Source organism: Dendrobates tinctorius, unplaced genomic scaffold (assembly GCF_039654945.1).
Source record: "Dendrobates tinctorius isolate UK_male_01 unplaced genomic scaffold, ASM3965494v1 ptg000139l, whole genome shotgun sequence".
Classification (NCBI taxonomy): Eukaryota; Metazoa; Chordata; class Amphibia; order Anura; family Dendrobatidae; genus Dendrobates; species Dendrobates tinctorius.
This window is the reverse complement of record NW_027361807.1, coordinates 9,170,416-9,242,504: the sequence shown is the minus strand read 5'-3', so window position 1 is coordinate 9,242,504 and position 72,089 is coordinate 9,170,416.

Here is a 72,089-nt window from a genome sequence, read left to right as displayed (position 1 = left end):
CAATACAAGGCCTTAAAGAACCATCCTTTCTGGCCACAAAAAAAAACCCGACACCTAAGGGTGAAGAGGATGGTCTAATATGACCCTTCTCCAACGCCTCCTTAATATAGGATCGCATAGCCTCGTGCTCGGGTACAGATAAATTGAAGAGCCGACCCTTGGGAAATTTACACCCCGGGCTCAGTTCAATTGCACAGTCATAACTCCTATGAGGAGGCAAAGATGCAGACTCATTCTCACTAAATACATCATAAAAGTCCGCCAAATAGTCAGGAACATCATGCGACTGAGGAGAGGTGGAAAAAGACGGAGCCTCACTAAAGGCACACCGACAACCCCAACTCACCACAGACACAGATTTCCAATCCAAAACTGGATTATGAATTTGCAACCAGGGAAACCCCAGAACAACGGCATCATGCAGACCATGCAACACCAAAAATCTGCAATTTTCTTGATGGTCTGGGGCGACCCGCATGACCACCTGGGTCCAAAACTGAGGTTTATTTTTCGCCAAAGGAGTAGAATCAATCCCCCTCAAAGGGATAGGCGTCTGCAGAGGTGTCATCGGAAATCCACAATGTTTAGCAAAATCCAAGTCCATTAGGTTTAGCGTTGCTCCTGAATCCACAAAAGCCTTGGCGGAAAATGTGGACAGGGAGCAGATCAGAGTAATTGCCAGAAGAAACTTAGGTTGAACACCACCAACAGAAAACGTGTGTGCAAAGCGTTTCTCTCGTTTAGGACAAACAGAAATAATATGCGAGGAATCTCCACAGAAAAAACACAGCTTATTATGCCTTCTGAACTCCTGACGTTGTGCCCTAGACAAAACTCTATCACATTGCATAGGTTCAGACGTCTGTTCAACTTTTTTTTTTTTTTTTTTTTAAACACAATTCTTTCCTGCTATTGAGTACCCTAGGATCTGCGGTATGGCGGGTGACTCTGTTATGAAAGAGTCACCATAGGAGGCAAAAACAGAAATGCTAGCTAAGTCCAGAAAACCAGAGAAGTTGGCAGCTATCAGATTGCAGACCCCTGAACCTATCAACACAACTAGCAGTAGCCGTGGGGGGTTCCTACGATGCCCTAGACCCCTCGATCACAGCCGGAGGACTATATAGCCTAAAGACAGAAAGGGAAATCTTAACTGCCCCAGAGCAGACCCCAAAGCAAAAGGCAGCCCCAACATATAATGACGGTGAAGCAAGAAGAAAGAACACTAACACAGACAGAAAGATAGACTGAGCAAAGACGGGGCCCAAGCTAACTAGATAGGAAAGGACAGGAAGGCTGCTGTCTGCAATCCGTGAAAAACCCTATGAAAATAAGAGCCAACAAACTGACAGTGAAAAAGGCCCTGAAGACGCTAGGCTTCAAAAAGCTATGTCAGTACTCAGGAATATTCTGAAGACAGAGCAACCGGCAAAAGGAGATTCAGCTCACCCCAGCAGTGAATGGCAGAATCCAGAAAAGCAAGGCAAACAAAAACAAAACACCTGTGGCTGCCACAAAATTATGGCCGTTATCTCTGACTAGCTTGCCTGGCTCAAGATGTAGACTGCCCAGCCATGACTCAATTTGTTGCTGCAAGTAGTCGGCCAGTACCTCCGCGGTGTGTCTGTTGTCGCCCAAACACATAATCTTTAACACAGCCTGCTGACGCTTACCACTAGCTGTTCGATAGTGGGACACCTCGTGTGCAACACTGCCAGCTGCGGATGGAGTGCTCGTGCGACTGCGCTCTATGGACGAGCTTTCGCTTATAGAGGAGGAGGAGCCTCGAAAGCCTACAGGCAACTGTTTTCTATACCGTGGGCTAGGCAGCACTGTTCCACCACCGCTGTGCCCTGTGGAGCCTGCATCCACCACATTAACCCAGTGTGCAGTGATGGACAGGTAACGGCCCTGGCCATGCCTACTGGACCATGCATCTGTTGTGAGGTGCACCTTTCCACTCACTAATTGCTTGAGGGCATGAACAACGCGGTCTTTCACATGCAGGTGGAGGTCTGGAATGGCTTTTTGAGAGAATAAGTGCCGACTGGGTAGGTCATAGCGTGGGACAGCGTAGGCCATGAGCTCGCAGAAAGCGAAGCTTTCAGCCAAATGGTAGGGCATCATCTCTAGCGAGATTAGTTTGGCAATGTAGGCATTCAAACACAGTGTACGCGGATGAGAGGATGAGTACTTTCTTGTCCTTCTCAGAGTGTCTAGAAGGGTGAGCTGTACTGGAGAGCTGCATATGGGGGAAATAGCGGTGGACCGGACGGAGTGAGAGGGGGTTGGTGATGTTATTGGTGTTGATGGCCTAGATTCAGTGTTGTGTTGCAAAACCATTGTGATTCCCTGAGTGCCTTGGCCTTGCGACGACACCTCAAAATTTTGTGCTGGTGGTGTGCTTAACGGTGGCAGTGGTGTTACAGTGGAGAAAGTGATGGAGCATTGCTGGCTACTTTTAGTCGGAGCAGGTGCACATGTGCTACCTGACATTTTGCAGTCCGTCCACGCTTGCAAGTGCATGTTGGTTAAATGTCTAAGCATGCAACTGGTATTCAAATTTCTGAGTTGTATACCTCGGCTAAAGGTCCTTCCGCACTTCTTACAGGTAACCTTTGCCTCATCTGTAGGATTTTGGACAAAGAAGTGCCACACTGCACTCTTCCTACTATGGTAGACATTTTCTGGCCTTGCACGCTCTGCTAACTTGACCGTCTGGCCAAGCTGTCCTGCATCTCTTTTATTTTTTGATTCACGTTTTTGGACAGCTACGGGCCTGCTAGATAACCGCTGCTGCGATGTCAATGCCTGCTGCCGATCCTTCTCTTTATCTGAACTATTGCCAGCGCCACCCTCCTCCCCCAATGGATGCTAATCCGGGTCAAGAACTGGGTCATCCATCACTGCCTCTTCAAAGTCATCTGCACCTTCCTCTTTACCTTCCTCTTTGTCACCGTGTAAGGTGGTATAGTATGCGGGAAGGGGCACCTGAGTTTCATCAGGGTCAGATACTGGCTCAGTAGAGTGCGAGGGCAATGTAGTGCTCTGGGTCAATGTACCAGCAGAATCATCTAGCAGTGGCAGTGCATCAGTGCACTCCATGTCAGATTCATTTTGGACTGGGGAATTCAGGATTTGACTGGATAACCCAGGCATGGTATGTGAAACAAGCTCCATAGAGTAATCCTTCACTTTTGGTGGGGGGTGAAGGACACAAGGAAAGGTGTTTTTTCTGACCAGAACCCTGCACTGATGACTCCGTGCTTGCAGGTTTGGAACGTTCAGAAGAGGAGGCAATAGAGCTGGTGGCTGTTTTGGCAGTGTACGCCAAAACTGGTTCCTGTTGCTCCGGCTTTAAAAGCGGTTTTCCTACTCCAAGAAAAGGTAACCTTACAGGCCTTCTTGGGCCAGACGATGACGCAGGCTCAACACCTCCTGCCTTAGCTGCTATTGTGCTTTTGCCAGAACCAGCCTATGCACCATCACCATCACCATCAGTACCAGTCGTGCCCCCCTGCCCACGTCCGCGGCCTCTTCCACCATACTTCCTCTTGTTTGGGAAAATGTACCCAAAATACCAGCAGAGAGATGGTACTGTATGAGGAGCGTCCAGCTGTGTAAGGTGTATTAAAAAAAATTAAATCTACGTATATTTTTTGATAGTCACAGACGCTCTCCCAGTATATATTTGACTGTAATACAACAAGCAGATATACGGTACTATATCAGAAGTGTACAGCTGGATACGTTTTTTGTGTAACTAACGATCTCCGTATATGTATTTAAAGGGAGTCTGTCACCCCTTTTTTGAGATATCATATAATGATATCATTCAATTGTGTGTCACATAAGGAATCTCTTCGTACTTTTGCTTCGGCCTCACCCCGCACCTTTCATGCATAAATACCTTTTTTATATCGGTTGAGATGTATGTAAACTGCCGTTGTCCAGTCCGCTGTGCGGGGCTTATTCAACTGCTCCCCCCTCCCTGTCTTGCTCTACACAAGAAGAAATGCATAGAGCAAGACAGGGAGGGGGGGAGCAGTTGAATAAGCCCCGCCCAGCGGACCGGACAGCGGCAGTTTACATACATCTGAACCAATATAAAAAAGGTATTTATGCATGAAAGGTGTGGGGTCAGGGGGAAGCAAAAATACTAAGAGAATCCTTATGTGACACACAATTGAATGATATCATTATATGATATCTCAAAAAAGGGGTGATAGATTCCCTTTAAAGAGTGTCACACACACCCGCTGTCTTTGCATAGTTTGGACTGTTAACAAACAGCACATATACTAAACTGTTTGAAAAGCCGACAGCTCTATATGGTGTTGGTGTGGAAAACTGGCAAATTGCCTTGGCTTGTTTTTCCAGAGTCACACACAGATAGCTTGTATTCGTCCGTGATCCCAGCCGGTACACGGTACTGTGTGAGGCGCGTACACCGCTATACGGTGTCTGTATGGAAGATTGTAAATCTCAGGCTATGTTTATACGGAGTGAGTGACACACGCTGTCTCTGTATAGTTTGGACCGTATCAAACAGCACATATACTAAACTGTTTGCAAAGCCGACAGCTCTATACAGTGTAGGTCTGGAAAATTGGCAAATCGCCTCGGCTTGGTTTTCCAGCATCACACCCAGATAGCTTGTATTTGTCCGTGATCCCAGCCGGTACACGGTACTGTGTGAGGAGCGTACACCGCTATACGGTGTGTGAAAAAATGAACGCTCGGTAAATGAGCAGAACAAAATAATAAAAGTTGGAGTGCTTTGAAAAAAGCAGTTTGAACAGCAGTGTGCACACACCAATGCAGCTATCAGGTAGCCTTAAAAGGCAGCCTAATCACCACCAGCGCTGCTGCACACAACTAAAATCCTCCACTTTTACTGCACACTAACTGTGCAGTGAAAAGTGCTAGCAGCAGAAGCTATTTTATTTTCTATTTCCCTGCCTAACGCTCTCCCTATTCAGCAACAGCAGCAGCACCTCTCCCTGTTCTAAGATCGGCAGAAGTAAGATAGCGGTCGGTGGTCACTTCCTTTTATAGCCCCTGACAGCCAATCACTTTAATGCCCTTCTCTACGATGGTGGTGGCCGCTGCACATGTCATCGCATTGCCCACAGTGTGCGTCCTCCATCATTGGCTGAAAAAAGGCGCTGGACGCATCATTTGAAACGCGACTTTGGCGTGCGGATTGGTGACCTCATGGCCGACCTCAAGCTATGGTCGGGTTTCATTTCATGAAATCCGACTTTGGCGAAAGTCGTGATTTTTGAATTTGACCGACCCTTTTCGCTCAACTCTATTTTAATATATTTTTTCCTTTTTCTCTGGGGCCATAGGAGGAATTTTTCTTTAATGGAGACTAAGCAATTGTCCTATCGTATTGAGCAGCTCGCTGCTGAAGTGCGGGGAATTTCTGCCTATCTAGCTCAATCATCTGCTGTAGAACCAAAGACCCCTACTCCTGATGTGTTTTCGGGGGATGGGTCAAAATTTTTGAATTTCAAGAATAACTGTAAACTATTTCTTGCTTTGAAGCCTAATTCATCGGGGAGCTTGGTGCTGCAGGTTAAAATTGTCATCTCCCTGCTGTGCGGCGATCCCCAGGATTGGGCTTTTTCTCTGACACCTGGAGATCCTATTCTGGCTAATGTGGATGCATTTTTTCAGGCCATGGGATTGTTGTATGATGAACCTAATGCTAATGATCAAGCTGAGAAGACCTTACTGGCATTGAACCAGGGTCAGGATGCTGCGGAGTTTTACTGCCAGAAGTTCTGAAAGTGGGTGGTCCTTACTAAATGGAATGATGATGCCCTAACAGCTCTCTTTCGGAAAGTTCTAGCAGAAACCGTAAAAGATGTTATGGTGGGATTTCCTGTCCCCTCTGATCTTAACGACTTCATGTCATTAGCCATTCAAATTGATAGACGTTTATGTGAACGTAAAAGTACGTGAGAGGCGGTGCTGCCTTTTGAACAGACTTCTGAACCCATGCAATGTGATAGGGTTTTTTCTAGGGCGCAACGTCAAGAGTTAAGAAGGCATAATAAGTTATGCTTCTTTTGTTGGGATGCCTCTCATGTTATTTCTGTCTACCCTAAATGAGAAAACCGTTTTGCTCACACATTTGCAGTGAGCAGTGTACAGCCTAAGTTCCTGTTGGCAGTTACCTTGATCTGCTCCTTGTCTACTTTTTTACTTTTTCTGCTAAGTCCTTTGTTGATTCAGGAGCAGCTTTGAATCTGATGGATCTTGACTTTGCCAAGCATTGTGGTTTCCCCAGGGTGCCCCTGAGAACCCTTATTCCCTTGAGGGGGATTGATGCTACCCCTTTGGCGGAGAATAAACCCCAGTTTTGGACCCAGGTGGTAATGCGGGTCGCCCCGGCCCATCAAGAGAATTGTACATTTTTGGTGTTGCACAATTTACATGATACTATTGTACTGGGTTTTCCTTGTTTGCAAACCCATAATCCTGTTTTAGATTAGAATTCTCTGTCTGTGGTGAGTTGGGATTGTCAGTGTGTTCTTAGTGACACTCCAGAAGGGGGCTGGGGAAGGGCACAGCCTAGGGGAAGCCCCCCATGACTGCCATGGGCGGGAAGTTTTAGAACTGGTGTTGTGCCAGTTTGAAATGGTTGGCCGGGACGGGGGCCGGGGGAGGGGTTTAAGGTGGGGGCAGCCTGTATTAGGGAAAAAGTGCGGGAAAAACCGCACTCACCAGCCAGGAGCAGAGGAGAGAAGTCCAACCTGAATTAATGGACGACGAGCAGCAACTTTTCGCCAGGCTGCAGGATGTGGCCAGGTCCAGGAGGGGAGGATGGCTACAGACCCAACTTTCCTCCTTCCTCAGCGCTGCGGAGCAGGGATCCAGCCGGCGTGGAAGGAGGACCCGCCCCCCCGAAAGGCTGTCACCGGAGGTGTCAGCCCGCAGCAGGCAGCGGCTGCGGAGCCCCTCCAGGGACCCTGCGGGCGGCGCAACAGATGGGGCTGCATCCCCTCCCTGCGCCCGTCCCGGCAGGAATCCGCCCAGCCGGCCGGTCAGCACGGGCGGCAAGCGTGTGGGAGCCGGACAGGAACAGCAGGCCGGACCGGAAGTGTCGTCGCGGGCAGGAGCCGAAGAGTCGCGCAGCAGGGAGGAGAGTGTAGGCCCTCACAGTGGCGAGGCCGGCGGCGGCCGGCGCCGGGCAACACAGCGGCGGGAGGCAGGATCGAGGGCGCCCCCGGGGATGAGGACCGCTCGGGGGTGTCTGCCAGCCAGGGCGCCAGACGTGGCGCGGCGGGCAGGAGGGGGCGTTGCGGCAGCGCCCTGCCTGGCCCCACCGTCATCAGAAGGACCGGAGGAGAGGCGGGCGGGAGGGTGCCGGTTGCTGCCACCCTGCCTGCCCCCATTGCAGTCCATAGCGAGAGAGCTGCGGTCGGGAGGGGGCAGCACGAGGACGCCCTGCCTGGTCCCAGCAGCACGTGGAGCCCCGACCGATCGGCGGACGGGAGGGGGCTTAGCGGGGACGCCCTGCCCGGTCCTAGCAACGCGTGGAGCCCGGAACGGTCGGCGGGCGGGAGGCGACTTAGCGTGGTTGCCCTGCCTGGCCCCTATACAGCAGACGGGGCACCAGGCACCTGGGGGCATTTATCCGGGAGTCGCCCGGAGGGTGCTACCGACCGGCCAGTCGGGCACGGGTCCAGGGACTGTCACAGGTCCCGTTCAAGCGGGAGTTCTCGGGAGCGGCGGGTTTCGCATGCTCGGGTCCCCCCTGGTGACGAGGAGGCCAGGGGCGTGGGCCTGGAGCAGCGGAGCCTGCATCAGGATCATCGAGGACGTCAGGATTCCGGATTTCCAGCTGGCAGGGACACAGCACCCGCGCAGCTATGTGAGTATGGCTCCATGTCGTGTTTGTCGCCCGCAGGGGCTGTATTGCAGGATGATGGGGGCAGGCAGGGAGATGGTAGGGAGCGGATGGGGCGTAGCGGGGCTGAGGTGCCGGGGCTAAGGGACATTTTGGTGAACATGTCGCAAATATTGAGGAGACTGGAGGGGGGGGTAATTGGGGAGGCAGCTACGTCCCCAGCGGGGGCATGGTTAGTGGGTCGCGGTTCGGGCACAGATTCGGGTGGTGACGTGTTACGTGCGGTAGAATGCGATGAAGGAGCTGCGGCAGGAGTGTCTGTTTCAGTGCAGATGGAGACGGATAAGGGGGATAGGATAAAACTGGACGATAGGGCTAAGGGAGAGGTTTATGTGTGCTTTGAGGGGCCGCTGGGGGCCCATTTAAAGAAAGAAGTGAAGGAAAAGATTTGGCAGGACGAGTATGTGGAGATATTTTCATTGCTGCCGTTGGAAAAGTTTAACCTGGATAAGGGGAAGAAGGACGATAGTAAAAAAGAGGAGGAAGAAAAGAGGAGGTGGCGTCTGATCCCGCAGACTTTTGTGAATTGGATGCAGGCATTCGCTATTTTGGCTAGTGTCATAGGGGAGAAGTCTCCGGATAATTGTTCTGGCCTTTTTTGTTATTTAGATGCTATCGGGGAGGCGCATCGTATTTATGGGGGCCAGGCGTGGCTGCGATACGACGAGCAGTTTAGGCAGAGGAAGGCGGTAAGGCCAGAGATAAAGTGGGATCAAAAGGATATCGGGCTGTGGCTGAAGGTGATGGCCCCAGTGAGGTATGGGCAGTCCTTTCACGGGAGCGGGGGCAGCGGCAGTCAGCAAGCAGGTCAGGGGAGCAGTGGTCAGGCAACCCAGGGAGGAAAAGAGAAGTCGGGGGCGTGCTGGCAATTTAATGACGGGCAGTGTAAGTACGGGGCGGGCTGCAAGTTCAAGCACGTGTGCTCCCACTGCAACGGTAGCTCACACGGCGCTTCCAAATGTTTTAAGAAAGGGAAAGGAAAGCCAAATGTGGGTGCCGGTCAAGGGGGAGAGCCCGGTGAGGGTTCAAGAGATGGCCCCCTTTCTAAGTAGGTACCCGGCTCGGGCAGAGGCCAGCGTGCTTTTGAATGGTTTTCTTGATGGTTTCAGGATTCCACCTCCTGGCCATGTGGTTCCTTTTTCTGTTAAAAATTTGCGGTCGGCAATAACGCATGCGGAGGTAGTAGATGAGAAGTTAAAAAAGGAAGTGGATTTGGGCAGGATGGCCGGTCCGTTCCCCACGGCTCCTGTTACGGGCGTGATTGTTTCCCCGTTGGGGGTTGTGCCTAAGAGGGAGCCGAATAAGTTTCGTTTGATTCAACATTTGTCTTATCCAAAAGGCTTGTCAGTTAATGACGGTATCGATAGGGAGTTGTGTTCTGTGGAGTATACCTCTTTTGATACGGCGGTTAAGTGGGTGCGACGTTATGGGTCAGGGGCTTTGTTGGCAAAGACAGACATTGAGTCCGCTTTTCGGTTACTACCGGTTCATGCAGATAGTATCCCGCTGCTGGGATGTTTTTGGAAGGGGAATTTCTACCTCGATAGGTGTTTGCCGATGGGTTGCGCAATTTCTTGTTCATTGTTTGAGACGTTTAGCACTTTCCTGGAGTGGGTGGTAAGGGATGTTACAGGAATGCAGTCGATCATTCATTATCTGGATGATTTTCTTTTTATTGGACCCCCGGATTCGCCGTTGTGTAGGAACGCGTTGGCAGGCATGGTTTGGGTGGCGGAGCATTTTGGGGTGCCGCTGGCATCTGAGAAGACGGAAGGCCCTAAGGCCGTTATAAGTTTTTTGGGCATAGTTGTCGATTCGGAAAGGATGGAGTGTCGGTTACCAGAGGACAAGTTGGCATTGTTGAAACAGGAGGTGGACAGGATTTCGAAGTTGCGCAAAGTGACCCTCAAGGAATTACAATCCCTATTGGGGAGATTGAACTTTGCCAGCAGGATCATGCCTATGGGTCGAATTTTTTCTCGTCGTTTGGCTAGCGCGACGGCAGAAGTGAAGGCTCCGCACCATTACGTTCGCTTGACGAAGGAGCATAGGGACGATTTGATGGTTTGGCAGCGGTTTTTGCGGAATTACAATGGGCGGTCGCTGATGCAGGAGGAGACATTGAGCAATTTTGATTTTGAAATATTTACGGATGCAGCAGGCAGCTCTGGTTACGGCGCCTACTGTAAGGGAAGGTGGAGTGTGGGGCGGTGGCCTCAGGCCTGGAAGTTGTTGGGCCTTACCAAAAACTTGGCACTATTGGAGCTGTTTCCTATCGTGGTAGCTGTTTTGGTGTGGGGTCCCATGTTCGAAAATAGGAGAGTGCGCTTTCATTGCGACAACGCGAGTGTTGTAGCGGTCATTAACAGTTTGTCGGCCTCCTCTCCCCCCGTAGTTAGATTGGTTAGGGTTTTGGTTCTTCGATGTCTGGATTTGAACGCAGGGATTTCTGCAGTGCATGTGCCCGGGGTTACGAATTCAATAGCAGACTCTTTGTCTCGTTTTCAGTGGGGGCGTTTTCGAGAATTGGCGCCAGGAGTGGATGCCACGGGCGTGGAATGCCCTTCCTTTCTGTGGAAGGTGATTACGGAAGAGCAGGAAGACTGATTCGGGAATCCTTATCGCAGCAGACATGGTCGGCCTACGATTCATCGTGGCGAGTATGGCAGAGTTGGTTGGCAGAGTGGGGTGGGGTTGAAAGTGATGAGGATAGGATGTTGGCGGTATTGTTTTTAATTGGGAAGGCAGCTGACAGCGGTTGGTCTGCTGCTAAGGTAAACAAGTTTGTAGCGGGTTTAGCTTTCGGTTTCAAGTTGCAAGGGGTGGGGGACGTTACGAAGAGCTTCTTAGTGAGTCAGGCGTTAAAAGGGTTTCGTAGGGGTAACAAAGCCGGCGACAAACGAAGGCCTATTTCGTTTAGTACGTTGGAAGGCTTAGGCAGAGTCCTTGGGGGTATTTGCACGTCAGTTTTTGAGTTGGCCCTGTTTCGGCTGGCTTTTTCTTTGGCCTTTTTTGGGGCAATGCGCATTGGCGAGGTGGTGTCAGGAGGCAGGGTTTCGGCGGGAGGGGTGTTGGCAGAAGATGTGGAATTTTGGGCAGGGGGCATTGTTTTTTGGATTCGGCGTTCAAAAACTGATCAACAGGGTAGGGGCAGACGGGTAGTTTTGGGGCGAGTTGAAGGGGCATTAATGTGCCCACGTGGCTGTTTGGAAACGTATTGGGGCGTATGGGCGGGTAGGACGGGTCCTCTCTTGTGCCATGCGGACGGCACCTATTTGTCTCGGTTCCAGTTCATTGCGGTTTTGAAGAAGGGATTGGTAGAGTTGGGCCTTCCCCAGGACATGTATGGGTCTCATTCATTTAGGATCGGTGCTGCGACCAAAGCGGACAGCATTGGGTTGGGGGCTGATGCGATTAGGAGAATTGGCAGGTGGCAGTCGGATCGGTATTTACTGTATGTTCGGCGTTAGCTGTGTGGTTTGCATGTCCTGGGATGTGTTTTTTCTATATTCTGTTGTGTTTTTTCAGGTGGCGACCCCTTTCTTGCCTGGATATTCGGACACTCTTACGTTTATTGGGGTGCGCTACGAGCCGACGCGAGGCCAGATGGTAGGCAATTGGGCTTTGGGAGGGAGCAGGTGCTGGTCCGTTGGTTGGGTTTCCGAGGAATGGTATGGAGCAGGGTGCTCCTGGAGTTAACCAAGTCCGCTCGCTTGGATAGAACCCCCGACATTATTGTTTTCCATGTGGGGGGCAATGATTTAGGGGTCAGGCCGGTGAGAGAATTAATTAGGGACATACGTTCCGATTTTTTGAGGTTGTGGACATCGTTCCCGAACGTGGTGACGGTATGGTCGGATGTAGTACCCAGACAGAGGTGGAGGCAAGCGAGATCGTTGAAAGGGATTAACAGGGCAAGGGTTAAATTGAATCGTGCGGTGTCGGCATTTGTGTCCAGGAATGGGGGCATTAGTGTTCGTCACTTTGAATTGGAGACAGGTGCCGGTAATTTTTGGTTGCCCGATGGGGTTCATTTAAATTCTATTGGTATTGATTTATGGGCACTGTCAATACAGGAGGGGATCGAGAGGGCCTTGGTGGTTTTGGGGCACTCACGAGCCTGAGGTGATCAGGGCTGTTCGTGGTTGGCCGGGGGGTGGGGTTCTTGGAGTTGACGGTGATTGGTCGGGGAAGGATTCGGAAGTAACATTCCCGACAGTTTAAAATGGTATGGGGGATCTGGCTTTTGGGTATGGGCTCTGGACGGGGTTTTACCTCGGGAGCTATGGTGGTTGGTCTCCCAGAAGGGGAGTTACGGTGCCCTCGAGCTGGGCTGGATGGCTGGGGGTAACATGGTGGAAATAAGTTTATAGCCAGATCTTTCTAGCTCCAAGAACCCTCCCCTCATAATTTTGAATCATTTAATGTTTATTGTTAATGTTTGTTAATAAAATTGGCCGCTGTGGCCAAAATTATCCAAAGAATTTAAATTGTACCTTGTCTTATTCTCAGGAGAAGGGAAAGAGGGGGATGATAGGAGGCGGCGAGGTATCGAGGAGAAGGTAAAACTGAAGTCGCCATATGCGGTCAAGAAGGGGGCTGGGGAAGGGCACAGCCTAGGGGAAGCCCCCCATGACTGCCATGGGCGGGAAGTTTTAGAACTGGTGTTGTGCCAGTTTGAAATGGTTGGCCGGGCCGGGGGCCGGGGGAGGGGTTTAAGGTGGGGCAGCCTGTATTAGGGAAAAAGTGTGGGAAAAACCGCACTCACCAGCCAGGAGCAGAGGAGAGAAGTCCCACTCACCCTCCCTGTTTTGGGTAGCATGTTGGGGGCTGCTAGGGGATGTAAAAAAAAGGTGATCGGTATATACACTCACTGGCCACTTTATTAGGTACACCTGTCCAACTGTGTGTTAAGACTTAATTTCTAATCAGCCAATCACATGGCGGCAACTCAGTGCATTTAGGCATGTAGACATGGTCAAGACAATCTCCTGCAGTTCAAACCGAGCATCAGTATGGGGAAGAAAGGTGATTTGAGTGCCTTTGAACGTGGCATGATTGTTGGTGCCAGAAGGGCTGGTCTGAGAATTTCAGAAACTGCTGATCTACTGGGATTTTCACGCACAACCATCTCTAGGGTTTACAGAGAATGGTCCGAAAAAGAAAAAAAATCCAGTGAGCGGCAGTTCTGTGGCCGGAAATGCCATGTTGATGCCAGAGGTCAGAGGAGAATGGGCAGACTGGTTCGAGCTGATAGAAAGGCAACAGTGACTCAAATTGCCACCCGTTACAACCAAGGTAGGCAGAAGAGCATCTCTGAACGCACAGTGCGTCGAACTTTGAGGCAGATGGGCTACAGCAGCAGAAGACCACACTGGGTACCACTCCTCTCAGCTAAGAACAGGAAACTGAGGCTACAATTTGCACAAGCTCATCGAAATTGGACAGTAGAAGATTGGAAAAACGTTGCCTGGTCTGATGAGTCTCGATTTCTGCTGCGACATTCGGATGGTAGGGTCAGAATTTGGCGTAAACAACATGAAAGCATGGATCCATCCTGCCTTGTATCAACGGTTCAGGCTGGTGGTGGTGGTGTCATGGTGTGGGGAATTTTTTCTGGGCACTCTTTGGGCCCCTTGGTACCAATTGAGCATCGTTGCAACGCCACAGCCTACCTGAGTATTGTTGCTGACCATGTCCATCCCTTTATGACCACAATGTACCCAACATCTGATGGCTACTTTCAGCAGGATAATGCGCCATGTCATAAAGCTCGAATCATCTCAGATTGGTTTCTTGAACATGACAATGAGTTTACTGTACTCAAATGGCCTCCTCAGTCACCAGATCTCAATCCAATAGAGCATCTTTGGGATGTGGTGGAACGGGAGATTCGCATCAGGGATGTGCAGCCGACAAATCTGTGCCAACTGTGTGATGCCATCATGTCAATATGGTCCAAAATCTCTGAGGAATGCTTCCAGCACCTTGTTGAATCTCTGCCACGAAGAATTGAGGCAGTTCTGAAGGCAAAAGGGGGTCCAACCCCTTACTAGCATGGTGTACCTAATAAAGTGGCCAGTGAGTGTAGATTCTTGTCAGGGTCTATATGAGGCGTTGTTGTTGCTGTTGTCACAGTGGCTGTGGGGCGGGGGGTGGGGTTCTTGGAGTTGACGGTGATTGGTCGGGGAAGGATTCGGAAGTAACATTCCCGACAGTTTAAAATGGTATGGGGGATCTGGCTTTTGGGTATGGGCTCTGGACGGGGTTTTACCTCGGGAGCTATGGTGGTTGGTCTCCCAGAAGGGGAGTTACGGTGCCCTCGAGCTGGGCTGGACGGCTGGGGGTAACATGGTGGAAATAAGTTTATAGCCAGATCTTTCTAGCTCCAAGAACCCTCCCCTCATAATTTTGAATCATTTAATGTTTATTGTTAATGTTTGTTAATAAAATTGGCCGCTGTGGCCAAAATTATCCAAAGAATTTAAATTGTACCTTGTCTTATTCTCAGGAGAAGGGAAAGAGGGGGATGATAGGAGGCGGCGAGGTATCGAGGAGAAGGTAAAACTGAAGTCGCCATATGCGGTCATGTTTTCTCCACCTCTCCCCAGTCTCAAGACGTTCCTGACTATTTGGCTGATTTTTCTGATGTATTTAGTGAGAGTAAGTCTGCATCTTTGCCTCCTCATCGGAGTTATGACTGCGCAATTGACTTAATGCCCGGTTGTAAATTTCCCAAGGGTCGGCTTTTCAACTTATCTGTACCTGAACATGATGCTATGCGATTTTATATCAAGGAATCATTGGAGAAGTGTTATATCAGACCATCCTCTTCGCCTTTGGGTGTTGTTTTTATCTTTGTGGCCAAAAAAGATGGCTCATTAAGGCCATGTATTAACTATCGTTCCCTTAACAAATTCACTGTTAAATATCAGTACCCGTTACCCCTGATTTCTGGTTTATTTTCCAGAGTTAAAAGTGCTTGTTGGTTTACCAAACTTGACCTCAGGGGAGCATATAATCTTATTTGCATCAAGCACGGGGATGAATGGAAGATGGCGTTTAACACTCCGGCGGGACATTTTGAGTACCTGGTGATGCCTTTTGGGCTCACTAATGCCCCTTCCGTCTTCCAATCATTTATGGGCGATATTTTCCGGGACCTTGTGGATAAGTTTTTGATCATTTATCTGGATGATATTTTGATTTTTTCCAGTGATTGAGATTCTCATGTGGAACATGTCCGGACTGTGTTCTGGATTTTGAGGGAAAATACTCTGTATGTTAATGGATCAAAATGTCTTTTTGGTGTACAGAGGATTTCGTTTTTGGGATTCATTTTGTCTCCGTCTGCTAATGAAATGGACCTGGCCAGCGTACAGGCCATTTATGATTGGGTTCAGCCCACTTCTCTAAAGGCTTTTCAGAAGTTTTTGGGTTTTGCTAATTTCTACCATAAATTTATAAGTAATTTTTCTGGTATTGTTAAACCTCTGACGGATTTGACCAAAAAGGGCGCTGATGTGATGTATTGGTCTCCAGAGGCAGTCGCGACATTTCAGGAGCTTAAGCAGAGATTCACTTCTGCTCTGGTTCTACGGCAACCTGATGTTTCACTCCCATTTCAGGTGGAGATAGATGCTTCTGAGACTGGTGCAGGGGCCGTTTTGTCTCAAAGAGATCCAGTATCCTCTAAGATGAATCGAATCCCTGTGCCTTTTCTCGAAAATTTTCCCCATCTAAACGGAAATATGACGTGGGGAATCAGGAATTATTGGCCATGAAGTGGGCATTTGAAGAGTGGAAACATTGGTTGGCGGGAGCTAGACATCAAGTTGTGGTCCTCACCAATCACAAGAATTTGATTTATCTTGAATCAGCCAAGCGCTTGAATCCTAGACAGGCTAGATGGGCCTTGTTTTTCACGCATTTTAATTTTGTGTTCTCTTTTCTTCCGGGCACTAAGAATGTTAAGGCGGACGCCCATTCTAGGAGTTTCTTTGCGGATTCTCTTGACATGACCGAGCCTACGACCATTCTAAATGAGGGTGTAGTTCTTTCCACCATCTCTCCTGATTTGAGACGTGCCCTGGAGGAATTTCAGGAGGATAAACCTGAACGATGCCCTATGGGAAAATTTTATGTCCCTGACCAGAGGAGGAAAAGAGTAATGTCTGAAGTTCATTGCTCCGTGTTGGCTGGTCATCCAGGTATCTTTGGTACCAGAGATTTGGTGAGTCTGTCTTTTTGGTGGCCTGCCTTATCTCGTGATGTCAGAAATTTTGTGCAGACCTGTTTGACTTGTTCTCGGTCTAAGCCCTGTTCTCATGCTAGTGGTTTGTTAATGCCTCTGCCGGTGCCCAGGAGGCCATGGACCCATATCTCAAAGGATTTTATCTCTGATCTCCCTGTCTCTCAAAGAATAACTGCTATTTGGGTGATCTGTGATAGATTTTCTAAGATGGTCCATCTTGTACCACTCCCAAAGTTGCCATCTTCTTCTGAGTTGGTGCCCTTGTTTTTACAACAAGTGGTTCGTTTGCACGGGATTCCTGACAACATTGTGTCGGACAGAGGGGTCCAGTTTGTTTTCAGATTTTGGAGGGCTTTTTGTTCCAAACTGGGAATTCAGCTGTCTTTCTCCTCTGCATTTCATCCTCAGACCAATGGGCAGACTGAGAGTACAAACCAGACGTTGGAGTCCTACTTGAGATGTTTCATATCTGCTGATCAAGACGATTGGGTCTCATTTTTGCCCTTGGCCGAATTCGCGCTAAACAATAGGGCTAGCTCTGCCACTTTGATGCCTCCTTTCTTTTGTAACTTTGAGTTTCATCCTCGATTTTCTTCAGGGCAGGTAGAAGCTTCTGCTTGCCCAGGTGTGCTTCCAGTTCATACCAGAGTGTTGATCTAGCGGGGGTGAGGTCGTGTGACCTCAGGTTTTTTGTATATCAGAAGTGTTGGACTTTTTTAGGGTTTTGTGTGTGATTGCAGACAGTATCTTTTCTGTCCTGTCCTGTCTAGACAGCTTGGGCCCCACCATTTGCTCAGTCTGTTCTCTGCTCGTGTTTGTGTCTCATCTTGTCTCACCGACAACATATGTTTGGGGGCTGTCTATTCCTTTGGGGATCTGCTCCAGGGCAGTTTAGATTTCACCTTTCTGTCTTTAGGCTTAGTTAGTTCTCCGGCTGTGACGAAGCATCTAGGGAATCGTAGGAACACTCCACGGCTACTGCTAGTTGTTTGGATAGGATCAGGGGTCTGCAATCCACTTAGTTACCAACCTCTCTGGTCTTCTGGTGGCTTAGCCTGTTCCTGCCATCCTCCTGGGTGACCCATTTATAACAAGAAGCAGTTTATATTTATATGTAATAGAATTCATTTTATATGTTTAAAGTGCTCACAGGGCATACACCATATACATAGCATGTACAGTGGGTACAGAAAGTATTCAGACCCCTTTAATTTTTTCTCTCTTTGTAGCAATTTGGTAAATTCAGAAAAGTTCATTTTTTCTCATTAATGTACACTCTGCACCTCATCTTGACTGAAAAAAATCGAGAAATGTAGAAATTTTTGCACATTTATTAAAAAAGAAATTGAAATATCACAAGGTCATAAATATTCAGACCCTTTGCTCAGTATTGAATAGAAGCACCCTTTTGAGCTAGTACAGCCATGAGTCTTCTTGGGAATGATGCAAAAAGTTTTTCACACCTGGATTTGGGGATCCTTTGCCATTGTTCCTTGCATATCCTCTCCAGTTTCATCAGGATGGATGGTGAACTTTGGTGAACAGCCATTTTCGGGTCTCTCCAGAGATGCTCAATTGGGTTTAGGTCAGGTCTGTGGCTGGGCCAGTCAAGAATGGTCACAGAGTTGTTCTGAAGCCACTCCTTTGTTATTTTAGCGGTGTGCTTAGGTGAACCTTCGACCAAGTCTGAAGTCCAGAGCATTCTGGAAGAGGTTTTCATCCTGGATATCTCTGTACTTGGCCACATTCATGTTTCCTTCAATTGCAACCAGTCGTTCTGTCCCTGCAGCTGAAAAGCACCCACATAGCATGATGCTACTACCACCATGTTTCACTGTTGGAATTGTATTGTGTAGGTGATGAACAGTGCCTGGTTTTCTCCACACATACAGCTTAGAATTATCACCAAAAGGTTCTATCTTTGCCTCATCAAACCAGAGAGTCTTATTTCTCATAGTCTGGGAGTCCTTCATGTGTTTTTTTTAGCAAACTCTATGTGGGCTTTCATATGTCTGGCACTGAGGAGAGGCTTCTGTCAGGCCACTCTGCCATAAAGGTGGAGGGCTGCAGTGATAGTTGACATTGTGGAACTTTCATCTCCCTACTGCATCAGTGGAGCACAGCCACAATGATCTTGGGGTTCTTCTTTACCTCTCTCACCAAGGCTCTACTCCCACGATTGCTCAGTTTTGCTGGATGGCAAGGTCTAGGAAGACTTCTGGTAGTCCCACACTTCTTCCATTTAAGGATTATAGAGGCCACTGTGCTCCTAGGAACCTTGAATACTGCAGATATTCTTTTGTAACCTTGGCCAGATCTGTGCCTTGCTATAATTCTGTGTCTGAGCTCTTTGGTCAGTTCCTTTAACTTCATGATTCTTGTTTGGTCTGACAAGCACTGTGAGCTGTGGGGTCTTAGGCTAAGTTCACACTTGTGTACTGGGGCTTTGCAGACAGCTGCATACTTCCTTCCTGAAGCTCCGCAAACTTACGCACTTCTTCCGTTTAGGTCCGCCTACTTCTGCATGCATCCTGCGTACCTATCTTTAACATTGGGTACCCAGGACATGCGGATGTATGCGGATGTGTCATTTTGACATGCTCACCCACCGCACAGGACCGCACAAAACTATGCATTCACATACATCCACATGTCCTGCGTACCCAATGTTAAAGATCACAAGGAAATGGACAGCATGTGACTTAAATATGAGTGTTTAAGCAAAGGGTCTGAATATTTATGACCATGTGATATTTCAGTTTTTCTGTTTTAATAAATTTGCAAAAATTTATACATTTCTGTTTTTTTTCGGTCAAGATGGGGTACAGAGTGTACATTAATGAGAAAAAATGAACTTTTTTGAATTCACCAAATGGCTGCAATGAATCAAAGAGCGAAAAATTTAAAGGGGTCTGAATACTTACCGTACCTACTGTACCTTATATAGGTGACGAGAAAGTTACATATGAGTCAGCTTTTCCGGCACATGAATGGTTGAAGCAGATTCCATTAGGAGATGCCCGACATATTCTTTCTTTTCAAAGCCTAAAGTGTAAAAACTACCAAACACTCAAAACACTGAAATGTAAAACATTATCATGCTTTTTTTGTGTAACCACTGTGCCATGCACCGGGGAGAGCCTGGAGGGGAGTAGCTAAGCGCCCACCTGGTACTTCACTAGAGCCTCTGATGGTGTGGTTACACTTGACTGCAGGTGGATGCCAGGTACCACACCAGTACAGACCCTGGAGCCACAGCAGCGGACCCCCAAGGGGAAAGGAAGCATGGATAGACTTGTAGAGTTTGACCGGCCAAGAACTGGTTAACAGGAGGAATGGATGCTGTACAGCTGGTTATATAGAGGAGGTTCTAAATAAGATTGTATGGCTGGTAGAGTGGATACTGGAACGGCACAGACAGAACAGGTTCAGGAACACCGGATGGACTCTGATGTAGGATCACAGGTGCTGGCTGGTTCAGACTGAACAGGAGAGGGTAGCAGTACAGGAGTGGAGTTGAGAACTAGATGGATCAGAATCACAACTATAGGTGGGGGGGTTCAGGAACAGGTTAAGCAGGACAGTCAGCATCAGGTTCAGACAGGATGGACAGGATCTGGTTCAGGGACCACGGATACAGGGATATTACAGTGACATAGCATGTGTACACAATAGTAACTGATGTTGTTCAGGTAACTCACTGTAGGGGAAGCTGCCTTAAAATCCTGTCATCTCCCAGCTGGGGCCAATTTTAGAAGGACGCACGGTGCCTTAAGCACAGTCCCAGAAAACCTTCCGTGCGCAGGTCCTGAAAGGAAGGAGACACGGCGGGGACCAGAGCAGTTCTGCTGAGAAGGGGAGCAAATCGAAGTCCCTGCCAGAAGGAGGAAGGGGGTTCTTGTAGGGACTTTGGCACTGACATTACAAACACACAGTGGTTTTACAATAGAAATAAATAGGAAAAGTATTTTGAACATTTTAAATATGCACTCTCATAAATGTTTTTCTCCTTTCAATATAATGCATCATATACAGTGCCTTGAGAAAGTATTCGGCTCCCTGGAACTTTTCAACCTTTTCCCACATATCATGCTTCAAACATAAAGATACCAAATGTAAATTTTTGGTGAAGAATCAACAAGTGGGACACAGTTGTGAACTTGAACGAAATTTATTGGTTATTTTAAATTTTTGTGGAAATTCAAAAACTGAAAAGTGGTGCGTGCAATATTATTCGACCCCTTTACTTTCAGTGCTGCAAACTCACTCCAAAAGTTCATTGTGGATCTCTGAATGATCCAATGTTGTCCTAAATGACTAATGATGATAAATATAATGCACCTGTGTGTAATTAAGTCTCCGTATAAATGCACCTGCTCTGTGATAGTTTCAGGGTTCTGTTTGAAGCACAGAGAACATCATGAAGCCCAAGGAACATAAGATCAAAAGTGACAGAAGTTTATAACACTGAGCCGTGAAAATAAAAAAAATTACATTTTCCCCACAAAAATATTATCTTAGCCCGATTTTTTTTATTTTCACAAGTGGAACAAAAGAAATTGCACCATACAATTTGTTGTGAAATTTCTCCTGAGTGTACTGAAACCCCATATGTGGGGGACTACAACTTTTGAGGCACAGTACAAAGCTCAGAAGGGAAGAGGCGCCATATTGGAGTTCAGATTTTGCTGGAATGGTTTGAGTGTGCCATGTCATATTGCCAGAGCCCCTGAGGTGCCAGAACAACAGAACCTCTACAAATGTGAACTAATTTTACAAACTACACTCCCCAATGAATTAATATTACTCTACTGGTGCAGTGATCATATTGACACCACTTGTGCCTCACAGAATTTTATACCATTGAGGGGTGTAGAAAGAATAAATTTCATTTTTACCACAAAAATGTTGTTTTAACCCCAAGTTTTTAATTTTTCTAAGGGATAATAGGACATTTTTTACAACAAACTGAGGCCCCTGAGTTGCCAGAACAGCCAAACCCCCCATAAGTGACCCTATATTACAAGCTACACCTCTCATCAAATTCATTTAGGGGTGCAGTTGTAAGAAAATGGACTGTACCGGAGGTACCTCTCTTTCGCCGATTCCAGAACTGTTGGCGCTTTCACCATTGTTGTCTGGGGGAAAGTTTGCCTACCCAGACCGACCTTTGCACTTGATACCAGGGGGTGTGACTAAGATAAAAGAGCCTGGGCGTGGGAAAGGGAAGGCAGACTTGACGGGAAGACAAAGCGCGCAGCAGGGGAATTTTGGTGCTCCGTCCTCTGAGCACCGTGAAAACACAGGCCCGCGCTATACAGTAGATTCCCTGCGGCCAGGTACAGTGACTGTGCACAGAGATCTGGCACGTGCACGTTGGCTCCTGCAATCGAAGGTGCCAAATGCTCCGAGCCAGTTTATGCCACGCGTGTGCCTAAGACAGACCGGGTGACCCATCTAGAACTGTGTCTTTCCTCAACTGCATACTACTGTCAAGCTGAGTCACGCTCTGGCAGGGTTACAGACTGCACTCCGCCTAACGAATAAAGGACCCATGACCCTGTAGAAGTCAGCAAAGGCTCATTGCCACCGCTGGGAACCGGATCCTCAACTTCTTCAGGATGACTCTGGAATCATTACGCACCAGTTGCATAGGCACCATCGTTGGAATCTAAGACTCTGCAGTCAGGAAGTCGTCGAACTGATAACTTACCCCTTCATGAACAGTTGATTTACGTATTACAATTGTTACTTCACCCCGCACCCGTACTGTGCTATTATCACTTGCCATTCCCCTGCCTCTCCTTGCCCCTCCCTGCGTGGAGAATTCCCCTGTCTAGGTAAAAACAACTTTAACCCTTGCGCTGCCCGTTGTCCGTTACTACATCCGCCAACCTGCTCACACAGTGATCATATTGACACCACAGTGGGTCACATAATTTTATACCATTGAGCAGTGAAGAAAAAATAACTATATTTTTACCACCAAAATTTTGTTTTAGCTCCAAATTTTACATTTTCACACAAGAAGTTGGTAAAAATGGCACCAAAATGTGTTCCATAATTTCAACTGAACTTGGCAATACCCCATATGTGGCTGTACATTACTGCTTAGTAGTGATGAGGGAGTATGCTCATTGCTCAGGTTTCCCCAAGCATGCTCGGTGGTATTTGGAAGTGCTCGGAGATTTAGTTTCTGTTGCCGCAGCTGCATGATGTGCACCTACGTGACAGCCTGAATACATGTGGGGATTGCCTGTTTGTTAGGAAGGGATGGAGCGCAATTTGCCTCCTAGAGCTAAGATTTTCCTAGAATAGTTTGCGGACTCTATATGCAGAGCCTTTAATTGCTAGAAGAGTAGCATCCCCCTTCAAGTGACCCCGTTTTGGAAATTGTACCCCTTTGTGAATTTATCTACAGATGTAGGCATGACTTTGACTCCATGGGTGTTTTCCATAAACAACCAGCAATGAATGCTGTCAAGTGAAAATTGCAAACTGCTGTTATAGTAACCAATATGATATCGTGACCAGTACCTTATAGTAACCAGTATGTTGTAGTTACCAGTAGAGTTGAGCGACTTTTGGTTTTTTAGGGTCGCGTTTCGTTTCGTGAAACCCGACTTTTCCAAAAGTCGGGTCGAGCAAGATCGTCCGATTATAGGGAAAAGTCGGGGTCGTCCCGAAACACGAAACCCAATGTAAGTCAATGGGGAATAAAAGTCGGCAGTGAGAGGAGGACAGGAAACACACCTACAGTGCCCATTTGAATGCCAAAAGCATCAATTCTTCTTACTTAAGCTTGTCAACCTTAATTAACTTCATAATACAAGTTACGCACTGAAAAATGGGGGTTATTTGGCTAAAGTTGTGGGGGGGAGGCCTGGCTGCAGGTTTTCATGTGCCCTGGGCGAAAGAGCGCCCCTTTAACACATACCACAACTCATCATGCTCCGATACGGCAGAGAAATAGCGGTATAGTACAATGAAAAATACCTCACTTTTTACATCTCATGACGAGGCCCATCTATTTCTCCATACAGAATCATTGGTCCCATATAATGTTTGAAACAGTATATGATGAGCTCCACATAATGCTACAGTATATGTTGGTCCCCATGGATGAAGCTCCACTGTCTTATGGGCCCAAATAATGCTCCAAACATAATGGGCCCCATTTCTAATGCTCTAGTGTATAATGGGCCCTGTAAATGCTGCTCCAGTGTCTGATGTCCACCTTTGGAATGTTCCAGTGTATGGTGGGCCCCATCTATCATTCTCCAGAGTATAGTGCTCCCCAAAAATTGCTGTCCCAACATTGAAAACAATCAAATAAGTCTCCTCGCTAGGGAATCCCTGTACTTGTCTGGATTCCTCGTCGTCCCCATCTTCCATCTCACTGCACAGTATTTCAACTTTGCAAGTGCTGTGATCCTGGGCAAGCAGGGGGGGCCCACTCGTTGGCGATGGCACTGGCACAGGGCCCCTGATAGTACGGTGGTGTGTCTGATGGCGGGTGGGCCGAACCTGCACTTTCATCTGCAGCTTCCTCTTTGTCACCGTGTAAGATGGAACTGTATATGGGAAGGGTAACCTGAGTTTCATCAGGGTCAGATTCAGGTCGTGTAGCGTGCGAGGGGAATGTAGTGGTCTGGGTCAATGTACCAGCAGATTCATCGAGCAGTGGCTGGGCATCAGTGCACTTGTGTCGCCCCCAGGAGTACGGTCGCCACAGTGGCATTACCTTCTTCCTAGGGAGTGTGATGTCATGCTTGGGAGCAACGAAGGATCTCTCTAGCAGGTTAACTGATTGGGCGGCGTTATTCCCACGAGTCATGACCCTCCAAACAGCGTTCATGAAGGCAAAGTGTTTGTTTTACGTGGGCAGTATGGTTGCAAAGCTGAACCTTAAAGGAATGTCCAGAAGGGCACCACCAGGAGTGGAGCCTACGGTTAAATTCGACTCCACCTGGGAAACCTCAACCATGCCAGCTACAGAACAGATACACACATTGCAAGCTTAATTCCGTTAACGAACGAGACTCCGTCATGCCCCGCGGTCCGAGTCCGGCTTACTAGAGGGACACGTGAGGCTCTGGCACATGAGATTGGCCAATAACTGGTGTGTCATGCCCTTACATGTCCGTGGCTGCATGTGCGCTACACTGAAAAGGCCAGCGTTTGTCGCTTACAGGTGCAGATAACCCGCTGAACAACGTTAGTGATGGGGATCACTGATTACAATTATTACCCGCGAACAATGATTTCCCAGTAAGTGCAGGTCAACCGCAGTTCCGGAATTAGGCCTAACCGTCATTCCTGAAAAAATGAAAAACTTACGTGTGCAAACCACAGGTGCTGTAGCTTGCTTAACAGCTCGCCAGCCGTTCTCACGTCCAGTATGGATTACACATGATTGCACAAAGGTGAGAAAGGGTACCGTATCCCCAGATAACATGTATGGATAGCGTACACATTCAAAATATATGTCTATACATCAGGAGGCAGGCTCAGACGGTGTTAGGCCCAGTATGGATTGCACGTGATTGCACAAAGGTTAGAAAGGGTACCGTTTCCCCGGATAACATGTATGGATAGCGTACACATTCAAAATATATGTCTCAGGAGGCAGGCTCAGACGGTGTTAGGCCCAGTATGGATTGCACGTGATTGCACAAAGGTTAGAAAGGGTACCGTATCCCCGGATAACATGTATGGATAGCGTACACATTCAAAATATATGTCTCAGGAGGCAGGCTCAGACGGTGTTAGGCCCAGTATGGATTGCACGTGATTGCACAAAGGTTAGAAAGGGTACCGTATCCCCGGATAACATGTATGGATAGCGTACACATTCAAAATATATGTCTCAGGAGGCAGGCTCAGACGGTGTTAGGCCCAGTATGGATTGCACGTGATTGCACAAAGGTTAGAAAGGGTACCGTATCCCCGGATAACATGTATGGATAGCGTACACATTCAAAATATATGTCTCAGGAGGCAGGCTCAGACGGTGTTAGGCCCAGTATGGATTGCACGTGATTGCACAAAGGTTAGAAAGGATACCGTTTCCCCGGATAACATGTATGGATAGCGTACACATTCAAAATATATGTCTCAGGAGGCAGGCTCAGACGGTGTTAGGCCCAGTATGGATTGCACGTGATTGCACAAAGGTTAGAAAGGGTACCGTATCCCCGGATAACATGTATGGATAGCGTACACATTCAAAATATATGTCTCAGGAGGCAGGCTCAGACGGTGTTAGGCCCAGTATGGATTGCACGTGATTGCACAAAGGTTAGAAAGGGTACCGTTTCCCCGGATAACATGTATGGATAGCGTACACATTCAAAATATATGTCTCAGGAGGCAGGCTCAGACGGTGTTAGGCCCAGTATGGATTGCACGTGATTGCACAAAGGTTAGAAAGGGTACCGTATCCCCGGATAACATGTATGGATAGCGTACACATTCAAAATATATGTCTCAGGAGGCAGGCTCAGACGGTGTTAGGCCCAGTATGGATTGCACGTGATTGCACAAAGGTTAGAAAGGGTACCGTTTCCCCGGATAACATGTATGGATAGCGTACACATTCAAAATATATGTCTCAGGAGGCAGGCTCAGACGGTGTTAGGCCCAGTATGGATTGCACGTGATTGCACAAAGGTTAGAAAGGGTACCGTTTCCCCGGATAACATGTATGGATAGTGTACACATTCAAAATATATGTCTATACATCAGGAGGCAGGCTCAGACGGTGTCAGGCACAGTATGGATTTGACGGCCCAGACTACACAGCGGAGGAGCAGGGAGAGGTAAAGATTGCAAATGCTGGGGCCCTGCCCAAGCAAGGGGGGCCCATTCGTGGGCGTCGGTACTGGCACTGGGCCCCTCATAGTACGGCGGTGTGTCTGACGGCGGGTGTGCACCACCACCGTCAGAGACACTTGATTGCACTATGAAGGACCCTGTACCAGTGCCCGCGCCCAAGAGTCGGCCTACCCACCTGTCCAGGGCAACGGCACTCGCACGGTGTCGTGCGCTAGGTGGTGACCCCGGCCATGGGGGGGGAGGCAGCACAGTTAGGGAGTTTTAGAAAGTGGCATATGTTGATGTTGGACATTCAGCTGATGCAAAAGGTGAAATAGGTCAAGTCCCAGGAAGAGGTGGACCAAAGCAAGCCATTTTTCTGTCACCCTATGTGTCATCAGAGGAAGGTGGGACAAAATCCTTGGAAACCCATGCGTGGTTCATTTTAATGAAGGTTAGATCATCCACATTTTGGGTTGACAAACGGGTCCTTTTTTCTGTCAGGATTGATCCAGCTGCACTGAAGACTCTTTCCGATAGCACACTTGCAGCTGGGCAAGCGAGCTCCTGTAAGGCACATTGTGCCAATTCAGGCCAGGTGTCCAGTTTAGCGGCCCAATAGTCAAAGGGGAATGACCTGTGTGGGAGAACATCGATATGGGAGGAAAAGTAGTTTGTAACCATAGTTTGACAACTGCTGTCTCCTGTCACTTTCCATCGATGCAGTATTACCAGTTGTGTGAGCGGTACTTGAAAAATTAGTCCACAACATTGTCATGAAACCCCTGTCTCCAACGCCACTTCTGCTGTGTGCACCACGAACACCTCTGCCAAGCTGCCCCCGGCCCGTACGGCTCGTGTGAGAACCATCACCGCTGCTGTGTGCTGGGAATGCCTCAAGCAACCGATTTACCAGAGTTGCTTGTTTATTAGCCAATATTAGGTCAAGGTTCTCCTGTGGCATGATGTTTTGTAATTTGCCTTTATAGCATGGATCCAGGATGCTGGCCAACCAGTAGTCGTCATCGTTCATCATTTTGGCAATGCGTGGGTCCCTTTTTAGGATCTGCAAGGCATAATCTGACATGTGGGCCAATGTTCCCGGTGTCAATGATGCACTGCGAGTGCTGGTTGGAGGAGCACTTTCTGGCAAATCCACATCCCTCCAGTCACGCACAAACCCTGTACCAGACCTTGCCACGCCAACATTTTCACTTGCCCCACGAGATGCATCCTCCTCCCCTAAGTAATCATCCCCATCCTCCTCCTCTTCTTCCTCCACCTCGTCCAGGAGAGGTCCCTGAGCAGACAATGGCTGAATGTCATCAAGGATTCCCTCCTCCTCTTCCTCCTCATCAACATTGGCTGCAGACGCCTGCTCCTTAAGGTGCGTCAAAGTTTGCATGAGCAGACGCATAAGTGGGATGCTCATGCTTAGGATGGCGTCGTCTGCGCTTACCAGCCGTGTGCATTCCTCAAAACACTGAAGGACTTTACAAAGGTCTTTGAGCTTCGACCACTGCACACCTGTCAACTCCATGTCTGCTCTCAAAGTGCCTGGCCGTGTATCCTCCCACAAATGCATTATGGCCTGCCTCTGCTCGCACAGCCGCTCCACCATGTGCAGGGTGGAGTTCCACCTTGTTGCAATGTCGATAATGAGGCGGTGGTTGGGAAGGTGGAGCAATCGCTGCAGCTTCTGCATACGAACGGAGTGTACAGGCGACCGGCGGATGTGCGCGCACAGTCTTTGCACCTTCTGGAGCAGGGCTGTTAACTCCGGATAATTTTTGAGGAAGCACTGCACCACCAGGTTCAAGGTTGAGCCAAGCAAGGTATATGGCTGAGTTTTGAAAGGGCTATGGCTGCCACAAAATTACGGCCTTTATCACTAACTACCTTGCCTGCCTCAAGATGTACACTGCTGTCGGCATCCCTCAGATACCTCTTTCATCTGAAGGACCGATGTTCTTGGGTGTAAGTCACCATATGTCTCTAATTGATTGCTCCGTCGAGAAGAATAACACAGACACAAGCTGTATAATACAACTCGGGATGCCTGCTGCGCGCCTCTCCCCCAGCCAGGCTTTTCCCTTCTTTTATAGTAAAAGAATTTAGATATCTACAGACATGCGCAATAAAGAAAAGAAAAATAGTTAAACAACTTGTCCTCCCACCACACAAATCACATAAGAAGGAAATATTCGACCTTGGTTAACAAGGGAGATGTCTGAGACATCTCCGAAAGAGAAAAGATAAAGTTCAGCATAAATGAATTTAACTCATTCAGTTCTTATCATTCCCCCCTTTGACATCTTCATTTTCCACAATCTGGAACACTGGATCCTGCAACAACAGCGGATAGTGGCTCGTTCACCAGGTACTATCCCAGGCCGACGGGTTGCCCGAGGGAGACAGGTCTTCTACCTTCTCCATCCCCCAGATACTGAAGCCACGTCCATCATTGCAAGAGTACGCTCCTTCATGCCAGAAATGAGATGTCAACCTAGGATTTAAAGGAATAATAGTTCAATTCTTGTTGTTTACAGTCAAACTTCCTTATCTATTTCTGCATCTTTTCTTGCATATAGAGATACACCAAAAAACAAGTTTCAGTAGCACATATATTACAAGGAGACAAACAGCAATACGTAATAAACTTAGTATAATCCCAGCTATCCAGCCTCCAATACCCTTAAACCAATAAGCTGGATTAAGAAAAGAGAAGGTGTCTGACCACCAACTGTCCTTAGTACGATTATTGTCTTTATCATACTGATCTCTAAGTCTTTGAACATCCTCTATTTTTGATCTTAACTTTAAACTACTGTTGGGATCTATATAATGACAGCAAGCGGGTCCGATGACTTGACACATACCTCCTTGCGCTGCAGTTAAATAATCTAGTACTATGGTATGCTGATTAGTGACTATGATAAGCTGATTTTGGACAGCAACAGTGGTGTTCAATATATCCAATATATCCCATATTTGGTCATCTAAGTAATCTGTAGCCCTGACTAATTTATCCCACATTTGAGTAATCATAGGATAAATAAAAATAGAGCTGACAATTTTATTAGCCACACTCATCTGCACTATATGTGGTCTCCCAGAGAGGCGAGGTGTATTGTCAGCAGCTCTTTTGTACAACGTGTGTTTAGGTATGCTCTGAGTATTCAACTGGTCATTCGGAATAACAAAGGTAGCTGGAGTCAAACGACCCAGAGTACAAGCACCTTTTACCCCTACTGGCAACCATTTATATGCATTGTCTCCACATACCCAGTACATATCACTAGGTAGGTCCCATAGGGCTGAATGTTGTAGTACCAGTCTATGAACTAAATCTATGAACGCAGATGCATTCTGGAGCATGCACCAAGGTGAAAATTGTCCTAAAGGACTACAATAACCTGCATCAGGGTTTCCACAAGGGGATGTTCCCTTCTTATATTCCGAGGACTTGTTACAAGGCATATTACCAGGAATATTAATACAAGTTTCGTTAGTGCCCTGGGGAAATAAATTGGAGTACTCCCATGACATATTATGTAACTTTCTTTCTAGCAACATTGGTTTGAAGGCATCAGTAGAATGAGAAGTTACATCAAAGCTAACTTGTAAACCATACGTTGGAACTTGCCCCAAGTAGGTTAACCGAGTCCTTTTCCTGGGTACCCAAGCCCCCCCTTTATATGCCAGATATTGAAGGTGTGTATTACTTCCTGAAAGGTTACCCTGCCACCAAGGGTATCCTACCCATCCCACAATAGGTATTCCAACAGTTGTGTTCCATAACTTCACATTATTTGTGGCATTATTAGCAAGTGTATCAGAACAACTGGTCCAGGCAAATAATTCCTCGGGTGGCACAGGAATAACAAGGAACGGAATACTAGTGGCTGATACTGGTGAATGTGTGCAGATCCAGCAATCTGCTGGAGACTGAGTGTCATTTGACCAATCATTCAGTAATTTTTCATGATGTTGTATAAACTTATTATTCAAGGACATTGGAGAATTTAGACTGTCCCACGCAGCTACCATTATTACAGATAATGCAACAAAACCAAACCAAAACATTATGCACTCTTATGCTTTGTTAATTCCTGTGGCTAGTTTGCAATGCGATGCGTGGATCCAGGTTGGTCGTCCTTCCAACTTAACAGAAGTAGGCGTTGTTAGGAGTACTTGGTAAGGTCCTTGATATCGGGGTTCAAGGGTCTTTCTGGAGTGTTTCTTGACATATACGTAATCACCAGGTTGTAGACAGTGAGTTCCTTCCACACTATCTGGATCTGGAATGGAAGAGAAAACTAGAGAATGCATTTGAGTTAAATGCTTTTGCAACTGGATTACATAACTTGTCAAATTATCCACATTAAGTGTTAAGACCTGTGGGTAGTACAACCCTGTGTTTGGTGGTCTTCCAAACAATATCTCGAAGGGTGACAGTTTAGTTTTCCCCGTCGGTGTGTACCTTACTGAGAATAATGCTAATGGGAGACACTCTGGCCATGGTCTATGGGTCTGCTCCATGGTTTTCTGTATTTTTAATTTTAGTGTCCCGTTCATTCTTTCTACCTTCCCTGAACTCTGTGGGTGGTAGGGTGTATGAAATGCTTGTTCTACACCTATCATTTGCATTACATTTTGCATTACCTCAGCAGTAAAGTGTGTACCTCTGTCTGATTCAATTGTTTCAGGGAAACCGAATCGTGGTACTAGTTCCATCACTAGTTTCTTTGCAGTGGCTCGAGCTGTAGCCGTTTTCACCGGGTAGGCTTCTGGCCATCCAGAGAACATGTCAACACACACCAGAACATATTCATATTGTCCACTCCTGGGGAGTTGAATGTAGTCGATCTGTAGTCTCTGGAAGGGATATAACGGCCTAGGACTGTGTTTCCGTGGAGTTTTCACTACCTGTCCGGGGTTGTGTGCTAGGCATATGGGACAGGAGGTACAGTGTAGCTGCTCCACCTTCCCAAACCCAGGAGCAATCCAAACTTTCGTGACTAGGCGCGTCATTCCATTGGCGGACATGTGAGTTGGAAGGTGAACTGCTTCTGCCATCCTTGGGTACAAAACCCTAGGCAAGCAGTACTTCTGATCTTTCTTCCATATTCCGTTCGTCTTCTCAGCTCCCATCTTTTCCCAAGTTTCCTTGTCCGTCTGAGCGGAGTCTTCTTGGAACTTTTGTAAGTCTGTAAACAATTCTGATGCATCCTTGTGCACTATGTTTACTTTTTCTGGAGTCCCCAAGGCAGCTTGCTTCGCTGCCTGGTCTGCTTTTTCGTTGCCTTTTGCTTCCATGTTGTCTTTTCTGGTGTGTGCTGGCACCCTCATAACGGCCACCCCCTGTGTCTGGGCCACATTCTCGAGGATTTCTCTGATCAGTGTGGCATGTTTTATGGGTGTTCCTGCTGCTGTCATGAAACCCCTTGTGCGCCACAAGACCCCAAAATCATGTACTATCCCAAAGGCATATCTCGAGTCAGTGTAGATATTTGCTGTTTTTCCTTTGGAAAGTTTTAATGCCTCATTCAGAGCTGTCAGCTCAGCCTCTTGTGCGGACATGTGGGGTGGAAGTGCCTTTGCTACAATAGTCTCATGTGGTGACACTACCGCATATCCTGTGTGGAATTTTCCACTTTCATCGGCATATCTGCTGCCATCCACAAAAAGTACAAAGTCTGGATTTGACAATGGTGTGTCTGTGACATTGGGCAAGCCAACAACTTCTTGCTGCATCAGTTCTATGCAATCATGTTCAACCTCGTGTGGGGACTCAAAAGAAAGCGATGTGTTCTCATCTATATCCCCCCCTTCAGAATCTGCAATTGGCAACAATGTAGCCAGATTCAGATTCTGAGTTTTGGTAAACGTAACATTAGGAGGCATAAGCAAGGCACATTGCAATCTGAGTTGTCTTGCCATAGAAATATGTTTAGAAGAAACCTGATTCAGGATACCGTATATATCATGTGTGGTACAGACAGTTAGTGGGTTATCCAGTACAATATCAGAAACTTTATCAAGTAGCAATGCGATTGCAGAGACTGCTCTAACACAGGATGGTGTTCCCTGTGCTACAGAGTCTAATTTGGCAGAATAGTATGCAAGGGGTCTATTCTTTTTGTCATGTTTCTGTGTCAAAATGCCAGTAGCATGCCCTCTAATTTCAGCGGCCATCAGTTGAAAGGGTATATCATAGTTAGGTATACCTAATGCTGGGGCTGACACTATGGCCTTCTTCAGATACTGAAATGAGTCTCGTGCAATGTCAGTCAGTTGGAAAGGTATTGTGTTGATGCAATCATACAGTGGCTGCATGTGTTCACTAGCATGTATGACCCATTGGCGGCAAGACGAAACTAAACCCAAAAATGCTCTCAACTGCTTATGGGTTGTCGGTTCCTTCATTTGTTGTACAATTGTGATTCTGTCATTGGTTAAGTGTCGGGTACCATGTGATAGACAATGTCCTAAGAATATGACTTTTGGTTGGCAAAACTGTAATTTTTCTCTGTTGACCTTACATCCATTGTCTGATAAAAACATCAGTAGTGAAAGTGTATGGATTCTACAGTTAGCCTCATCAGGTGCACAAAGCAACAGGTCATCCACATATTGTAAGAGCACAATATAAGGTGGGTGTGGCCAGCCGGCCAACACAGACTGCAATGCTTGTGTGTACAATGTGGGTGAATGCTGCATGCCCTGTGGCAGTCTGGTCCAGGCATATTGTTTGCCCTTAAATGTAAAAGCGAACAGATGCCAACAGCTTTTGTGGAGGGGCACTGAGAAAAATGCGTTTGACAAATCAATCACTGAAAAACATTTCGATTGACTAGGGATTTTTGCCAATAGCGTGTGTGGGTTAGGTACTACTGGTGTCAAAGGAACAAGGACCTTATTTATCTCTCTCAGATCATGTACCATGCGATATTTCGGGGCATCACCTGGTCCTCCTTTCTATTTGAGAGGAAACAATGGCGTATTAGCTTGTGATTTAATTGACACCAATGCTCCATTGTTTACAAGATCAGTGACTTGTGCCTCAATAGCAGCCTCTTGTTGGGCACTGATAGGGTACTGCCGCAGCTGTGGCAACCTTGTGTCTGCGGGCACCTCCACCACAACTGGGGATACGGGAAGTAAGCCAATATCCGCATTCCCTTTTGCCCAAAAGGTATCAGGTAATTTGTCTAGGGCTGGGTCCCATGGTTGTGATGTGGTGTCATCAGGATTTTGTGACTCGAGAGCTTGAATTATCATGCAAGCCTCAAGAGTATCCTCATCCTCATCTGGGATAGTAAGATGTACTGTACCATCTTCAGCAAATTTGATATCTGCCTGCAGTTTCTTTAGTACATCTACTCCCAATAGGCAAATTGGTGCTCTTTTGACAAACAAAAATTTATTCAGGAACATTTTAGGTCCTATCTTAACTGGTAAAGGTTTGCTAAAAGGAATTAGGCTAGATTGTCCAGTGAATCCTGAGACAAAAGTCGAATACTCTGAAAGGAGGTCTGGAGTTATTACTTTGTCATTGACCACCGAAGAGGTTGCTCCGGTATCTAATAGAAAGGGTACCTTTTTACCATTCACCTGAATTTTAATTACTGGCTCCCTAGAATCGAGTGTCATTCTAGTGGCATTTAGTCAGTCGGTTGTGTCCTCCTTTCTAGATTGATGTTCCCTATCTGCTTTTCTCTTTCGGCAATCTCTTTGAAAGTGACCAGGTTTCTTACAGTAATGGCAAGTAAAAGTCTTTCTCCTTGGTCTCCCTACCGGGTCTTCCAAATCTAGTGTAAGAAACACTTTCCCTTTTTCTCTTTTGTTTTCCCTTAAGTCCATCTCAATTCCCATGGCTCTCTGCTTTAGACCATGGGCATTGTCTGCTGACCTCCAATCGGGAGTACAATTTTTCAACTTCAATTTCATTTCTGGCGTTAACCCATCTATGAAGGACTTAGCAAGCAGTCTCTGTACCCCCGGGTTGGTAAGGTCTAGTCCCTCATCGCTAAATCCCATCTCTAATGTCTGGTAAAAATCAGCTACTGTTTGTCCAGGTTGTTGTGAAACAGCTGTCTGTGAACCTCGCTGTCTCTGTTTGTCTCCCATGAACGTGTCAAGGACTTCTAGGAATATTCCTGCTGATGCCTGTGTGCGAGGGTTGTCTGCTGCATCCTCCGCTGGCTTTCTAATTGTCAAAGCCTGCCAGAGCTCGTGTTGGAGTGGCAGAGGTAGTTTTAATCTGAGCATATCTTCCCCTTCATTCCAGGTACCTCTGTGTACCATCAACACCTGTCTTAAGTAAGCAGCAAATCGGGCTGGATTGATAATCGGGTCAGGGGCATTAGACAACAAAGCCATACATTCAGTTGCAGTCCAAGGCTGGTAATGATTAGTAATTATATGTCTAGTGACGTAATCCCCCTGTGCTGTAATCTCCCTGAAGGGTCTGCTTTGTGATCTGACAGGGGCTAATAGGTTGGGCGCATGGTATCGGGGTGCACCACAGGCAAGACAATTCTCCCTCCAATTGGGGTTTTGTTGACCACAATTACTGCAGACCCATCCAGGTTCATCACTGCCACTAGGTGGCTTAACAGCTATTTGCGTCTCTGGGTACAGCTTAGCCGGTGGTGGAGGTGAACTGGGAGTTGTGGCAGGAGCCATAGGTACTGGTGGTGGCACTGACAAAGGGGTTGGATAGGGTGGAGGCTCATGCATTTTCTCCACTGGGTCATCCGTCATTCTGACCTTCTTTGGACGTATCCATTTCCCTGTCTTCTCGTTATATGCCCACTTTTCCCTCTGAGCAACTTGTGAACATTTTAAACATGCTTCAACCTGTTCTCCCCATCCCGCATCTGCAATTTTTCCTGACTTCGTGTCTTTTATTTCTTTCCATTTATCCTCATTCAAAGCCTCTTTCCCTTCTACCTTGAATTTTTTTAATACCTTTTCTAGGTCTCTTGCTGCACTTTTTCCATATCTATCTTCAATTATATCACATAACCAATTTCCCTCCTCAGGTGTCTTTCCCTGACTGTTCCCCATTTCTTTATCCTGTTTCTCTTGTTCCTTCCTGTTAATCCTCCCTTCCTTAGGTGGTGTATTGGGTAAGCTCAAGACTAGGCTCTACTATACCTCGTTACCTTCTTCCTAAGGTGCTAACAGGCTAAATGGGGTGTCTGTTCCTCGTTGTACTACGTGTTTCGTGTACTTATATGCTATGTAACATCCGAACAGAAGCACTCCCACAACACACAGGATTGTAAACAAAGTATCCATCTATCGGGGTTCTTCAGTCATATCTTGTCACAGGCTCATTTCACGGTCCTGTGCTCATTCGATCACACTCTGATCTGTCACAAGGTTTATTCGTAAAGGGTGTTGATTTAAGCTTAGGCGGTGACCTCCCCGAAAGGACGCTGTCACATAACCCAGTTAGGCAATATCACCACTCTTTGAACGAATACCTACTGTGCAGCTTATTTTTCTACTTTCCACAACCTTTCAAATCAAAGTAGCCATTCAACAACCTCCCTGATTCCTAACACGGAATCTTCTATTGTGGAGAACTTGTCCGTCGGGGCTTTGCAGCATGAACTGTTCACCCAGCCTTATATTCCGTAATGTCAGACCTCTCCCATTTCGATTTGCATCAGCTCTTTTTCTAAAAATAGCTGTGCACAGACAGAACCTACAGTAACCTTTCATTCGAGCAGAAATTACATATGCGTGTCACACCCGATTTCCTCAGAGTTCTTATATGGACCTGATCTTACGGCCCCCTCCTCTACTAGATTCCCCTTTATACGGACCTTAGTTATAATGATACATTATGAAGAGCAGAGAAGAGAAAAATTGATCTCTTACCTGTACAGGTGTTTAGGTCTGCTGTTCACAATTTCATCAGTAACTGGAGTGGTCTGTAGATCGGGTAGTCTTGGAGAGGTGCCTATATCAGGTCCCTGTTTCGGGCGCCAGGAAACTGTCGGGATCCCTCAGATACCTCTTTCATCTGAAGGACCGATGTTCTTGGGTGTAAGGCACCATATGTCTCTAATTGATTGCTCCGTCGAGAAGAATAACACAGACACAAGCTGTATAATACAACTCGGGATGCCTGCTGCGCGCCTCTCCCCCAGCCAGGCTTTTCCCTTCTTTTATAGTAAAAGAATTTAGATATCTACAGATATGCGCAATAAAGAAAAGAAAAATAGTTAAACAACTTGTCCTCCCACCACACAAATCACATAAGAAGGAAATATTCGACCTTGGTTAACAAGGGAGATGTCTGACACATCTCCGAAAGAGAAAAGATAAAGTTCAGCATAAATGAATTTAACTCATTCAGTTCTTATCACTGCCCAGCCATGACTCAGTTTGTCGCTTCAAGTACTCGGCCAGCACCTTGGCGGTGTGTCTGTTGCCCAAACACATCATCTGCAACACAGCCTGCTGACGCTTTCCACTAGCTGCTCGATAGGGGGACACATCGTGTGCAACAGTGGCAGCTGCAGATGGAGTGCTCGTACGACTGCGCTCTGTGGACGAGCTTTCGCTTCTGGAGGAGGAGGAGGAGGGTCGAACGCCTACAGCCAACTGTTTCCTATACCGTGGGCTAGGCAGCACTGTCCCACCACCGCTGTCCCCTGTGGACCCTGCATCCACCACATTAACCCAGTGCGCAGTGATGGACACGTAACGGCCCTGGCCATGCCGACTGGACCATGCATCAGTTGTGAGGTGCACCTTTCCGCTCAATGACTGCTTGAGTGCATGGACAATGCGGTCTTTCACATGATGGTGGAGGGCTGGGATGGCTTTGCGAGAGAAGAAGTGGCGACTGGGTAGGTCATAGCGTGGTACTGCATAGGCCATGAGTTCGCGGAAAGCTGTGCTTTCCACCAACCGAAAGGGCATCATCTCAAACGAGATTAGTTTGGCAATGTGGGCGTTCAAACCCAGTGTACGCGGATGAGAGACTGAGTACTTTCTTGACCTACTCATAGTGTCTGGGAGGGTGAGCTGGACTTGAGAGCTGCATATGGTGGAAGTAGCGGTGGACAGGGCGGACTGAGAGAGGGTTGATGAAGGTGATGGAGTTGGTGTTCTTTCTGATGGCCTAGAATCAGTCTTTCGTTGATATAACAGTGGGATTCCCTGACTGCTGTGGCCTTGCAACGACACCTCAACATTTGCTGCTGTGCTAACCGGTGGGCTTACAGTGGGGGAAACAATGTAGCGTTGCTGACTACCTTTGTTGTGATCAGTTGCACATGTGGCACTTGAGGTTTGGTGTTGTGTCCACGCTTGCAAGTGCATGCTGGTTAAATGTCTAAGCATGCAACTGATATTCAAATTTTTCAGATTTTTCCCTCGGCTAAAGGTCTTTGCGCACTTCTTACAGATAACCTTGGCCTGATCATGAAGATTTTGTTCAAAAAAGTGACACACTGCACTCTTCCTACTTTGGCAGACATTTTGCGGCCTAGCATGCTGTGATCTTTTGACCCTCTGGACAAGCTGTCCAGCAACTCTTTTGATGTTTGGAACCTGTCTTTGGAGTGCTCTGGGCCTGCCAGATAACAGCTGTTGCGATGTCGATGTCTGCTGTGGATGCTCCTCATCTGAGCTATTGGAAGCAGCACCCTCTTCCCCCAATGGATGCCAATCTGGGTCAACAACTGGGTCATCCATCACCTCCTCTTCTATGTCATGTGCACCTTCCTCTGTGTCACCGTGTATGGTGGTATAGTGTGCGGGAAGGGGCACCTGAGTCTCATCAGGGTCAGAATCTGGCTCTGTACACTGCGAGGACAATGTAGTGCTCTGAGTGAATGTACCAGCAGAATCATCCATCAGCGGCTGTGCATCAGTGCACTCCATGTCAGATTCATCTTGGCCTGGGTAATTCACCATTTCACTTGATAATCCAGGCATGGTATGTGAAAACAGCTCCATGGAGTAATCAGTAGTATGGCCTGCGTCATCCTTCAATCTTGGTTGGGGTGAAGGACACACGGAAAGGTGTGGTTCATGAACATGAGCCTCCAATGACGACTCAGTGCTTTTACTTTTTACAACTGAAGAAGAGGAGGCGATAGAGCTGGAGGCTGTCAGCAATGTAAGACAAAACTTTTTCCTGATGCTCTGGCTTTAAAAGCGGTTTGCCAACTCCTAGAAAACTAAGCGTTCGAGGCCTTATGTAGCCAGACGATGACGCAGGCTCAACACCTCCTGCATTCGGTCCTATTTTGTTCTTGCCACTACCATCAGATCCACCACCAACACCATCATTACCAGCTGCCAACCCCCGCCTAATTCCACGGCCTCTTCCACCAGCCTTCCTCATTTTTGGTAGAAATGTAGACAAAATCCAACAAACTATATAGTAATGTAAAACAAGGTACAAGGTATCTGTTACACTTCGGGTGCCGGAAGCGAGAGTGGACCCACTGGGCCGCGACGCCGAACCCTCCCCGAGTGAGCGCACCAAGTGGACCGACCCCTATACAGGGATCGTTAGGGAACAGACTCGGGGAGTTCAAGCGCCACGGCAGCCAGGACCAGGGGTCGGCTCAAGAGGGTGAGCGATGAAGAGGAGTAGTGGGAGATCCGGGGAGGAGACGGGTACACTGGGATCCGTAGGCGGAAGGAGTGGAGGATGGAACGGCGGGACCAGCAGGAGGCAGGAAAGGGAGCAACACTAAAAGGAGAGAGGACACAGAGGGTTAAACAGCGGACAGGAGCAGGAGACACAGCGATAACACGATGGCACAGCTGGAAGCACGGAGACAGGGAGCAAAGGGACAGGGAGCCCAAAGGCAGGCAGCACAAAGGGTAAACAGGAAAGCGGCTGCTACTGCAGCAAGCACGGCCTAGACACAAGAGGAAATAACTCAATAGTCAGGCGCCTCCCCTAGGGGAGGGTGGCCTGAAATACCTAGTGGAGGACGCTGATAGGTCGGGCGGGGATCCTAGCAGGTCACGCCGACAGACTGCCATAGGCGCACGATCTACCCCTCCGGCGCGTGCGCAGAGGTACCATGCGCACGGCCGAGGGGAGTGGTGGAGGGCGTCGGGAGACCAGCTGCCGGAAAGCGCGCAGAGCGGGGGCGCGCGTCAAGGCAGAGACTGAGGAGGAAGCCGGACCAGGAGCGGGAGCGGTGAGTACAGCCGGGGAGCGGGGAGCGGTGCTAACAGTACCCCCTCTCTTACCCTCCCCTCCACTGCGTCTGGCTAAAAACCTCTTAAGAATGCGTGGAGCATTGATGTTCTCCCGTGGCTCCCAAGATCTTTCCTCGGGACCGAAACCCTTCCAATCAATTAGGAAAAGAGTTTTACCCCTGACTTTTTTCGAGGCCAAAATGTCTCTTACCTCAAAGATATCATCAGAACAGACAGGTAGAGGAGAAGGGTTGGGAGCCGGGTGGAACCGATTCAAGACAACTGGTTTAAGGAGAGAGACGTGGAAGGAGTTGTGGATCCGAAGCGAGACGGGCAACTCCAATTTGTAAGATACGTTGTTTATGCGTTTGAGAATCTTGAAAGGTCCAATGTAGCGAGGTCCCAGTTTGTAAGAAGGGAGCTTTAGCCTAATGTACTTGGCCGAAAGCCAAACTTGTTGACCCGGGAGGTAGATCGGAGAGTCCAAGCGTCTTTTGTCTGCGTGTCTTTTCATGCGCTCCCCAGACTTTTCGAGAGCCTCCTTGGTCTCAGACCAGATTTTAGAGAACTCCAGGGTCAGAGAGTCTGCTGAAGGCACACCAGAGGTAGTGGAAATAGGTAGCGGGATACCAGGATGCATCCCAAACACAACGAAGAATAGAGATTTGGCTGAAGACTCGCTGGGGTGATTATTGTAGGAGAACTCTGCCCAGGGGAGGAGATGGACCCAGTTATCCTGATGAGCGTTGGTGAACTGCCGTAAATATGTCGCTAGTACCTGATTAATGCGTTCCACTTGGCCATTGGACTGAGGATGGTACGCGGAGGAAAAGTCCAACCTTACTTCCAGAAGTTTACATAAGGCCCTCCAGAATCGCGAGGTGAATTGTACGCCTCGATCAGACACAATATGCTTCGGAAAGCCGTGGAGGCGAAAGATGTGCTGGATAAAAGTCTTCGCCAACTCTGGGGCGGAGGGCAAGGCTGGAAGAGGCGTGAAATGGGCCATCTTGGACAAGCGGTCGACAGTTACCAGGATAGTAGTATATCCGGAAGAGTCAGGTAGATCCGTAATGAAATCCAAAGCGATATGTTGCCAAGGGACTGAGGGGATCGGCAGGGGAAGCAGAAGGCCGGAGGGTGATCGCCTAGGAACCTTGACCTTGGCACAAGAGGAACAGGATGCCGTGAAGTCAGACACGTCCTGGTGGAGAGAGGGCCACCAGTAAAAACGAGCAATGAACTCCATCGTCTTTTTGACTCCGACATGTCCAGAAACTTTAGAGGAATGTCCCCAATGCAGTACCTTTCTCCTGTCTGCCTCGGGCACGTAGGTCTTGCCTGGGGGAGGAGTAATCAGTCTCACCGGGGCCACCGTGATGATCTTGGCAGGGTCAATGATGTGAGTCGGTTCCTCCACCAAATCAGAAGACTGCAGAGACCGGGACAAGGCATCCGCCTTGAAGTTCTTTGGCCCGGGGCGGAAATGCAGCTTGAAATCGAACCGAGTGAAGAATAGAGACCATCTGGCTTGTCGAGGATTAAGTCTCTGGGCCGACTGGAGATATGCCAGGTTCTTGTGGTCGGTAAAGATGGTAAACGGGTGGACCGACCCCTCAAGGAGGTAGCGCCACTCCTCCAACGCCAATTTTATGGCCAGCAGTTCACGATCCCCGATGGAGTAGTTACACTTTGCTGGAGAGAAGGCTTTTGAAAAGAACCCGCAGGTAACCAGTCGGCCAGACGGGGATCTCTGAGAAAGCACTGCCCCTGCTCCGATGGAAGAGGCATCCACCTCCAAAATGAATGGCTTGGTAGCCTCGGGTCGGTGTAAAACAGGTGCCGTTGCAAAGGCTTGTTTCAGACAGGAGAAGGCCTCTTCAGCCTCCGGAGACCAGGACGAGGGACTGACGTCTTTGCGAGTGAGACTGGAGATAGGTCTGATGACGGATGAAAAATGTGGCACAAATTGGCGATAATAATTGGCGAAGCCGAGGAACCTTTGAATCGCCTTGACTCCCACCGGCCGGGGCCACTGAAGAATTGCCGACAGCTTTCCAGGATCCATCTCCAGACCAGAATCAGAAACAATGTACCCCAAAAAGGGTAAGGAAGACTGCTCAAAGAGACACTTCTCCAGCTTCGCGTAGAGGTGATTCTCCCGTAGGCGTTGTAGAACCAGTCGGACGCTCCTCCTGTGAGAAGCCAGATCCGAGGAAAAAATAAGGATGTCGTCCAGATACACCACCACGCAGGAGTATAGTAGATCTCGGAAGATATCGTTGACGAATTCCTGGAACACCGCGGGAGCGTTGCAGAGACCGAAGGGCATGACCAGATATTCGTAATGCCCGTCCCGGGTGTTGAAGGCGGTCTTCCACTCGTCACCCGGACGGATGCGGACGAGGTTGTAGGCCCCGCGTAAATCCAACTTCGAGAAGATGCGGGCCCCACGCAGCCGATCAAAGAGTTCTGGGATGAGAGGCAAGGGATACTTGTTTTTTACAGTAATGTCGTTCAAACCCCGGAAATCGATGCAAGGACGGAGAGAACCGTCTTTCTTCTTCACAAAGAAAAACCCAGCTCCGGCAGGCGAAGAAGACTTCCGTATGAATCCTCTGGCTAAATTCTCACGAATGTACTCAGACATGGCCGCAGTCTCAGCTGGGGACAAGGGATAAATTCGCCCACGAGGCGGAATGGTCCCGGGTCGTAGCTCGATAGGGCAATCATAGGGGCGATGCGGAGGGAGGATCTCCGCCTCCTTCTTATCAAACACGTCAGAGAACGACCAGTATGCGGCTGGTAAGCCTCCAGGACCCGAGGGTACTGGAGGAGAATTGACTGGACGCACAGACCTCAGGCATCTCTCCTGGCAGGGATGTCCCCAGCGGAGGACCTCCCCGGAACGCCAATTCAGGACGGGTTCGTGTGTTCGAAGCCAGGGTAGGCCAAGTAGCAAGGCATGGCCTAAGTCGGGAAGAACGTAGAATGCGATCCGCTCCCGGTGCAAGGCCCCGATTTGCAGACATACCTCCTCCGTAACCAGGGACACGGACTCCTGTAGGGGTCTTCCATCTACGGAGGCGATAACACGCGGAGTTTTTAGGGTAATAACGGGAATCCGGTACTTCCTCACCTCCTTCAATCTCATGAAGTTCCCCGCCGCGCCCGAGTCCACATAGGCCACCTCCGAGCCACGTCTCTGACCAAAAACCAGCTGAACCGAAAGGGTAAGGGGATGAGAGGAGTGAGATACACCTAGGTCGGCCTCTCTTACCTGCCCTAGGTGGAGGAGTTTCCCGGCCTCTCAGGACAAGAACGCAGGAAGTGGGATGCGCTGCCACAATACAGGCATAAACCCTCCATCAGTCTCTCCTTACGGCGCTGTTCAGCCAACTTGACTCGATCCACCTGCATCGGCTCCGGTGCCAGACTGGAGGACGGACCAGGAGGACGGGGACTGGATGGCCTGTGAAAAGAAGCAGATGGTCTGAGCGGACGCCTCTCTCTCGCAGCCTCTCTAGCGCGTTCCTGGAACCGGAGGTCGACTCGTGTGGCCAGAGAAATAAGATCCTCCAGGGTGGTCGGGGTATCACGCCCTGCCAGTTCGTCTTTGATTTTGCCGGAGAGACCACGCCAGAAGGCCCCGACCAACGCCTCGTTATTCCACCCCAACTCAGAGGCCAAGGTACGGAACCGGATGGCATATTGTCCGACCATAAGGGTACCCTGAGTGAGGCAGAAAAGGGACTCCGTGGCGGAGGCTACCCGACCGGGCTCGTCAAAGACTCTACGGAAAGTGTCCATGAAGTTCTGGACACTAGAGACTACGGGGTCGTCCCGCTCCCACAGAGGATTCACCCAGGAGAGGGCCTCTCCCTCCAAATGGGACACAATAAAGGCCACCTTGACCCGATCTGTGGGATACTGTTGGGGCAATAGTTCGAAATGCAACCTGCATTGATTTAGGAAGCCCCTGCACAACTTTGGGTCGCCGCCATACCGAGGCGGTTTACCCAGCCTGGGTGACGGGGTAGGTACGGAATCGGAACCGTGGGACGGATTGCGTGCGGCAGCCGACTGCAGGGACAGCAACCGGTCGTCGACCGAGGCCATGTAAGAGAGGATGTGGGATTGGGTGTCTCGCTGTTGAACCAGCTCCTGCTGGAGGCTGGCCAGTTGGGAGGCGTTGCCAGGGTCAGCGGCCTGTAAGGCCGACAGGCGGGAATCCATGGTCTTCATAAAAGACATAATTCGAGTCTGGTTCTCCCTCAGGAATACCAACTCCTTTTGGGTCGCAGCCCCGGCGGGGTCCATGGCCTGACTATTCTGTTACACTTCGGGTGCCGGAAGCGAGAGTGGACCCACTGGGCCGCGACGCCGAACCCTCCCCGAGTGAGCGCACCAAGTGGACCGACCCCTATACAGGGATCGTTAGGGAACAGACTCGGGGAATTTCAAGCGCCACGGCAGCCAGGACCAGGGGTCGGCTAAGAGGGTGAGCGATGAAGAGGAGTAGTGGGAGATCCGGGGAGGAGATGGGTACACCGGGATCCGTAGGCGGAAGGAGTGGAGGATGGAACGGCGGGACCAGCAGGAGGCAGGAATGGGAGCAACACTAAAAGGAGAGAGGACACAGAGGGTTAAACAGCGGACAGGAGCAGGAGACACAGCGATAACACGATGGCACAGCTGGAAGCACGGAGACAGGGAGCAAAGGGACAGGGAGCCCAAAGGCAGGCAGCACAAAGGGTAAACAGGAAAGCGGCTGCTACTGCAGCAAGCACGGCCTAGACACAAGAGGAAATAACTCAATAGTCAGGCGCCTCCCCTAGGGGAGGGCGGCCTGAAATACCTAGTGGAGGACGCTGATAGGTCGGGCGGGGATCCTAGCAGGTCACGCCGACAGACTGCCATAGGCGCACGATCTACCCCTCCGGCGCGTGCGCAGAGGTACCATGCGCGCGGCCGAGGGGAGTGGAGGAGGACGTCGGGAGACCAGCTGCCGGAAAGCGCGCAGAGCGGGGGCGCGCGTCAAGGCAGAGACTGAGGAGGAAGCCGGACCAGGAGCGGGAGCGGTGAGTACAGCCGGGGAGCGGGGAGCGGTGCTAACAGTATCTATAGGACAGGGGAGATTTTGAATTTCTGCAGACACTTGTGGACACTGGACACTTTTGGATTGTGTGAGGCCCACTGATATCTGAGCGCTATGTGACAGGCTCGATGGCACAGCTGTGACCAATGTGACTAGAGGATAAGGGAGATTTTGAATTTCTGCAGACACTTGTGGACACTGGACACTTTTGGATTGTGTGAGGCCCAATGAATATCTGAGCGCTATGTGACAGGCTCGATGGCACAGCTGTGACCAAAGTGACTAGAGGATAAGGGAGATTTTGAATTTCTGCAGACACTTGTGGACACTGGACACTTTTGGATTGTGTGAGGCCCAATGAATGTATGAGCGCTATGTGACAGGCTCGATGGCACAGCTGTGACCAAAGTGACTAGAGGATAAGGGAGATTTTGAATCTCTGCGCACACACTTTTGGACACTGGACACTTTTGGATTGTGTGAGGCCCAATGAATATCTGAGCGCTATGTGACAGGCTCGATGGCACAGCTGTGACCACAGTGACTAGAGGATAAGGGAGATTTTGAATCTCTGCACACACTTTTGGACACTGGACACTTTTGGATTGTGTGAGGCCCAATGAATATCTGAGTGCTATGTGACAGGCTTGATGGCACAGCTGTGACAAAAGTGACTAGAGGATAAGGGAGATTTTGAATCTCTGCACACACTTTTGGACACTGGACACTTTTGGATTGTGTGAGGCCCAATGAATATCTGAGCGCTATGTGACAGGCTCGATGGCACAGCTGTGACCAAAGTGACTAGAGGATAAGGGAGATTTTGAATCTCTGCACACACTTTTGGACACTGGACACTTTTGGATTGTGTGAGGCCCAATGAATATCTGAGCGCTATGTGACAGGCTCGATGGCACAGCTGTGACCAAAGTGACTAGAGGATAAGGGAGATTTTGAATCTCTGCACACACTTTTGGACACTGGACACTTTTGGATTGTGTGAGGCCCAATGAATATCTGAGCGCTATGTGACAGGCTCGATGGCACAGCTGTGACCAAAGTGACTAGAGGATAAGGGAGATTTTGAATCTCTGCACACACTTTTGGACACTGGACACTTTTGGATTGTGTGAGGCCCAATGAATATCTGAGCGCTATGTGACAGGCTCGATGGCACAGCTGTGACCAAAGTGACTAGAGGATAAGGGAGATTTTGAATCTCTGCACACACTTTTAGACACTGGACACTTTTGGATTGTGTGAGGCCCAATGAATATCTGAGCGCTATGTGACAGGCTCGATGGCACAGCTGTGACCAAAGTGACTAGATGATAAGGGAGATTTTGAATCTCTGCACACACTTTTGGACACTGGACACTTTTGGATTGTGTGAGGCCCAATGAATATCTGAGCGCTATGTGACAGGCTCGATGGCACAGCTGTGACCAAAGTGACTAGAGGATAAGGGAGATTTTGAATCTCTGCACACACTTTTGGACACTGGACACTTTTGGATTGTGTGAGGCCCAATGAATATCTGAGCGCTATGTGACAGGCTCGATGGCACAGCTGTGACCAAAGTGACTAGAGGATAAGGGAGATTTTGAATCTCTGCACACACTTTTGGACACTGGACACTTTTGGATTGTGTGAGGCCCAATGAATATCTGAGCGCTATGTGACAGGCTCGATGGCACAGCTGTGACCAAAGTGACTAGAGGATAAGGGAGATTTTGAATCTCTGCACACACTTTTGGACACTGGACACTTTTGGATTGTGTGAGGCCCAATGAATATCTGAGCGCTATGTCACAGGCTCGATGGCACAGCTGTGACCAAAGTGACTAGAGGATAAGGGAGATTTTGAATCTCTGCACACACTTTTGGACACTGGACACTTTTGGATTGTGTGAGGCCCAATGAATATCTGAGTGCTATGTGACAGGCTCGATGGCACAGCTGTGACAAAAGTGACTAGAGGATAAGGGAGATTGGATTGCTTTTAAAAAAGCAGTTTGCAGAGCAGTGGGTAAACAGCAATGCCAGCCTGTCAGGAAGCCTTAAAAGGCAGCCCAACAACCAACACCACTGATACACCACAATATAGCCTCCCCTTGCACTGCACACACAGTGACTGGTGTGTTGTGCAGGCCAAATCGCTAGCAGCAGAAGCAGTTTTTTTTTCTTCTCAGCAGGACAAAAAAAAAAATTGGGATTGCTTTTAAAAAAGCAGTTTGCGGAGCAGTGGGTAAACAGCAATGCAGGAATGTCAGGAAGCCTCAGAATGCAGCCCAACAACCAACACCACTGATACACCACTATATAGCCTCCCCTTGCACTGCACACACAGTGACTGGTGTGTTGTGCAGGCCAAATCGCTAGCAGCAGAAGCAGTTTTTTTGTCTTCTTCCCTGCCTAACGCTCTCCCTACAGAATCAGCAGCAACCTCTCCCTATACTGAGATCGGCAGAAGTAAGATGGCGGTCGGCGTGCACGCCCTTTTATACCCCCTGTGACGCCCACCAAAGCAAGCCAATCACTTGCATGCCCTTCTGAAAGATGGTGGTGACCCCTGCCTATGTCATCACGTTGCCCACAGTGTCCGTGGATCCTGATTGGCTGAAAAAGAGCGCAAAACAAACTTTTGAAACGCGACTTTGGCGCGTAAGTCGCCGACCTCGTGGCCGACCTCATCCTAGGGTCGGGTTTCGTTTCATGAAACCCGACTTTGCCAAAAGTCGGCGACTTTTGAAATTTTTCGACCCGTTTCGCTCAATTCTAGTTACCAGTACATTATATCCAGCTCATGCTTCTGGAGACATGCGCCCGTATTGCTTCAGAAATGCTAAACAATATACAAAAAATTTTGATTTTTTTATTTATTTTTTTATTTTTATATTTTTACTATTTTTTAAAAAACTTTTTTTGACTGTCTTTAACTAATTTACTTTGTCCCACTATGCAAATTTCATTTTTTGCAGGTTGATCTCTTGTATAGCATGGGGATGCAGCTATGCAAACTGTCAGCGCTGCACAGACAAAGCTGTTGATCATGCTCTGAGCATGATCTAGCAACTCTGCTAGCTCTAGTGACTTGGATGTTGCCATGACAACATAGGGTCACCATGGCAACAATTGGGACACCGGTATGACATTGCGGGGACTCCTATCCAAGTGAATAGAGGCTGTCTTCCCTTTACCTGCTCCAGCAATGCTGTGATCGAGTTTAATTTAGGGAGTTAAAGTGCTGGGAGCGGTGCGGGACTGCTCCTGGCACTGAGTACCGGGTGTCAGCTGTCAGAATCAGCTGACATCTGGCAACAATCGCGCATGCACAGCCTCTGTGCTCGCAAAATCACTGGGTCATATCCATACATCCCAGGTCAATAAGACCCAGGTCACAGGGACGTATGGATACTTCTCAGGTGGGAAAGAGGTTAAAGCAATGTAGAAGGAAAAAAATGAAAATGTTGCTTTAGCACCAAATCTAGCATTTTAACAAGGTTAACAGGAGAAAATGGACCCCAAGTTTGTTGCGCAACTTCTCTTGAGTACGCAGATACCCTATGTATGAGAGAAAACTACTGTTGCACACAGCAGGACTCATAAGCGCAGGAACACCATTTGACTTTGGAACACAAAATTGTCTGCAATTGATGGTAGACTCCATGTTGTGTTTGCCGAGCCCCTGATGTACCTAAACAGTTAAACTCCACTAGAAATGACCCCATTTTGGCAACTATACCCATCAAGGAATTTATCTAGACGTGAGGTGAGCAACTTGAACCCCCAGTTGCTACAAAGAATTTTAGAACTTTGAGCAGTGAAAAAGTAAAATAACAATTTTCCCAGAAAAATGTTACTTTACTCCCAAAAGTAACATTGGGGGTAAAAGGAGAAAATGGACCCCAAAATGTGTTGTGCTGTTTCTCCTGAGTACGCTGATACCCCATATGTGGGAAAAACTACTGTTTGGGCACATTGCAGGGTTCGAAAGGGAAGGAGCACTATTTGACTTTTGGAATGCAAAATTGTCTGGAATAGATAGCGTACACCATTTCGTGTTTTTAGAGCCCCTGATATACCTAAACAGTGGAACCACCCATAAGTTACTCCATTTTGAAAACTACACCACTCAAAGACATTATCTATAGATGTGGTAGGGAAATTGAATCAGCAGGTGCTTCACAGAATTTTATAATGGTTAAGCAGTAAAAACAAAAGATCATATTTTTCCCAGAAAAATATTGCTTTACTCTCCAAGATTAACAGGAGAAAATGGACAAATTTAAATGTTAAATTTCTCCTGAGTAAACTGATATCCAATTTCTCCTGAGTATTCTGTGGTGGGAAACTCCTGACTGGGCACACTGCCGAGCTCCAAGTGAAAGCAGCGTCTTTTGGACCGTCGACTTTGATGGAATTGTTTGCTGGCGCCATGCTGCACTTGCAGAGCCCTTGAGTTGCCAAACCAGTTTTTTTTCAACAGGAGAAAATAGACTCCACAATTTGTTGTTTAATTTCTCCTGAGTATACCAATACCCCATATGTTTGGAAAAGTACTGTTTGGGCATATTGGGAAGGAGCAACTTTTGGAATGCAGACTTTTATGGAATTTTTGGCGGGTGCCATGTCGCATTTGCAGAATCCTTGAGGAAACCTACCACAAGTGACACCAGTTTGCAATTGATTTATGTGTGTATTTTAATAGTATGAGAATTTATAATGGTGGCATATGTAAGTTGTGAAGAATACATCAAGGTTGTATATGTAAAATGGGTAGAGTACATCAGGTTGGTATATATAAGTTGTACAAAGTACATCAATTGGTGCAGGGTAAATCAGAAATACGTTTAGTAATCCATAGATGAGTGGTAGACTTTGAAGCATTCTTTTATGCACAGGCCATATTTTTGGGGGCAGGTGTCACGTTGTGAAATGGTATCTTTTTTTCCTACCAATTATAACCCACTCTGCACCTTTTCTGTTTTTTTCTCTTCCTTGCTGTTTGGGGGAACTCACTAAGAAAATGTTGCCCTGGTACAATACTGGCACCTTCAGTTCTAGAGGTACTAGGGCCCTCGCTTTTCTGACTTTCACATATTAGGGTTACGTAAGCGTTATATAGAGCCATCTGTACAATGTGCATGGCCTGATTTTTGTACCACACTTTTGTTTTCCCCATGGCACTGTAGGGATGGAGGACTTGATCAGAGAGATCAACTTCCTCCATGTTCTTATTGGACCCCAGGACACAGTCTCGTTTGTGGACTTGTGAATTGGTACCTCGTACAATAGTGGGGGTTCTGCCATTTCCATATAAATTAAGTTAAGAACATCTCTCTTGTCCTTATACTTGACCATGAGTATGTTGTCACTACATTGGGCTCTACTTTCACCCTTTCTGAGCAGCTGCACAATTAGCGATTGTTATGCCCAATGGTGGTGCATGTGGGTTTGTGGACTTACTGTGCCACAGGACTGGGCCTGCCTAGGAAGGGGCATACCTAAGCAGCTGCAAGGTGCTCTCTGGAGAACATGATGGTGGAGATGGACTGGTAGCCACCAGGTACCACTCCTAGGCAGATTGTGGTACTGCAGCTGCTGACCCCAGGGGTCATGTATGCTGTCAATTGTTTGGGCTAGGGCAATGTTCAGACACACTGTTCTAGGTTGCTGGAACAGGGACTGGCTGTACACGAACCGGGTAACAATGTTCAGGCACTGAGTCATCTGGGACAATGGGACTTCAGGCACAGGACTGGACACACTGGGACCAGAGGACTTCAGAACAGGACTAGTCGCACCAGAACCAGGGGACTTTGTAACAGGTCTGGCTGCACTGGGACCAGGGACAGCATTCAGGCACTGGCCGCACTGGGACCAGGGGATGAAGTTTAGAGAACTGTCTGCACCCGGAACAAGGTTTCAGAGTCAGTACACTGGCAAAATCAGGACCAGGGATTTGGGTCCAGGACAGTTGCTGCTCTGGGACCAGGGGACCTCAGAACTCATTTTTAGCACACATTACTCACTAATGATTCAACTCATTGCTTGGCAATAACCTAAGGAATAGGGAGTTTTTTTTATACAAGAGGCCTCCAAGCTATTGCAGGTTAACGCATAATGCTGAATGCCTCTCAGCAACAGGCTGGGGGCATTTAGCAAAATACACACCACTTTTTTTAAGAGGAGGGGAGTGCGCCACCAAGAGAGCGCACACAACTAGGAAGCAGTAAGAACGCTGTGGACCGTGCCAAGGGTTCGGACCGGTGAGTAAGCCAGTGTCCGTGCATGGAGTGAGAAGGGCACACCATGCAGAAGCACCAGCAATAGCACTACAGTACCCCCCTTACAAACTCCTCTTCTTCAAGCCTGCAAGGACTCTCTGCAGAGAAGTTGGAGGTTGACACCTCATCATGGACTCCTACGACTTCTTTTCAGAACCATGACTTCTTTTGTCCACTAGAAGAAAAGTGAAACGTCTCACCATCTTCATGACTAGGATACTTCTCTCCATCAAGCCACCCTCAGCACAGGATGAAGCAGCCATAGTACCAGGAACTGGGCACTGGAAAGACTCTCTCCATTTGTAGAGATCAGCTACCACCCTGTAGGATTCAAGAACCAACTGGAAATCCTCTGCCTGGTTGGTGGATTGCAGAGACCTGGAAGATGCCACTGCCTTGACGTCCTCAACACCAGACCTACTAGGGACTGAAGATACCTGCTCTGTGTCGATCTTCAGACTAGTCGCTAAGACGACACGTCCAAAAGGTGGGGAGGTTCTTGGGGGTAGATCATTGGTACAATCATCTGAACTGTGTGAGGACATCACCTCTGCTTCCCTTTCTTCGGAGACACCAGCACACAGAGACTCGGTGACTAGCACACCTGGTGGTGGAGAAGATGACAATACTGCTGGCTGCTCTGTACGTATGAGGAGCAGACATCTCTGGTAACTCGGTTGTCCCCAACGAAGCACCACATGGGGGCTCCAGACTAGAATGAGCACCTGAGTTCTCAGCTCTGGAAGACTGATGGGAATGCCGCCAGACAGCACATGGAGAGTGATCTTCTCCATGTATAATGCTCCCATCTGGAGCTCAAGTTGTACTATCATGACTTGACTGTTTGTGAGTAAGGCTAATCCTTAACTAGACTGCACCCTCACTGGATTCTGGAGCTGTCGGATAGGAATCAGAAACAGACTCCTCACAGTTTGCAGCATGAACTCTCACACCAAACTGAAGCCTTCACTTACTCTTGTCAAGGACAGCCTCTCCCACTGGTCCAAGGTTTTGGAGTTTTTTTTAAGCTTCAATGGGCAAAGACCGTCAAGATGTTTTGCACAACCGCACCGATACCGCAATCCCATCTCACAAGTGAGTTCTGGCTTCTGCTCAGCCTGCCAAACACTGTTGACCTTTGCGGATTCTGCATGGGTAGCTGCCTCTACAGGCTGTGGAGCGGGAGATCTTTTAAAGGATAGGGTCAGACGTGATGGTTTCCTCACCCACAGGGCAGGCTCCACATTTTCGAGGGCGCTGGGCAAAAAAGTCTCAGTGGGCCCCTTTAACACATGTCATGTTGCACACATATGGCAGAGAAATATAATTGTAGTATAATGCCAAAGACTTTTTACATTATGTGATTTCTATTGTAAATTCTACAATAGCTCAGAAACTGGATAGTATAGTCCTCTATACAGTATTATGGGCACAACATAGTGCTCCATACAGAATAATGAGCCCCACAGAGTTGTCCATACAGTATCATAGGCACCACATAGTGCTCCATATAAAATGAACCCCATATAATGCTCCATATAGTATAGTAAGCCACATATATTTCTCCATGCAGTATTATGGGCACCATACTGTATATTGCTCCATTCAGTATAATAGACCCCATATACAGTTGTGGCCAAAAGTATTGACACCCCTGCAATTCTGTCAGATAATACTCAGTTTCTTCCTGAAAATGATTGCAAACACAAATTCTTTGGTATTATTATCTTCATTTAATTTGTCTTAAATGAAAAAACACAAAAGAGAATGAAGCAAACGCAAAACATTGATCATTTCACACAAAACTCCAAAAATGGGCCAGACAAAAGTATTGGCATCCTCAGCCTAATACTTGGTTGCACAACCTTTAGCCAAATTAATTGCGACCAACTGCTTCCGGTAACCATCAATGAGTTTCTTACAATGCTCTGCTGGAATGTTAGACCATTCTTCTTTGGCAAACTGCTCCAGGTCCCTGATATTTGAAGGGTGCCTTCTCCAAACTGCCATTTTTAGATCTCTCCACAGGTGTTCTATGGGATTCAGGTCTGGACTCATTGCTGGCCACCTTAGAAGTCTCCAGTGCATTCTCTCAAACCGTTTTCTAGTGCTTTTTGAAGTGTGTTTTGGGTCATTGTCCTGCTGGTAGACCCATGACCTCTGAGAGAGACCCAGCTTTCTCACACTGGGCCCTACATTATGCTGCAAAATTTTTTGGTAGTCTTCAGACTTCATTATGTCATGCACACGGTCAAGCAGTCCAGTGCCAGAGGCAGCAAAGCAACCCCAAAACATCAGGGAACCACTGCCATGTTTGACTGTAGGGACCGTGTTCTTTTCTTTGAATGCCTCTTTTTTTTCCTGTAAACTCTATGTTGATGCCTTTGCCCAAGAAGCTCTACTATTGTCTCATCTGACTACAGAACATTCTTCCAAAATGTTTTAGGCTTTTTCATGTAAGTTTTGGCAAACTCCAGCATGGCTTTTTTATGTCTCGGGGTAAGAAGTGGGGTCTTCCTGGGTCTCCTACCATACAGTCCCTTTTCATTCAGATGCCGATGGATAGTACGTGTTGACACTGTTGTACCCTCGGACTGCAGGGCAGCTTGAACTTGTTTGGATGTTAGTCGAGGTTCTTTATCCAACATCCGCACAATCTTGCGCTGAAATCTCTTGTCAATTTTTCTTTTCCGTCCACATCTAGGGAGGTTAGCCACAGTGCCATGGGCTTTAAACTTCTTGATGACACTGCGCACGGTAGACACAGAAACATTCAGGTCTTTGGAGATGGACTTGTAGCCTTGAGATTGCTCATGCTTCCTCACAATTTGGTTTCTCAAGTCCTCAGACAGTTCTTTGGTCTTCTTTCTTTTCTCCATGCTCAATGTGGTACACACAAGGACGCAGGACAGAGGTTGAGACAACTTTAATCCATGTCAACTGGCTGCAAGTGTGATTTAGTTATTGCCAACACCTGTTTGGTGCCACAGGTAAGTTACAGGTGCTGTTAATTACACAAATTAGAGAAGCATCACATAATTTTTCGAATAGTGCCAATACTTTTGTCCACCCTCTTTTTTATGTTTGGTGTGGAATTATATCCAATATGGCTTTAGGACAATTCTTTTTGTGTTTTTTCATTTAAGACAAATTAAATGAAGATAATAATACCAAAGAATTTGTGTTTGCAATCATTTTCAGGAAGAAACTGAGTATTATCTGACAGAATTGCAGTGGTGTCAATACTTTTGGCCACAACTGTATTGCTCCATACAGAATAATGGACCCCATATAATGCCCCACACAGTATAACAAACCCCATTTATTGCTCCATACAGAATAATGAGCTCCATATATTGCTCCTTACAGAATGAGCCCCATATTTTGCTCCATACATAATAGGCCCCATATAATGTTCCATACAGTATATTATGGGCCCAATATATTGTTTCATATATAATGGGCCCTATAAATTGCTCCATACATAATGAACCCCATATAATGCTTTATACAGTATATGAAGGGCTCCATACAGTACTGATGGGCTCTGTATATTGCTCCATATATAATAAGACCCATATAATGTTTCATACTGAATGTGCCCCATATAATGCTCCATACGCCATATAGTGTAGAATGGGCCCCATATAATGCTCCAGTATATGATGGGTCCTATATATTGTTCCATATATAATGGGCCCCATATAATGCTCCAGTAAATGCTGGGCCCCATAAAATACCCCAGTATATGCTGAGCCCCATATAATGCTCCAGTATAAGCTGGGCTCCACTATATGCTGGGCCCTGTTATGATTGAGTCACCGTAGGAGGCAAAAACAGAAATGCTAGCTAAGTCCAGAAAACCAGAGAAGTTGGCAACTATCAGATTGCAGACCCCTGAACCTATCAACACAACTAGCAGTAGCCGTGGGGGGTTCCTACGATGACCTAGACCCCTCGATCACAGCCGGAGAGATACATAGGCCTAAAGAAGGAAAGGGGAAATCTAACTGCCCCAGAGCAGACCCCAAAGCAATAGGCAGCCCCCCACATATAATGACGGTGAAGCAAGATGAAAACACTTACACAGACAGAAAGACAGGCTGAGCAAAGACGGGGCCCAAAAACTACCTAGATAGGAACGGATAGGAAGGCTGCTGTCTGCAATCTGCCAAAACCCTATCAGAGACAAACGCCAACAAGCTGATATAAAAATGGCCCTGAAGCAACTAAGCTTCAAAAACTAAATCAGCACTCAGGTACTTTCAGAAGACAGAGCTAACGGAACACTGCACACTCCAGCAGGGAGTGGCAGAATCCAAAAAGCAAGAAAAACAAAAACAAATCTTAAATGCAAAAAAGGCAAAACAGAAAACTTAGCTTTAGGAGAGCAGGAATCAGACTGGTGTCCAAGAGTCCACAGAGAAATCACCCGCAGGGCAGAAAGGGCGTAGGCTGCCTTAAATCCAGTCAGTGACTCCACTCAGCCAATCATCCTCATCAGTCCCAGGTGCCTGATAATCAGGCTCACTACCTTCCTTCACTAGAATAGGGAGTTCACCAGGCCTCAGTGACGGAGGGGAAAATGAACTCACAACAGGGCCCCATATAATGCTCCAGTATATTTTGCGCCCCATATAATGCTCCAGTATATGCTAGGCCCCATGAAATGCTCCAGTATATGTGGGACCCCATATAATTCTTCATTCAGAATGGGCCCCACATAATGCTCTAGTACATGTTGGGCCCTATATAATGTCCTAGTATATGCTGGGCCCCATATAATGTTCCAGTATATGATGGGCCCCATAAAATGCTTCAGTATATGCTGGGCCCCATATAATGTTCCAGCACATGATGGGCCCCATAAAATGCTCCAGTATATGCTGGGCCCCATGAAATGCTCCAGTATATGCTGGGCCCCATATAATGCTCCCAACATAAAAAAAAATACTTTCCTCTACTCACTGGCTGCTGCTCTGCTCCAGACTCCTTAGCGTTGCTGTGTTCCGGCTCTCTGCACTTTGGCTGTTCAGAGTAGAGGGCACACACTCATCATCGTGCCCTCTGACCTGAAACGTCACAGAGGCAGAAGATGCCATAGAGGAGCAATGGAGAGAAGTAAGTATTGCAAGTGCCAGGACCCTGAGCAAGTGGGGGGGCACACTCACAGGCACTGGCCCTGTCACCGGGCCCCCATAGCGTGCCGGTGTCCCTGACGTCGAGTGGGCCCCCCGCCTGCTCAGGGCCCTGGTACTTGCCAGGTACCGATGCTGGTCCTGCTCACACTGGTCATTCACCTGGTCTGCTTCTTGATGCTGAAAAGAGAAGTTTTTGGAGGATGCTCTGGGTTTCGCTCATTGAGGATCATATAGGACACCTTTAAGGCCTGTAGGTCCAAGGTGATTGGAGCACCTTTCTCCCATAGGGAATGAACATCTCCTGCTAGGTAGAACATCAGTAATCCCACCTTGGCTCGATCTGAAGAAAACTTGTGGCTGAAAACTTCATAGTGCTGCATGCACTGCTCCAGGAATCTGTGGCACTGCTTTGGATCTCCATAGTACTGAGCCAGATCAGACAGGACAGGTTCCATTACGGAAGCACAAGATTCAGATTGTCCAAGTGCCAGGACTTCCAATTGGGCACCTAGTGTCATCAGATGTAACAATATTGTTTTCTGGCTCTCTCTCTTGTAGCACAGATGCCGACACAGCTCCGAGCACAGAAAGGGATGGGGATTAGCTGGGCCCATGGCTAAGCAAACTATTACTGATTTGTGGACCCACTGAGCCACAAGATGTGGCCTGCATATGAAGGGGCATAGCCAAGCTGCTACCAGGTGTTCTCTGGAGAACCTTATGGTGGAAACAGACTGGGCTGCAGATAGCCACCAGGAACCACTGCTAGGCAGATCCTGGTACTGCAGCTGCTGAACCAAGGGGTCAGGTACATTGACACTGGTTCTGGCTAGGGCAATGTTCAGACACACTGGTTAAGGATGCTGGAACAGGGACTGGCCGCACGCGGACTGAGGGACAATGTTCAGGTGTTGGCTGAACTGGGACCAGGAGACTCCAGATTCAGGACTGGCCACTCCAGGACTGGGGGACAACATACAGGCACTGGCCCCTCGGGACCAGGGGACTTTGGGACAGAACTGGTCGCACCAGTATCAGGGGGCTTTGGAACAGGACTGGTTGCACCAGGACCAGGGACAACATTCAGGCACTGGCCGCATCAGTACCAGGGGACTTCAGGAAGAGGACTGGCCTCACTGGGGCCAGGGGATGAGATATAGTGCATGACCACACTGGGACCAGGGATTCACATTCAGGACATTATGGGAGCCATGTTGCACGTAAACACATTATGCTAAATGCCTCTTAGCAACAGGCTAAGGGCATTTAGCAAAATATGCAAGCTGCGCCTTTAAGGGCACACAAGCAGAAAGCATGCTCGGGACCACGCTAAGGGGCTGGGGTATTGAGTAAGCCAGCATCCCTGTATGGAAGGAGAAGGAGGCACATGCAGGGGTACCGGCAGTAGCGCTATAGCAATCTGGGAAGGCCTCTCTGTTTTTTGTGTAGAGTATTGCATTCTACATTAGATTTGGCAGAGAGGGATGCTGATGTAGAAGTTATCCACATAGAGGTGATAACCCTGATTCAGCAGTGGGTGGACCAATTTCCACAAAATTTTGTCTCTAGCTTCCAGGACAGGGAGCATTCGTGGGTTTAACTCAGCTGTCCCTCCGTTCATAAACCCTAAATCTGTGGGTGTGCCCTGAGGTGCTCTCACACAGCTATATTTTAATTCCACAGCTCGCCCTCTTACTGGGCAGATATTCCCATAATTTAAACCTCCCTTTGAAGTGTATTAGGAATTCATCTACGCAGATGTCATTTTGGGGAATATACACATCAGCAAATTTGTTGCTGAAGTGATCAATGACCAGGATAACTTTGAAAAGTGGAAAGTCAGTCAAAGTTGGGGTCATCTCTTGGTGGACACTGCATTATTGTTGTAATGCAAAAATTTGACAACGTTCTCAAAGTGTGCCTGGGACATAGCCATGCGTAAAACTGGAGCGTTATATAAAATATCAGCACTCCTATAGTGCCAAAATTCTGGCTTCTTCTATCCTCATTTGAAGCACAAGGCCACAAAACTTCATAATTTCTGCCATCTACGAGGGTGCAATTAGCAAATGATGAAGTGGGGTTTTGGGGTTAAAAAGTTTGGGGTGAAAAAATTTGTCTCATCCACCATGAGATTTACAAAATCATAGAGAAAAAGACCTCGAAAAAGTCCATTTCTGTGAGGCCACCAAAGTCAAAATGGATTCCTGATCGACCCACAAATTAGGAATTTGAGGCTTATATTCTTCAGGGGGTGAGGTCCTCAGGTGGATCACAGGTGGCTATGGCTCATTTGCAGTCCTGTAGTGCCTACGTGGGGGTTCATTCTCACTACAGGAGGTGGATGACAATGAAAAATAGAGAAAATTGACATCTTCTCCTACACTATCGGTGTCAGAGGCAAGGAAGCCGTATGCCTCCTTGACTTAATACACTCTTTGGGAACAATGGGATTTTTTATTTCTTTTATTTTTCATGAGGGCGATGAGTGTGTGTGTCTGTAGTATTTTCAGGTGTATTGTATATCAAAATTATATTCAGGTGTTTGGTATAAATTTTATTTATTGGATTAAAATGAAAGAGAAAAAGAAAAGAAAAAATGGAAGAATGAAGAGAATAAAAAAAATTAAAAAAAGAATATAAAAATGTAAAATGTAGTGGGCAAACGTCAATAAAGACTTATTCAACACCCACCTGCAAGTGAAGGAAACTGAAATTTACAAAAAACTCTAGTAAAAAATTACAGCATTATATAACCTATATAGAGTTGAGCGAAACAGGTCGGTCAGATTCAAAAATCGCCAACTTTCGCCAAAGTCGGGTTTCGCCGACCGAAACCTGAACATAGCGTGAGGTCGGCCATGCGGTCGTTGACCCGAGTGCCAAAGTCGCGTTTCCCATAATGCTTGGAGGCGCCTTTTCTCAGCCAATGAGCAAGGACGCACACTGTGGGCAACGAGATGACATGGGCAGCGGCCACCACCATCTTAGGGAAGGGCATTGCAGTGATTGGCTTGCTTTGTTTGGCGTCACAGTGGCTATAAAAGCTCTGACCACAGACCACCATTTTACTTCTGCCAATCTTAGCATAGGGAGAGGTTGCTGATGCTGTTTCTCAGTAGGGAGAGAGTTAGGCAGGAAAGAAAAGTGATTCTGTGCTTGTGCTAATAGCAATTGTGCTGACAGTTAGTGTGCAGTGACAGGGGAGGATTTTTTTGTGTGCAGCAGCGCTGGTTATTAGGCTGCCTGATAGCTGCATCGCTGTGTGTACACTGCTGTGCAGACTGCTTTTTACACAGCACTAATACCTTTATTCTTTTTTTCTGCACAGTTACCGACTGTTCATTTTTTCTCAAATCGACAGGCTCTGGTGGGCGAGTGGGAGGGAAACGGAGGCAGGACTGGGTCCGCATCACCTAAACACGCTTCTGTGTTAGGGGTTGGGGTCCTGCCGGCCAGACTTATGAGGATACAGGGTGGCAGTACACGCCATTCTCATAGTCTCTTCGTGGGAGTACAGTAGTGACCGTTCACACTGTATCCTTCCGTGAACCTGAAAAGAAACGACGCACACTGAGGTAGATATGGGTCTAATAAAAGAGCCATGTCCACCTCCTACTGACACTAAGTTAAACTGAATATCCTAGTTCCGGGCGGTGGGGTGTACACTGCGGAGGAGGAGCTAACTTTTTTCTGCATAGTGTCAGCAGCAGCATACACCCCATGGTTTCCTGTGTCCCCCAATGAAGCGATAGAGAATTCAGTTTTGTGTGAATCAGGGTTTGCCGTTTTCTTATAATCATGGCTTCGTCCATGACGGTGGGACTGTGAGTAGGGTCTTCGGCTCTGCCTCGACCCCTCCACTACTCATGTTGTCTTTATCGTCCTCCTGGTTTAAATTACGCACCGGGGTGGGCTGCACATATGCAAATTGACCTCCTGGCAGTCTTTCGGCTCGTCATTAAGCTGATATCTAAATCTGTGTCCGCTGCTAATGGGGTATTTAAGAAGACTGTGAAAAATGAGGATGAATGAACTCATGGAGATCAACATCCAACACTGCGGAGACACCATCACATGTTTCTCAACGCAGTGATTCTAGGGCAATGCCCCCACCCTGCGTTGAGAAACATGTGATGGTGTCTCCGCAGTGTTGGATGTTGATCTCCATCAACAGTCTTTTACTAGGCATTGCTCCTACTGGCCAGTTTCCTCCTCCACACTGATGAGGGGCAATACCCCGAAACAGCTGTCTGTGGATGGATACCATGTTTTGGCATAGGTGATTTCCTTTATTGGAGACTGCCCTTCCCGTGGTTGTTCCCTCCCGGGGAAAGACCTGGCTAGTCATTGCTTGCGTTGAGACACATGTGATGGTGTCTCTGCGGCTTGTGTTTTGCATATATTTACATATTTCCCATAAGAGTGGGGGCATAGCCCTAGAATCACTGCGTTGAGAAACATGTGATGGTGTCTCCGCAGTGTTGGATGTTGATCTCCATGAGTTCATTCATCCTCATTTTTCACAGTCTTCTACTGGGCATTGCTCCTACTGGCCAGTTTCCTACCCCACACTGATGAGGGGCAATACCCTGAAACAGCTGTCTATGGATGGATACCATGTTTTGGCATAGGTGGTTTCCTTCATTGGAGACTGCCCTTCCCGTGGTTGTTCCCTCCCGGGGAAAGACCTGGCTAGTCATTGCTTGCATTGAGAAACATGTGATGGTGTCTCCGCGGCTTGTGTTTTGCATATATTTACATATTTCCCATAAGGGTGGGGGCATTGCCCTAGAATCACTGCGTTGAGAAACATGTGATGGTGTTTCCGCAGTGTTGGATGCTGATCTCCATGAGTTCATTCATCCTCATTTTTCACATTAATGCAACTGTAGACATAAAATATATCAGTACTAGGTTTGATAATCCACAATGTAAAGGTTTATGAATCTTAATTATATTGCTGCTAATTAATTAATTCTACTTTCCAACTAGTCCACCAGCAATTAAAGAGATGGCCACTATCAGTATAAAATATACAGAGGCAAAACAGAATGACATTAAGAAAAATTATGTAGAATTTACACGACTTAATCATATTCTTGTACTTGAGCTCTCCAGAGCACAAGGCCAGCATTACGGGAAGGTATCATCAGAAAATGACCTAATTGTTTATATAATTTTTTTATAATTTTTTATAATATATATATATATATATATATATATATATACACTCACTGGCCACTTTATTAGGTACACCTGTCCAACTGTGTGTTAAGACTTAATTTCTAATCAGCCAATCACATGGCGGCAACTCAGTGCATTTAGGCATGTAGACATGGTCAAGACAATCTCCTGCAGTTCAAACCGAGCATCAGTATGGGGAAGAAAGGTGATTTGAGTGCCTTTGAACGTGGCATGATTGTTGGTGCCAGAAGGGCTGGTCTGAGAATTTCAGAAACTGCTGATCTACTGGGATTTTCACGCACAACCATCTCTAGGGTTTACAGAGAATGGTCCGAAAAAGAAAAAAAATCCAGTGAGCGGCAGTTCTGTGGCCGGAAATGCCATGTTGATGCCAGAGGTCAGAGGAGAATGGGCAGACTGGTTCGAGCTGATAGAAAGGCAACAGTGACTCAAATTGCCACCCGTTACAACCAAGGTAGGCAGAAGAGCATCTCTGAACGCACAGTGCGTCGAACTTTGAGGCAGATGGGCTACAGCAGCAGAAGACCACACTGGGTACCACTCCTCTCAGCTAAGAACAGGAAACTGAGGCTACAATTTGCACAAGCTCATCGAAATTGGACAGTAGAAGATTGGAAAAACGTTGCCTGGTCTGATGAGTCTCGATTTCTGCTGCGACATTCGGATGGTAGGGTCAGAATTTGGCGTAAACAACATGAAAGCATGGATCCATCCTGCCTTGTATCAACGGTTCAGGCTGGTGGTGGTGGTGTCATGGTGTGGGGAATTTTTTCTGGGCACTCTTTGGGCCCCTTGGTACCAATTGAGCATCGTTGCAACGCCACAGCCTACCTGAGTATTGTTGCTGACCATGTCCATCCCTTTATGACCACAATGTACCCAACATCTGATGGCTACTTTCAGCAGGATAATGCGCCATGTCATAAAGCTCGAATCATCTCAGATTGGTTTCTTGAACATGACAATGAGTTTACTGTACTCAAATGGCCTCCTCAGTCACCAGATCTCAATCCAATAGAGCATCTTTGGGATGTGGTGGAACGGGAGATTCGCATCAGGGATGTGCAGCCGACAAATCTGCGCCAACTGTGTGATGCCATCATGTCAATATGGTCCAAAATCTCTGAGGAATGCTTCCAGCACCTTGTTGAATCTCTGCCACGAAGAATTGAGGCAGTTCTGAAGGCAAAAGGGGGTCCAACCCCTTACTAGCATGGTGTACCTAATAAAGTGGCCAGTGAGTGTATATACATATACTGTTGGCACTACTTTTTTTTTCCCACAAATTCGTAATCTTGCAGTTTTCATATTGGTTTTTGAGCTTTTTTTTAGACCCATACTTCCGAAATGAAGAGTTTTCAGCAGGCTCTTTAATATCAGAGGCAGTATTATAATGTCCTCTACTGACATCTGATAATACAGGATCCACTATTCACAAATTACAAGGTCACACTTGATTCTGCTGCCACATCCCTTCACAATAACCTTTGTACAGGATCATTAGACACTTTAATATAAAAGATAGGGTCAAAATTCCACTCTCCTCCTAAGCATCATTACGACAATACCAAATTCATATGAAATGTTTTGCATTTTTTATTTTAGCTGTGGAAAAAAACAAGAAAGAAAAAACATGGAAATGTGTAAAAAAATGGAAAAAAAATGTATCGTACCACAATTTTCTGAGACCTCTAACGTTTTATGCTATTGACAGAAGAGAAGAGAAACAAGTGCTAAATACTGTAGTCAGTATAGGCTACACAAGGTCACCCAAAAAGTTGCCTCTATGGATCTGTCCCGAAGCATGAGTTCTGTACTTTCTGATCACAGTACACATATCCAAACCTTTCCTGCCAACACCTTCTCCACTAGCTTGGATCTTTTCTGGCTCTGTATTATCTGTCCTAATCGAATGTTTAGCACTTTCATCATTCTCATCACCAGAAAAAGAATTATCCTGAAGAAGAGAGCAGTTAACATGAACATCCAGATGAAAAATAATATAACTAAAGGAATAAGATCTCATATTTTTAATAAACTACAAACATTTTTGGAAAGGAAAGAAGAGTAGCACAAATAGCACGTGTACTAGCGAAAGATATCCTCTACAACCTACTGAAAGGAAAGCACACGCTAATTCTCTAGCAGTAACGGGCACAGAGGTGTACTCACGTGCTTTCGCAATACCCTAGTAGGTTTGCTATCGACAACTGCTGAATTGGTAGCTTTAATATTGGAATCTAAATATATAGAATTAACGTGCGCTAGTGGGTCACCCCTCACACCCAGGGCAGCGGGGTACTCGGTACTGGGCTGGTGTCAGGGGGATGTGTCACAGCAGCAGTGACCCGGTCAGTGGCCCTGGGCACCCAATATCAATGGCGGTGATGTTAATAGTGTGGTGTTTGGCAAGCAAGATGTTAAGCCAACGCTGCGTGCAGATCCACTGGGACTGATGGTGTGGTGCAGCAAAGATGGTGTAGCTCCCCACAGGTGGAGCTGGCGTCCCAGGGCAGTGTAGGTGCAATAGATGAGGAGAGGCACAGAATGGTATAGATGCTGGTACAAAGGTGTAGCGGTGCTGGAATAACTGGAGGACACCAGAGTATGCGGTTCCAAAGCTTTACTCACTGTTTGCAGTTCACACCACTGCCTGCCTCCGCACTGTGTTCTTCAGGTCAGGGCCCCAGCCAACCTCCATCCAGGATAAGATTCTCCCCTCCACACTCCACCAATATGTACCTTACTGAACGACTCCTCCAATGCGCCTTTAGGTGCGAAGCACTCCAGTACTTAGTTACCCTGGAATGCCTCGCTCTAGGTGTTCCTAGTCTCTACTTGTATGACAGACAGCTGTAGCCTGCTTCGGTGACTCCTCTCTGCGCCCCGGCTCACTATCCAAGTGCTGTGGTGTCCCAAGTCTATGATGGGAATAAGGCGTTAGTGACACACTACTCCTCCGGTGTCTGTTGCCGGACATAAAGATCCAATCAACCTCGGGGACTGGGCCCCGGCCTTTGCGCTCTGGACAGGAAGGGTTATCTCTCTTTCTCAACCTGCTTCCCACCGTCCTTCTATTCTCCTTCGTTCCGATCTGTTTTATCTCTCTTATGGAATCTGTAGTCTCCGGTCTACGTCTCTTTCTCCTTCTCTTCCTTCCCGTGCCAGTTGGCCCAGTTCACTGGGGCAGCTGCAGCACTCCTTCCTCCATCCCTTCTTCCAGGGATCCCCAGTCCTCACCGAGTGGCTGTTCTCTCCTACTCCGCCTGCCCTCTTCTGCGGACTGACCTGGAATCCTACACCTTCCCTCTCTTTTATATCTAACTCCACCCGCCTCCCCAGCACCTCTCGTGTTACGAAGCCAGGGACCACAAAAGGCCCCCCCATGACCTTTCCAGCATAAAGCATGGATGGGTCCCTGCTGAACTATCCTGTGTGTGGGGTGCAGGTGTGGGAATGTGGAAGGGAGTTCCCACCCTACCTGGATGGTGGGGAACCACACCTTAGGAGAAGGTGCGGCACCTCTGTGGTGACTGAAGCCTCAGGGGCGCCACACTAGTATAATGTACCCAGGTTGTATAGGGCCACATAGGGTATAAATATATCCAATGTAAGGGAGTAAGTTACCTTGAATGTTGTTGGATTGCTCCAATCCAACAACATTCAAGGTAACTTACTCCCTTACATTGGATATTTTTATACCCTATGTGACCCTATACAACCTGGGTACATTATACTAGCGCAAGTTAATTCTATATATTTTAATTTTACATTTTTTTGGACAATTTGAGTGGTATTTGTCTTATTACTTGCTGCTTTGTACTTTAAAGGCTTTAACGCTTAGCGCCGTTGGCTACTGATATTTCTGTTAATTTTGGAATCTAACTCTTCAGTGTCTTCACAGGGATATTGAGACACGCTATTTTGTGTGTGGCCGTCTTCCCTGTCCATCATACGGTCTGCAGCAATGCATGGCTGGGTACATTTGCTTGTTTTCTTGTTACAGTCTTCTCTCCTACTGGTAGACGTAACCTGTTTATTGGTCTGTACTTGCGATTTAAAGCTGGTCTTTAACTGGGTCACTTCACTTTCCATTGGGGAGTTCCAATTTCATCATGCTCAGGTAACCCAAATATGAGTGACACTGGAACCTCTGAACAAACGTGAGGATCATTAATATCCTTATCATCATTTTTTGGGTAGTCACTGGGAAGAGCATTTTTGGAATAGCTTTGTAGCTTATTTTCTATCATTTCTGCATGATCAGACTCAATATTATTGCTAAATCCAGATGTACCTTCCATACCTTCTGGAACATGATTGACTTTACTATCACCATCTTTTATACATATTTTACTATTTTCACCAGCACTTTTTATCATCTTCTTTTTCTAAATTATCTTCATGACTTTCAGACACGTCACCATCTTCCCCATCTTCTTGATCTTCCTCCTCCTCATCGTCGTCATCTTCACAGTCTTCTTCTGCCTCCTCACAGTCTTTAGATTCATCTTCATCATCATCTTCATCATTCCGAATCTCTTCATCCTCACACTCTTCATCCGCTTTCTGCTTCTGTTCATCTTCATTTTGGTCTCCTGCACAGTCATTACTGCCTTGGAGTTAGACTTTTTCCTGCCTTGATTCTCTAATTTGCCTTTCCCTTATAATTTTCAAAAGTCCACAAGCAGGCAAGAAGAAAAAAAAACACAAAATTAAATAAATTAATAAAAAGCAGTAGTAGTTAACCCCTTCACCACAAAGGGTGGTTTGCACGTTAACTCCCGGGCCAATTTTTACAATTCTGACCACTGTCCTTTTATGAGGCCATAACTCTGGAACGCTTCCATGGATCCCGGTGATTCTGACATTGTTTTCTCATGACATATTGTACTTCATGTTAATGTTAAAATTTCATTCATATAACTTGCGTTTATTTGTGAAAAAAATGGAAATTTGGCGAAAATTTTGAAAATTTCGCAATTTTCCAACTTTGAATTTTTATGCCCTTAAATCACAGAGATATAGCATGCAAAAAACTTAATAAGTGACATTTCCCACATGTTTACTTTACATCAGCACAATTTTGGAACAAAATTTTTTTTTTGTTAGGAAGTTATAAGGGTTAAAAGTTGACCAGCGATTTCTCATTTTTGCAACACCATTTTATTTTTACGGACCACATCACATTTGAAGTCACTTTGAAGGGTCTTTATGATAGAAAATACCCAAAAGTGACACCATTCTAAAAACTGCACCCCTTAAGGTGCTCAAAACCACATTCAAGAAGTTTATTAACCCTTCAGGTGCTTCACAGGAATTTTTTGAATATTTAAAAAAAAATGAACATTTAACGTTTTATCACAAAAAAAACCTTCAGGTTCAATTTTTTTTATTTTACCAAGGGTAACAGGAGAAATTGGACTGCAACAATTATTGTGCAATTTGTCCTGAGTACGCTGATACCCGATATGTGGGGGGGAACCACTGTTTCGGCGCATGGCAGAGCTCAGAAGGGAAGGAGCGCCGTTTGACTTTTACAATGCAAAATTGGCTGGAATTCAGATCGGACGCCATGTCACGCTTGGAGAGCCCCTGATGTACCTAAACAGTGGAAACCCCCCACAAGTGACCCAATTTTGGAAACTAGATCCCCCAAGGAACTTATCTAGATATGTGGTGAGAACTTTGAACCCACAAGGGCTTCACAGAATTTTATAACGTACAGCGGTACAATTAAAAAATCATATTTTTTCCACAAAATGATCTTTTCACCCCCAATTTTTATTTTCCCATGGGTAACAGGACCCTAAAAGTTATTGTGCAATTTGTCCTGAGTACGCTGATACCCCATGTGTGGGTGTAAACGACTATTTGGGCGCATGGCAGAGCTCGGAAGGGAAGCAGCGCCATTTGACTTTTTTGGCTGGAATTGAGATCGGACACCATATCGCGTTTGGAAAGCCCCTGATGTACCAAAACAGTGGAAACCCCCCACAAATGACACCATTTTGGAAACTAGACCCCCCCAAGGAACTTATCTAGATGTGGGGTGAGAACTTTGAACCCCCAAATGCTGCACAGAAGTTTATAACGCCCAGGCGTGCAAATAAAAAAATCATATTTTTTTTCCACAAAAATGATATTTTTGCCCCAATTTTTTATTTTCCTAAGGTAACAGGAGAAATAGGACCCCAAAAGTTGTTTTGCAAATTGTCCTGAGTAGGCTGATACCCCATATGAGGGGGTAAAACACTGTTTGGGTGCATGGCAGAGCTTGGAAAGGAAGGAGCACCATTTGACTTTTTCAACGCAGAATTGGCTGGAATTGAGATCAGATGCCATGTTGCATTTGGAGAGCACCTGATGTTCGCAAATAGTGGAAACCCCCAATTCTAACTCCAACCCTAACCCCAACACACCCCTAACCCTATCCCTAGCCCTAACCCTAGCCCTAACCCTAGCCCTAGCCCTAGCCCTAACCCTAATGGGAAAATGGAAATAAATACATTTTTTTTAATTTTATTATTTTTCCCTAACTAAGGGGGTGATAACGGGGGGTTTGAATTACTATTTATGGCGGTATTTATACTTGGCAGCTGTCACACGCTAAATGACGCTTTTTATTGTAAAAATAGTTTTTGCATCACCACATATTGAGAGCTATAATTTTTCCATATTTTGACCCACCGAGTCAAGTGAGGTCTTATTTTTTGCAGGACGAGTTGACGTTTTTATTGGTACCATGTTCGGGCATGTGACATTTTTTGATCGCTTTTTATTTCATTTTTTGGGACGCAGAATGTACAAAAACCAGCGTTTCATGAATTTCTTTTGGGTGGTGCGTTTACGCCATTCCGTGTGTGATAAAATTGATAAAGCGGTTTTCTTCTTCGGGTCAGTACGGTTACAGCGATACCTCATTTATGTCTTTTTTTATGTTTTGGCGGTTTTATACAATGAAAACAATTTTATTTAAAAAATAATTATTTTTGCATCGCTTTATTCTGCGAGCTATAACTTTTTTATTTTTTCGCTGATGATGCTGTATGATGGCTCATTTTTTGCGGGACAAGATGACATTTTCAGCGGTACCATGGATATTTATATGCGTCTTTTTTATCGCGCGTTATTGCACTTTTTGTTGGGCGGTATGATAATAAATCATTTTTTGCTTCGTTTTTTATTTTTCTTTTTTAAGGGGTTCACTTAAGAGGTTAACTAATGGGACAGTTTTATAGGGCGGGTCATTACGGACGCGGCGATCCCAAATATGTGTACTTTTATTGTTTTTTTCAAAAAATGAATTTATTGGGGAATATTTTTTTTTTTAATTTATTTAGCGATTTTTTTAAAATTATTTTTACACTTTTTTTTAAATTTTTTTTACTTTATTACAACGTCCCAGGGGGGACATAACTGTCATGTCACAGATCGCTGATCTGTCACATCACAGATCGCTGTGACAGATCAGCGATCTGTCACAGGCACTGCTGCAGGCTTCCTCATGCCTGCGCTCTGCGGGCAGTGAGGAAGCCAGCTTCCTGCAGGCCCCCGGAGGTCCCCGCCGCCATATTGGATCCGGGGACCTGCAGGAAAGGAGCCCCCCGCAGCAGCGCTGCACATTGCGCTGCCGTGGGGGGGGCTCAGGGAAGCATGGAGGGAGCCCCCTCCCTGCCGATGCTTCCCTTTAACCCCCGGTACACCACGATCGTGTTTGATCGTGGTGTACAAGGGGTTAGCGTGTCGGGGGCCGTCTGAAACATAGTGCCGGGTGTCAGCTATGATAATTAGCTGACACCCGGCCGCGATAAGTGGCGCGCCGCTTATCGCTATGACGTAATATTCCGTCCATGGTAATTAGGGCCCAGGGCACATGGACGGAATATTACGTCCAATGAAGGAAAGGGGTTAGTAAACATTTTACCTTATGTACTCCGAGGAGAGAGGCAGAAGCCAGCTGGGAAGGTTTTGCAAGAGAGCCAGGAGTAATGCATACAGGAAGGAAGCGGGTCTGGGGGAAAGGCTTAGGAGGGGACTGAACGTTTGCACCTTCATCTTCACTATTATGAACTGAGTCTTCTTCACTATCTGATTTACTCTCCAGACTAAAGCCTGTAGGCTGTACTGAAGTAAAACTACCCTTTTCAATAACTACATCAAAAGAAATAAACACAAGTAAGTTGTGAACCACACATCAGAAGTCCAATCAGTTCATAGGCCGAATGTTCTGCTATTAACTTACTGTTCTTTTTAGTATGCAGGAGTTGAGTTAAACTTGGCTTGGAAGTTTGGAAGTCTTCTGCATAAGACAATAAACCAGAGGAAGAAATGGATTAAGTATATTAAATGTGTGAAAAGATTGAGCAAGACACATCTTGAAATAAACTAGATTCTAGTCTTACCCATGCTCAATACGTCTATTTATTGCCTTTTCATACTCTTTGTCTATAGCTCACCCATCACATTAGCCACCTGCAACTCAACCTTCCCCAAATCCAGAGATCATCAATTTCTAAAATGGACTACACGTCTATTCAATAAATAGCAAAATTATTAGCACAATCTAAATAAAAACAGACTACAGGAAGCAGATAAAAAAGAAACTAGGAGCCATGACTTTGTGAGTAGTACTTGCCGTATTTTTCGGACTATCAAACGCACTTTTTCCCCCAAAAGTTAGGAGGAAAACGGGGGGGTGTCTTATAGTCTGAATGTAGCTTACCTGGCTCGCTGTGGGTGGGTGGGGGAGGCACTAAAGCATGGTCACAGGAGGCAGAAGCACGGCTCCTCCTCAGATGTTCTCAAGGAAAATGGCCCCGATGGTGGCGCATGTGCAGAAACAATGCCATTTTACTGGAGACGACCAGAGGGTGCGCCGCACCGGGCTCCATTTTGTTAGAGAACGTGGGACGTGAATGTGTGCTAGAGTGGCTTAAGTACGATAGTTAAAAAAGAAGGCTCATACAACTACGAAGGGGCCACAGCAGAGCTGAAGACACTACCCACAGTCCTTCCCCGTTGCACGAACAGGCTAATGAACCAAAGTTGCTAAAGTGAATTAAACAAGAACCAGGCTATGGATTTTTTCACCCTAGGTATCCATTAAAATCAGTATAACAGGGCCAGTGTGATTTATAACAGGTTAAAATTGGAATGACAAGTTCTCTTTAACCTCTGCAAATTCCACTGCAGGGCCACCTGTCAACATGGCCATGCAGCTGTTGTAAAACTACATCTCCCATCATGCTTTGACATGCTGAGATGATGGTAGTGGTAGCTTGTTAACACCTGAAGAGCCACACAGGTTGTGAAAAACTGCTGTCCCCATACTTAGGGTGCTGCACAATCTGTGACTCTCCAGCAGCAGATGTCTGCCATAAAAGTGTCAGCTGACCACCCCCATAGCAGTGCATCAGCAGATCTCCCTCATAACCATGTCAGCAGACATGTTCTTCAATATTTTACCAGATTTTTACCTCAAAATCATTTTCCTATTTTCCTTGTCTAAAACCTAGATGCGTCTTATAGTCTGTTGTTAAAGCTTCAATAAAGCCAGTAATACCTTTGGACTAAAATCTAAGTCATCTTCATCAGAGGACGGCCAGGAATCAGCATCTTCAGAGGCACGGCTAACAAGAAGAAAAAAAAAATCAGGCTATAAACATATGAAGGATATTTACAATGGAAATCGACAGTTCAGACATTTTTTTTTTTCTTAAAAGAATAAATTACCGGTACATCCATTATATTTTACTGCAGCATTCCCTGTACTCTGACCTTCCACTACATGTAAGACTTTGTTTTCACATAGTAGATATGCACACTTCTGTGATTACACCTGTCTATAAAACTAATAAGTTATTGTAAAGTACGGGTAGAGTTCGGCAAACTTTTGTAACTACACCTGTCTGTATAGTTGGTATGCTACTGGGGCCCGAACCACAATCACAGGTTCTGTCTTCAATCTCCTTCATTGACTACATCTAATGTTAATTTTGAACTGTTTTTTTCATACATCTCACAGTGTATTGGACACTGACAGCACAATGCTAAGCACCTTACATGCACAGCACTTTGCAGTTCAGGCCTAGGCTACTACTGCATTCTTTGTACTCTTTAAAGCTGGACTTTATACACCTCTCTGCACTATGGCTTGCACTTTCTCAATAATAATGTTCAGACACATAACTAATGGTTATTTCAATTGATAGAGAGGTACGCCTACCAACAACTTTAGATTTTTCACGCTATCTTAGGCTATGTGCACACGTAGCAGAAAATTTCTGCTTAAAAACTAGACTCCCTTCTCAGAAACCGCACTTTTTTTTCTGCGCGTTTTTTGCGCAAAAAACACACGGTTTTTATGCGTTTTTTTTCCGCGCGGTTCCTGACCCATAGAAATGGCCAGAAATGCGGAAAAATCTGCGAAATTAAGGAGCATGCTGCGCTTTTTACCGCAAAGCGTTTTTTTCACGGTAAAAAACGCATCAATATGCACGAAAAGTGCAAAATGCTTGGAAATGAATGGTAAGCTTATTTTTAGCATTTTTATAGCGGATTTATTGGCAAATCCGCTAAAAAAATGCTAAAAAAATGCTGTGTGTGCACACAGCCTTATTGGTAAAAATTCTATTTACCTTAGCAGTCAGGCATCCAAACGTTTTTTCGCTTATGGCAATTTATCCTCCACTATGTAATACAGTGTCTTTTTGATCAGGCACTTCAGCTGTTTAGAGGTGTACTGTATTTTGGGTGTGTCAGCCATGTCTTTTTGACCTCATGACTAATCAGTAATCTTCTGTAATTACACCTGTCTGTATAGTTGGTATGTTACTGTAAAGTACAGCAGAAGTCAGTAATCTTCTGTAACTACACGGGTCTATATAGTTAGTATGTTACTGTAAAGTACAGCAGAAGTCAGTAATCTAATGTAATTACACCTGTCTGTAAAGTACAGCAGAAGTCAGTAATCTAATGTAATTACACCTGTCTGTAAAGTACAGCAGAAGTCAGTAATCTTCTGTATCTACCCTGGTCCATATTGTTGGTATGTTACTGTAAAGTACAGCAGAAGTCAGTAATCTTCTGTAACTACACGGGTCTATATAGTTAGTATGTTACTGTAAAGTACAGCAGAAGTCAGTAATCTAATGTAATTACA